The sequence below is a fragment of the Haliotis asinina genome, chromosome 5, assembly GCF_037392515.1.
Source record: "Haliotis asinina isolate JCU_RB_2024 chromosome 5, JCU_Hal_asi_v2, whole genome shotgun sequence".
Classification (NCBI taxonomy): Eukaryota; Metazoa; Mollusca; class Gastropoda; order Lepetellida; family Haliotidae; genus Haliotis; species Haliotis asinina.
In genome coordinates this window covers 14,393,669-14,465,757 of record NC_090284.1, presented here as the reverse complement: position 1 = coordinate 14,465,757, position 72,089 = coordinate 14,393,669, and the positions used below count along the sequence as shown (strand labels likewise).

The 72,089-nt window shown below is 43.2% G+C and overlaps 1 protein-coding gene across 1 annotated transcript; it reads right to left on the bottom strand.

Moving 5' to 3' along the window:
• Positions 1 to 47,818: 47,818 nt before the first annotated feature.
• LOC137284906 (NACHT domain- and WD repeat-containing protein 1-like) lies at positions 47,819 to 64,262 on the bottom strand. Its single transcript, XM_067816950.1, has 13 exons — positions 64,149 to 64,262; positions 62,747 to 62,858; positions 62,371 to 62,417; positions 62,086 to 62,189; positions 61,242 to 61,288; positions 58,417 to 58,734; positions 57,091 to 57,290; positions 55,925 to 56,092; positions 55,079 to 55,214; positions 51,288 to 54,712; positions 50,797 to 50,908; positions 49,949 to 50,568; positions 47,819 to 48,963 (listed from the first exon to the last, which is right to left on the bottom strand). Exons 1-13 carry the CDS (start codon positions 64,260 to 64,262, stop codon positions 48,703 to 48,705), a joined length of 5,664 nt encoding a protein of 1,887 aa, XP_067673051.1. The 3' UTR covers positions 47,819 to 48,702.
• Positions 64,263 to 72,089: the final 7,827 nt, after the last annotated feature.

The window sequence follows — 72,089 nt, the reverse complement described above, 5'->3', positions numbered from 1 at the left end:
GTCGATCGGGTGTCCGCACTAAGCCTGGCATCAATATGGGGTCATCGGAGGAGTCTGATGTCACCAGGTTGTCTAAGGAGGGACGCATCGGCCCAGGGCAGAAATGCAGCAGGCAAAAGTCCCCGTGTCGCGCAGTAGTGGGATCGCACCCGTGAATAGGCGTCTGTGGGTAGCCCGTCCAATAAAGTTGGACCCATGCCTTTTTGCACTTGTCTACCTTCACACATACACACGCCTCACTCAATGCACATCAAAACACGGACTTTTGGCTTGTTTAAGATAATTCAAATTAAACAGCATGCAATCAATGCTATTTGTCTCACTTTTATCATTCTCTTGCCATGTGTTCCTTCGGGAGTGTAGGTGCGCATGCGTGCGTGCGTGCGTGCGTGCGTGCGTGCGTGCGTGCGTGCGTGCGTGCGTGCGTGTGTTTTGTACACCCATTTACACACGGTTTGATTTGGAGATCATTAATTGATGCTACTGGTTGTGTGAACGCACAAGTGACTGAAAATCACACTGTTCTAATGCAGTGTATCGTGGTGCACGAAAGAGTCATACATAGATATTCAACCATCACCCTTCTGAACAAATCAAGTTACTGTGCCCACTATTATACATCCACTATCATCTGTATCCACTGAGGTGATGGTCAATGTAGCGAGGTACACTGTTTAAACAGCTCGTCAACGCCAAAGCTGCTGAGGAATGTACGAGATTCCCATGCAGTCACTGTAAAGTGTACAATCCCGGTGGCCTCACGTCCATGCTAATGTCTCCAAGAACCCCCGACCAGTCCCCGCCTCTCCAACCCTTACCCTCTCAGCAAAACCACTCCCACCCAGCCCCAACCCCATTTCAAACAAACTCCTGTGCTTCGTTTACACATACATGATTCCCATGAACGGGTGGTATGTTTTCCATGTACTACACGTGGACTGTAGGAGTCTAATGAAGTATCACTGTTGAGTATGTGTTTAGATCTGCACATTGGCTATTTTCTTGTACTCTCATGTTGATCAGCCGCCTGTTATTTCCAAGGTACAGGTACACACAGCCAAGATGAAACGATAAGATCTCTCAAAATCAAAACCCGCGACAGTCATTGTCTTCCAACACCTCAAGGAGTTAGCTAAAGAAGATTTGCGTCCCTTGTGTGTGACGGCGAACGTAAAATGACATCTTATCAATATTTCGCTGTTACACGTTCAACGTACACCCGTCTTTGTGTATTTGTGGGAGAGAAGATAGTTGGAGTCGAGTTCTAAGTTAAGTACTGTGGATGTAGAAACATTTCAACTACGGCTCCTTACCCAGACTCGATACAACGTTTATACTGAGCTGGATAATTAGGTCTTGATATGGAGGCTTACTTCCTGAATGCGTCGACGTGAAATGTACACAATATGGATGTAAATACTGACTAAATGATGATACGTTGCACAACTGAAAAGACAGCATTTATGTTTGATTGGGTAATGCTCCACCAATGTTAGATGTAGTTTGTAAATGGGGCCAAGATTATGATATAAAGTGAAATACAGCAAAATGCGAGGTGTCTATTGGCTGGGAGTTGCGGCGCGCTCCTGTAATCTAGCTACTTGGAGGCCTGGTTTGGGGACGATTTGAGGACGGGGGTTCTGTCTTCAGGCGTACTATGTCGATCGGGTGTCCGCACTAAGCCTGGCATCAATATGGGGTCATCGGAGGAGTCTGATGTCACCAGGTTGTCTAAGGAGGGACGCATCGGCCCAGGGCAGAAATGCAGCAGGCAAAAGTCCCCGTGTCGCGCAGTAGTGGGATCGCACCCGTGAATAGGCGTCTGTGGGTAGCCCGTCCAATAAAGTTGGACCCATGCCTTTTTGCACTTGTCTACCTTCACACATACACACGCCTCACTCAATGCACATCAAAACACGGACTTTGGGCTTGTTTAAGATAATTCAAATTAAACAGCATGCAATCAATGCTATTTGTCTCACCTTTATCATTCTCTTGCCATGTGTTCCTTCGGGAGTGTAGGTGCGCGTGCGTGCGTGCGTGCGTGCGTGCGTGCGTGCGTGCGTGCGTGCGTGCGTGCGTGCGTGCGTGTGTGCGTGTGTTTTGTACACCCATTTACACACGGTTTGATTTGGAGATCATTAATTGATGCTACTGGTTGTGTGAACGCACAAGTGACTGAAAATCACACTGTTCTAATGCAGTGTATCGTGGTGCACGAAAGAGTCATACATAGATATTCAACCATCACCCTTCTGAACAAATCAAGTTACTGTGCCCACTATTATACATCCACTATCATCTGTATCCACTGAGGTGATGGTCAATGTAGCGAGGTACACGGTTTAAACAGCTCGTCAACGCCAAAGCTGCTGAGGAATGTACGAGATTCCCATGCAGTCACTGTAAAGTGTACAATCCCGGTGGCCTCACGTCCATGCTAATGTCTCCAAGAACCCCCGACCAGTCCCCGCCTCTCCAACCCTTACCCTCTCAGCAAAACCACTCCCACCCAGCCCCAACCCCATTTCAAACAAACTCCTGTGCTTCGTTTACACATACATGATTCCCATGAACGGGTGGTATGTTTTCCATGTACTACACGTGGACTGTAGGAGTCTAATGAAATATCACTGTTGAGTATGTGTTTAGATCTGCACATTGGCTATTTTCTTGTACTCTCATGTTGATCAGCCGCCTGTTATTTCCAAGGTACAGGTACACACAGCCAAGATGAAACGATAAGATCTCTCAAAATCAAAACCCGCGACAGTCATTGTCTTCCAACACCTCTAGGAGTAGGTAGGTAGGTAGGTAGGTAAGGTTTTAGGGCGACCTTGGGCCTTAAAAGACCTATATGCGCCCAACACTTAACAAACAGTTACATTCTTGTCCAGTTAAATTATGTCGTACTTATCCGTTTTGACGAGGAAGTCTAATACAGCTCTTTGTATGCAACCATACATTAAATTATCGCCAAGTATTGCGTTCAGCGTAAAAATAGTTTTGGTTTTATTAAGCACAATGTCTCTAAGAGCCTTGCGTGGGTTTTCATGAGCTGGACATTCAATGAGGTAGTGCTGAACTGTTTCTGGGCAGTGTAAGTTACAGCTTTCACACATAGGAGAGATGTCTTTATCTAAAATGCTTTTATATGCCTTTAATCCACAGTGTCCTAGCCTGAGGCGAGTTAAAACAACTTCATCTCTGCGGCAACGCCTACGGATTTTAAAATGTTTGTTTACTGCAGGACAAATCGAGTACATGTGTCTACCTGTAGTTTCACTGTCCCATGTATTTTGCCAAGAGGCATTTATTGACGATGAAATGACAAACCAGTAATCTCTTGAAATGGGCTTAATTGATTGAATATCTGGCTGTGGTCTGTTGCAAGCCATCTTAGCAAGTGTGTCGACTACTTCGTTCCCAGCTACACCAACATGTGCAGGGATCCAAACAATATCACAGCTGATGTACATGGAGTTTAGAACAGTATCAAGATACAAGATGTCATATATAATGTCACTGCGTGGACCTTGGATACCTGATTGAATTGCTTGTATAGCTGATAACGAATCAGTAAGAATTATTGCTTCGTGCTCGTTATCTTTTACCCATTTTAAAGCTTGAAGTATAGCTGTCAATTCTGCTGCAAACACAGACAGATGATCAGTCAATCTAAATCTTTTAGATAAACCAAGATCAGGAATATAAAAGGCCCCACCAACATGACCGGTTCTGGGATCTTTTGAAGCATCAGTGTAAATATGAGTAAAGTTACTATATTTGTTATGGATGTAGTCTTGGGTTAGGATTTTAACAACACATGGTGACATTTGTTTGTTTACAAGCTCCGATAAATCATAAGAAATCGAAGGTTGTGTTAAAGTCCATGGAACCGTTTTAGGTAGAGATTGCGCAGCATTCAGCTGAAGATTGTTCAACTCGTACTGTGATGCAAATTGTTGAACGAGTAATCCAAATGGTGGTTTTCCATGATTCCAATCACACATGGCATATTCCACACAATCACACAAAATATCAGCTGCTGATTGATACCTAGATGAAGCTTTTAAAGATAAATAGTACTTAAGGGCCACTTTAAGACGATGGTATTGCAAAGGAGGTTCTGAGCATTCCACCTGCAAGGCAGAAAGTGGTGTAGTAGGAAAGGCACCAGTGCATATCCGAAGAGCTTTAGCTTGAACACGATCAAGTTTAACCAAATGACATTTTGCAGCATTCATGAAAACTTGACAACCGTATTCTAATCTAGACAAAATGAGTGCTTTGTACAAAAGAAGCAAGGACGATATATCAGCACCCCACCTTGTGGAAGACACGCTCTTCAGTAAATTGAGAGCTTTAGTGCATTTTGATGAAATGTAATCGATGTGGCTGGACCATGTGAGTTTTTGATCAAAGATTACACCCAAGAATTTAAATTCTGAAACAAATTTTATGTCCCGACCACCAATGTGTAGCTTCAGATTTGGGGGAAGTTTACGTCTTGTGAAGAACATAGCAACTGATTTAGAAGTGGATACCTTGAACCCCCACTTTGAACACCAAAGATCGATAGAATTTAGAGCCAATTGAATAGATTTGTGAACAAACTCAATGTTTCCAAAACGTCTCCAACAAGCACCATCATCTGCAAATTGTGATGCGTCAATATTTAACGGAAGTTCAGAAAAGAAATCATTGATCATGATATTAAAGAGCAAAGGGCTTATAACACTGCCCTGCGGAGTGCCATTTACAATAATTCGCACGTCAGACACGTGTTGCCCAATACGAACTTGTATGGTTCGATCAGTTAGGAAGGACTTTATCCACTGTAGCATACGTCCCTTTACCCCTAAACTTTGCAGTTTAAATAAAAGGCCATTTCTCCATAACATATCATATGCCTTTTCAATGTCTAAAAATACACACAGCATATACTCTTGGTTTCCTAATGCTTTCTGCGCTTCATTTTGTAGTCGAACTAGGTGATCTGTGCATGAACGAGTTTTCCTAAACCCACACTGTAGCCTCGCTAATAATTCATTTGATTCTAAGTAGAAACTCAGACGATTTGTGACCATCCTTTCCATGATTTTACACAAATTAGACGTTAAGGCTATTGGTCTGTATGAAACAGGGCGAGATGGATCTTTACCAGGTTTAGGAACAGGGATAACAACAGCATGTCTCCAGCTCCTGGGTAACTTTCCAGATATCCAGCTTTGATTTATGATATTTAGTATGACTTCTAAAGATGAATCGGGCATATGTTTAAAGTGTTCGTAGCACAATTCATCCGCACCAGGAGATGTATTCTTACCTTTTGATATTGCAGATTTTAATTCTCCCAGGTGAAAGGATAAATCATATTCAGGAAAAGGTTGTAATAAAGAATCTGAAATTTTAGGGATAATCTCATTCTCTAAATATGTGACTTCCTTTTTAAATTGAGTAGAAAAGTTTTCATAGCTGCTAACAGCCTCAAACTGATCTGCTAAAAGATTGGCTTTCTCTTCACGGGAAATAGCACTTTGATCCAAAACAGGAATAGGGGATCTATTGTGGTTCCCACTAATCCTTTTTACTTTGGTCCAAATAGAAGACAAGGAAGTATGCCTGTTTATTGTAGATATATAAGAACGCCAACTGTTGCGTTTTAAAGAGCGTACAAGACGCTGGAATTCAGCCCGTTTTTTGCGAAAGTCTTCTAAATCAACCGGTAAGGATGTCCTGCGAAGTCGGTTATAGGCCTTTTGTCGAGCTTTATCAGCTTTGTCACAATCCTTATTCCACCAATACTGAGTATTTCGAGTATTTGGCTTTCCAGAAGTTTTCCCAATAGCTCTTTCTGAGATTTTAGTCAAAGAGAAAGTTAGATTGTAATTTGACCTTTCAATGTCATCTGTAAGCAAATCACACGTTATTTCATTTGAACAATGTTCAACAAATTTATGCCAATCTGCAGATTTAAATCTCCATCTAGAAATTCCTAGTCCAAGTGTTCGAAGAGGTTTAAATGATATTTCAGTGAAAACTGGAAAGTGATCACTCCCCAGACTGTCATTTTGATAAACACCCCACTGACATTTGTGTGATAATATAGGCGAGACAAGGGTAAGATCCAATGCTGAGAAAGTAAAGTTACTAGTATTTATACGGGTCATTTCGCCAGAGTTTAGCACTATCAAACCTGTGTCATCCAAAAGATTTTCTACAACTTGACCAGCATGATTTGTATGCCTGCTTCCCCACAGTACATTGTGACTATTAAAATCACCACATATCAAAACTGGTGTAGCTATAGAATTTGTCAGCATTTTATAATCATCTAAAGATGGCGTACCATTGCTGTATATATTAACAATGGTTAGGAATTGCTTCTCTTCTGAGACAATTTCCACAGCATTTGCCTCAAAATTAAGTTTCGGCAAGGTATGGCTATTATATGTTAAATCCGATTTAACAAAAATAGCACAACCGCCACGTTTGGGATTTCTAGTCTTAGGGTCATATTCAATGCGGTCTTTTCGCATGCAAACATAGCCATTAATTTTGAACTGACACTCAGGCCAGAGAAAGGTTTCTTGAATGCATAGTACATCCGGTTTGAATTCCAGTTTTCCAAGAAACGCTTTAAGATGAGGACCGTGTGCCACTAAACTCTGTGCATTCCACTGCAGAATAGTTAATAGTAAGATGGCGCTATCCATCATGATTTATCAGTGGAAAAAGAACGGAAGATATCTTGAGATATATCAATGTGGAGATGAGACTTTGCAGCGGACATAATTCGATATATTTGGTCATCACGGTTTGTAGCACCAAAGCTGACTGTGATAACCTCTAGCAGGAATGCAACAAGATGTTCAGTTGAATATTCAACTTGGGATGTGCTGCCATCGCCAGATAGATGTGTAGACTGCGAGTGATCCAACGACCTATCACCATTGATAGAACACTGACAAGAGCATTTATTTGCTCTGTTCGAACCCTGAGTGACCTTCACTGAAGGTAGACTTGTTGCAACTTGCTGAGAAGATGAAACAACTGGCTGTTTATTAGGACGACGTTTGACAACATTTGCAAATGACACAGGCATAGTAGTGTTGTTCTCTTTGACCATTTGTACGGCTTCTTTATAAGAAACTTTGTTCTCAACTTTTACACGTTGGATTTCAACCGCTTCCTTGTATTTACTACAACCTCTATAGGCAGCGCTGTGTTTTCCTCCGCAATTTGAACATTTTAAGGTATCTTTAGATGGGCAGGCATCATAGGCATGATCCCCACTGCAGCGAGCACAAACCTGGACTGTACTTTTACAATTGGTTGATGTATGGCCGAAACGCTGGCATTTATAACACCTGAGGGCTGGTGGGACATATGCTCTTACCTTGAAGGACTGATAGTACATGTATACATGCTCAGGGAGTGTAGTACTTGCAAAAGTTAACAGAACTGATAATGTCTGCTCTTTTTCCTTACCTCTGGTCAAACGTTTAGCATCAGTAACTTTAAAGGATTTCAGCTGCTCAACTATTTCATCTTCAGAAATATCCAGATCGATATTGTAAATGACACCTTTTGTATCTCGCAGACTTTTGGGGACATAAGCTTTGATCTGTTTACCACAAATTCTCGTTAAAGAGAGAGCCATTTTGGACTGATCAGCCGATCTGCAGTGTAACACAATGTCACCCTTATCCAACCTCTTCAGGCTATGGATATCACCAACATGTTTTTGAATGTCCTTAGCTACTGCAACGGGACTGACGGATTTCAAACTGACACTAGGGTCGACCGAGGAAAAAATAACAATGGGTTTCAAATTATGTTCATTAAAACTACATTTTGTCTGAACATCGTCATCATGTTTTCGTTTCGGACGTTTAGCCAACATAGCATTATATTTCTCAGCGAATTCAGCATGAGTGGAACTTTCCTCAAAATCATCAGGAGCCGACCAGTCGGCTGTAAATTCCCCATCAGAATCTGAATTCATTGCTATCACTGTTGTCGACAAGCCTAATCCGCGAAGTAGGGTCTGCACGAGCCAAACGTGCCACACGCACGCACAAAGCCGAGCGTGCTCAGCCAACCGAAACGCGAAAGTGAGGTTCACGAGCACAAACTTACAACTAAAGGCAGTTACAAAATATAATTACTAAATTAATTACCAAAGCAAGTTTCACCAACTATGCTTATGGTATAGTACAAAGAACACCCCCAACTAACCACTGTAAATCTCAGCGAGAACAATCTACACAGGACCACTGACTCAGAGAGCGAGATAAACACGTCTGTCCTCGTCAGCAGACCAAGCCAATCTTTTTCAACTCAAGGAGTTAGCTAAAGAAGATTTGCGTCCCTTGTGTGTGACGGCGAACGTAAAATGACATCTTATCAATATTTCGCTGTTACACGTTCAACGTACACCCGTCTTTGTGTATTTGTGGGAGAGAAGATAGTTGGAGTCGAGTTCTAAGTTAAGTACTGTGGATGTAGAAACATTTCAACTACGGCTCCTTACCCAGACTCGATACAACGTTTATACTGAGCTGGATAATTAGGTCTTGATATGGAGGCTTACTTCCTGAATGCGTCGACGTGAAATGTACACAATATGGATGTAAATACTGACTAAATGATGATACGTTGCACAACTGAAAAGACAGCATTTATGTTTGATTGGGTAATGCTCCACCAATGTTAGATGTAGTTTGTAAATGGGGCCAAGATTATGATATAAAGTGAAATACAGCAAAATGCGAGGTGTCTATTGGCTGGGAGTTGCGGCGCGCTCCTGTAATCTAGCTACTTGGAGGCCTGGTTTGGGGACGATTTGAGGACGGGGGTTCTGTCTTCAGGCGTACTATGTCGATCGGGTGTCCGCACTAAGCCTGGCATCAATATGGGGTCATCGGAGGAGTCTGATGTCACCAGGTTGTCTAAGGAGGGACGCATCGGCCCAGGGCAGAAATGCAGCAGGCAAAAGTCCCCGTGTCGCGCAGTAGTGGGATCGCACCCGTGAATAGGCGTCTGTGGGTAGCCCGTCCAATAAAGTTGGACCCATGCCTTTTTGCACTTGTCTACCTTCACACATACACACGCCTCACTCAATGCACATCAAAACACGGACTTTTGGCTTGTTTAAGATAATTCAAATTAAACAGCATGCAATCAATGCTATTTGTCTCACCTTTATCATTCTCTTGCCATGTGTTCCTTCGGGAGTGTAGGTGCGCGTGCGTGCGTGCGTGCGTGCGTGCGTGCGTGCGTGCGTGCGTGCGTGCGTGCGTGCGTGCGTGCGTGCGTGCGTGTGTTTTGTACACCCATTTACACACGGTTTGATTTGGAGATCATTAATTGATGCTACTGGTTGTGTGAACGCACAAGTGACTGAAAATCACACTGTTCTAATGCAGTGTATCGTGGTGCACGAAAGAGTCATACATAGATATTCAACCATCACCCTTCTGAACAAATCAAGTTACTGTGCCCACTATTATACATCCACTATCATCTGTATCCACTGAGGTGATGGTCAATGTAGCGAGGTACACGGTTTAAACAGCTCGTCAACGCCAAAGCTGCTGAGGAATGTACGAGATTCCCATGCAGTCACTGTAAAGTGTACAATCCCGGTGGCCTCACGTCCATGCTAATGTCTCCAAGAACCCCCGACCAGTCCCCGCCTCTCCAACCCTTACCCTCTCAGCAAAACCACTCCCACCCAGCCCCAACCCCATTTCAAACAAACTCCTGTGCTTCGTTTACACATACATGATTCCCATGAACGGGTGGTATGTTTTCCATGTACTACACGTGGACTGTAGGAGTCTAATGAAATATCACTGTTGAGTATGTGTTTAGATCTGCACATTGGCTATTTTCTTGTACTCTCATGTTGATCAGCCGCCTGTTATTTCCAAGGTACAGGTACACACAGCCAAGATGAAACGATAAGATCTCTCAAAATCAAAACCCGCGACAGTCATTGTCTTCCAACACCTCTAGGAGTAGGTAGGTAGGTAGGTAGGTAAGGTTTTAGGGCGACCTTGGGCCTTAAAAGACCTATATGCGCCCAACACTTAACAAACAGTTACATTCTTGTCCAGTTAAATTATGTCGTACTTATCCGTTTTGACGAGGAAGTCTAATACAGCTCTTTGTATGCAACCATACATTAAATTATCGCCAAGTATTGCGTTCAGCGTAAAAATAGTTTTGGTTTTATTAAGCACAATGTCTCTAAGAGCCTTGCGTGGGTTTTCATGAGCTGGACATTCAATGAGGTAGTGCTGAACTGTTTCTGGGCAGTGTAAGTTACAGCTTTCACACATAGGAGAGATGTCTTTATCTAAAATGCTTTTATATGCCTTTAATCCACAGTGTCCTAGCCTGAGGCGAGTTAAAACAACTTCATCTCTGCGGCAACGCCTACGGATTTTAAAATGTTTGTTTACTGCAGGACAAATCGAGTACATGTGTCTACCTGTAGTTTCACTGTCCCATGTATTTTGCCAAGAGGCATTTATTGACGATGAAATGACAAACCAGTAATCTCTTGAAATGGGCTTAATTGATTGAATATCTGGCTGTGGTCTGTTGCAAGCCATCTTAGCAAGTGTGTCGACTACTTCGTTCCCAGCTACACCAACATGTGCAGGGATCCAAACAATATCACAGCTGATGTACATGGAGTTTAGAACAGTATCAAGATACAAGATGTCATATATAATGTCACTGCGTGGACCTTGGATACCTGATTGAATTGCTTGTATAGCTGATAACGAATCAGTAAGAATTATTGCTTCGTGCTCGTTATCTTTTACCCATTTTAAAGCTTGAAGTATAGCTGTCAATTCTGCTGCAAACACAGACAGATGATCAGTCAATCTAAATCTTTTAGATAAACCAAGATCAGGAATATAAAAGGCCCCACCAACATGACCGGTTCTGGGATCTTTTGAAGCATCAGTGTAAATATGAGTAAAATTACTATATTTGTTATGGATGTAGTCTTGGGTTAGGATTTTAACAACACATGGTGACATTTGTTTGTTTACAAGCTCCGATAAATCATAAGAAATCGAAGGTTGTGTTAAAGTCCATGGAACCGTTTTAGGTAGAGATTGCGCAGCATTCAGCTGAAGATTGTTCAACTCGTACTGTGATGCAAATTGTTGAACGAGTAATCCAAATGGTGGTTTTCCATGATTCCAATCACACATGGCATGTTCCACACAATCACACAAAATATCAGCTGCTGGTTGATACCTAGATGAAGCTTTTAAAGATAAATAGTACTTAAGGGCCACTTTAAGACGATGGTATTGCAAAGGAGGTTCTGAGCATTCCACCTGCAAGGCAGAAACTGGTGTAGTAGGAAAGGCACCAGTGCATATCCGAAGAGCTTTAGCTTGAACACGATCAAGTTTAACCAAATGACATTTTGCAGCATTCATGAAAACTTGACAACCGTATTCTAATCTAGACAAAATGAGTGCTTTGTACAAAAGAAGCAAGGACGATATATCAGCACCCCACCTTGTGGAAGACACGCTCTTCAGTAAATTGAGAGCTTTAGTGCATTTTGATGAAATGTAATCGATGTGGCTGGACCATGTGAGTTTTTGATCAAAGATTACACCCAAGAATTTAAATTCTGAAACAAATTTTATGTCCCGACCACCAATGTGTAGCTTCAGATTTGGGGGAAGTTTACGTCTTGTGAAGAACATAGCAACTGATTTAGAAGTGGATACCTTGAACCCCCACTTTGAACACCAAAGATCGATAGAATTTAGAGCCAATTGAATAGATTTGTGAACAAACTCAATGTTTCCAAAACGTCTCCAACAAGCACCATCATCTGCAAATTGTGATGCGTCAATATTTAACGGAAGTTCAGAAAAGAAATCATTGATCATGATATTAAAGAGCAAAGGGCTTATAACACTGCCCTGCGGAGTGCCATTTACAATAATTCGCACGTCAGACACGTGTTGCCCAATACGAACTTGTATGGTTCGATCAGTTAGGAAGGACTTTATCCACTGTAGCATACGTCCCTTTACCCCTAAACTTTGCAGTTTAAATAAAAGGCCATTTCTCCATAACATATCATATGCCTTTTCAATGTCTAAAAATACACACAGCATATACTCTTGGTTTCCTAATGCTTTCTGCGCTTCATTTTGTAGTCGAACTAGGTGATCTGTGCATGAACGAGTTTTCCTAAACCCACACTGTAGCCTCGCTAATAATTCATTTGATTCTAAGTAGAAACTCAGACGATTTGTGACCATCCTTTCCATGATTTTACACAAATTAGACGTTAAGGCTATTGGTCTGTATGAAACAGGGCGAGATGGATCTTTACCAGGTTTAGGAACAGGGATAACAACAGCATGTCTCCAGCTCCTGGGTAACTTTCCAGATATCCAGCTTTGATTTATGATATTTAGTATGACTTCTAAAGATGAATCGGGCATATGTTTAAAGTGTTCGTAGCACAATTCATCCGCACCAGGAGATGTATTCTTACCTTTTGATATTGCAGATTTTAATTCTCCCAGGTGAAAGGATAAATCATATTCAGGAAAAGGTTGTAATAAAGAATCTGAAATTTTAGGGATAATCTCATTCTCTAAATATGTGACTTCCTTTTTAAATTGAGTAGAAAAGTTTTCATAGCTGCTAACAGCCTCAAACTGATCTGCTAAAAGATTGGCTTTCTCTTCACGGGAAATAGCACTTTGATCCAAAACAGGAATAGGGGATCTATTGTGGTTCCCACTAATCCTTTTTACTTTGGTCCAAATAGAAGACAAGGAAGTATGCCTGTTTATTGTAGATATATAAGAACGCCAACTGTTGCGTTTTAAAGAGCGTACAAGACGCTGGAATTCAGCCCGTTTTTTGCGAAAGTCTTCTAAATCAACCGGTAAGGATGTCCTGCGAAGTCGGTTATAGGCCTTTTGTCGAGCTTTATCAGCTTTGTCACAATCCTTATTCCACCAATACTGAGTATTTCGAGTATGTGGCTTTCCAGAAGTTTTCCCAATAGCTCTTTCTGAGATTTTAGTCAAAGAGAAAGTTAGATTGTAATTTGACCTTTCAATGTCATCTGTAAGCAAATCACACGTTATTTCATTTGAACAATGTTCAACAAATTTATGCCAATCTGCAGATTTAAATCTCCATCTAGAAATTCCTAGTCCAAGTGTTCGAAGAGGTTTAAATGATATTTCAGTGAAAACTGGAAAGTGATCACTCCCCAGACTGTCATTTTGATAAACACCCCACTGACATTTGTGTGATAATATAGGCGAGACAAGGGTAAGATCCAATGCTGAGAAAGTAAAGTTACTAGTATTTATACGGGTCATTTCGCCAGAGTTTAGCACTATCAAACCTGTGTCATCCAAAAGATTTTCTACAACTTGACCAGCATGATTTGTATGCCTGCTTCCCCACAGTACATTGTGACTATTAAAATCACCACATATCAAAACTGGTGTAGCTATAGAATTTGTCAGCATTTTATAATCATCTAAAGATGGCGTACCATTGCTGTATATATTAACAATGGTTAGGAATTGCTTCTCTTCTGAGACAATTTCCACAGCATTTGCCTCAAAATTAAGTTTCGGCAAGGTATGGCTATTATATGTTAAATCCGATTTAACAAAAATAGCACAACCGCCACGTTTGGGATTTCTAGTCTTAGGGTCATATTCAATGCGGTCTTTTCGCATGCAAACATAGCCATTAATTTTGAACTGACACTCAGGCCAGAGAAAGGTTTCTTGAATGCATAGTACATCCGGTTTGAATTCCAGTTTTCCAAGAAACGCTTTAAGATGAGGACCGTGTGCCACTAAACTCTGTGCATTCCACTGCAGAATAGTTAATAGTAAGATGGCGCTATCCATCATGATTTATCAGTGGAAAAAGAACGGAAGATATCTTGAGATATATCAATGTGGAGATGAGACTTTGCAGCGGACATAATTCGATATATTTGGTCATCACGGTTTGTAGCACCAAAGCTGACTGTGATAACCTCTAGCAGGAATGCAACAAGATGTTCAGTTGAATATTCAACTTGGGATGTGCTGCCATCGCCAGATAGATGTGTAGACTGCGAGTGATCCAACGACCTATCACCATTGATAGAACACTGACAAGAGCATTTATTTGCTCTGTTCGAACCCTGAGTGACCTTCACTGAAGGTAGACTTGTTGCAACTTGCTGAGAAGATGAAACAACTGGCTGTTTATTAGGACGACGTTTGACAACATTTGCAAATGACACAGGCATAGTAGTGTTGTTCTCTTTGACCATTTGTACGGCTTCTTTATAAGAAACTTTGTTCTCAACTTTTACACGTTGGATTTCAACCGCTTCCTTGTATTTACTACAACCTCTATAGGCAGCGCTGTGTTTTCCTCCGCAATTTGAACATTTTAAGGTATCTTTAGATGGGCAGGCATCATAGGCATGATCCCCACTGCAGCGAGCACAAACCTGGACTGTACTTTTACAATTGGTTGATGTATGGCCGAAACGCTGGCATTTATAACACCTGAGGGCTGGTGGGACATATGCTCTTACCTTGAAGGACTGATAGTACATGTATACATGCTCAGGGAGTGTAGTACTTGCAAAAGTTAACAGAACTGATAATGTCTGCTCTTTTTCCTTACCTCTGGTCAAACGTTTAGCATCAGTAACTTTAAAGGATTTCAGCTGCTCAACTATTTCATCTTCAGAAATATCCAGATCGATATTGTAAATGACACCTTTTGTATCTCGCAGACTTTTGGGGACATAAGCTTTGATCTGTTTACCACAAATTCTCGTTAAAGAGAGAGCCATTTTGGACTGATCAGCCGATCTGCAGTGTAACACAATGTCACCCTTATCCAACCTCTTCAGGCTATGGATATCACCAACATGTTTTTGAATGTCCTTAGCTACTGCAACGGGACTGACGGATTTCAAACTGACACTAGGGTCGACCGAGGAAAAAATAACAATGGGTTTCAAATTATGTTCATTAAAACTACATTTTGTCTGAACATCGTCATCATGTTTTCGTTTCGGACGTTTAGCCAACATAGCATTATATTTCTCAGCGAATTCAGCATGAGTGGAACTTTCCTCAAAATCATCAGGAGCCGACCAGTCGGCTGTAAATTCCCCATCAGAATCTGAATTCATTGCTATCACTGTTGTCGACAAGCCTAATCCGCGAAGTAGGGTCTGCACGAGCCAAACGTGCCACACGCACGCACAAAGCCGAGCGTGCTCAGCCAACCGAAACGCGAAAGTGAGGTTCACGAGCACAAACTTACAACTAAAGGCAGTTACAAAATATAATTACTAAATTAATTACCAAAGCAAGTTTCACCAACTATGCTTATGGTATAGTACAAAGAACACCCCCAACTAACCACTGTAAATCTCAGCGAGAACAATCTACACAGGACCACTGACTCAGAGAGCGAGATAAACACGTCTGTCCTCGTCAGCAGACCAAGCCAATCTTTTTCAACTCAAGGAGTTAGCTAAAGAAGATTTGCGTCCCTTGTGTGTGACGGCGAACGTAAAATGACATCTTATCAATATTTCGCTGTTACACGTTCAACGTACACCCGTCTTTGTGTATTTGTGGGAGAGAAGATAGTTGGAGTCGAGTTCTAAGTTAAGTACTGTGGATGTAGAAACATTTCAACTACGGCTCCTTACCCAGACTCGATACAACGTTTATACTGAGCTGGATAATTAGGTCTTGATATGGAGGCTTACTTCCTGAATGCGTCGACGTGAAATGTACACAATATGGATGTAAATACTGACTAAATGATGATACGTTGCACAACTGAAAAGACAGCATTTATGTTTGATTGGGTAATGCTCCACCAATGTTAGATGTAGTTTGTAAATGGGGCCAAGATTATGATATAAAGTGAAATACAGCAAAATGCGATGTGTCTATCGGCTGGGAGTTGCGGCGCGCTCCTGTAATCTAGCTACTTGGAGGCCTGGTTTGGGGACGATTTGAGGACGGGGGTTCTGTCTTCAGGCGTACTATGTCGATCGGGTGTCCGCACTAAGCCTGGCATCAATATGGGGTCATCGGAGGAGTCTGATGTCACCAGGTTGTCTAAGGAGGGACGCATCGGCCCAGGGCAGAAATGCAGCAGGCAAAAGTCCCCGTGTCGCGCAGTAGTGGGATCGCACCCGTGAATAGGCGTCTGTGGGTAGCCCGTCCAATAAAGTTGGACCCATGCCTTTTTGCACTTGTCTACCTTCACACATACACACGCCTCACTCAATGCACATCAAAACACGGACTTTTGGCTTGTTTAAGATAATTCAAATTAAACAGCATGCAATCAATGCTATTTGTCTCACCTTTATCATTCTCTTGCCATGTGTTCCTTCGGGAGTGTAGGTGCGCATGTGTCCGTGCGTGCGTGCGTGCGTGTGTTTTGTACACCCATTTACACACGGTTTGATTTGGAGTTCATTAATTGATGCTACTGGTTGTGTGAACGCACAAGTGACTGAAAATCACACTGTTCTAATGCAGTGTATCGTGGTGCATGAAAGAGTCATACATAGATATTCAACCATCACCCTTCTGAACAAATCAAGTTACTGTGCCCACTATTATACATCCACTATCATCTGTATCCACTGAAGTGATGGTCAATGTAGCAAGGTACACGGTTTAAACAGCTCGTCAACGCCAAAGCTGCTGAGGAATGTACGAGATTCCCATGCAGTCACTGTAAAGTGTACAATCCCGGTGGCCTCACGTCCATGCTAATGTCTCCAAGAACCCCCGACCATTCCCCGCCTCTCCAACCCTTACCCTCTCAGCAAAACCACTCCCACCCAGCCCCAACCCCATTTCAAACAAACTCCTGTGCTTCGTTTACACATACATGATTCCCATGAACGGGTGGTATGTTTTCCATGTACTACACGTGGACTGTAGGAGTCTAATGAAGTATCACTGTTGAGTATGTGTTTAGATCTGCACATTGGCTATTTTCTTGTACTCTCATGTTGATCAGCCGCCTGTTATTTCCAAGGTACAGGTACACACAGCCAAGATGAAACGATAAGATCTCTCAAAATCAAAACCCGCGACAGTCATTGTCTTCCAACACCTCAAGGAGTTAGCTAAAGAAGATTTGCGTCCCTTGTGTGTGACGGCGAACGTAAAATGACATCTTATCAATATTTCGCTGTTACACGTTCAACGTACATCCGTCTTTGTGTATTTGTGGGAGAGAAGATAGTTGGAGTCGAGTTCTAAGTTAAGTACTGTGGATGTAGAAACATTTCAACTACGGCTCCTTACCCAGACTCGATACAACGTTTATACTGAGCTGGATAATTAGGTCTTGATATGGAGGCTTACTTCCTGAATGCGTCGACGTGAAATGTACACAATATGGATGTAAATACTGACTAAATGATGATACGTTGCACAACTGAAAAGACAGCATTTATGTTTGATTGGGTAATGCTCCACCAATGTTAGATGTAGTTTGTAAATGGGGCCAAGATTATGATATAAAGTGAAATACAGCAAAATGCGATGTGTCTATCGGCTGGGAGTTGCGGCGCGCTCCTGTAATCTAGCTACTTGGAGGCCTGGTTTGGGGACGATTTGAGGACGGGGGTTCTGTCTTCAGGCGTACTATGTCGATCGGGTGTCCGCACTAAGCCTGGCATCAATATGGGGTCATCGGAGGAGTCTGATGTCACCAGGTTGTCTAAGGAGGGACGCATCGGCCCAGGGCAGAAATGCAGCAGGCAAAAGTCCCCGTGTCGCGCAGTAGTGGGATCGCACCCGTGAATAGGCGTCTGTGGGTAGCCCGTCCAATAAAGTTGGACCCATGCCTTTTTGCACTTGTCTACCTTCACACATACACACGCCTCACTCAATGCACATCAAAACACGGACTTTTGGCTTGTTTAAGATAATTCAAATTAAACAGCATGCAATCAATGCTATTTGTCTCACCTTTATCATTCTCTTGCCATGTGTTCCTTCGGGAGTGTAGGTGCGCATGTGTCCGAGTGTGCGTCCGTGCGTCCGTGCGTCCGTGCGTGCGTGCGTGTGTTTTGTACACCCATTTACACACGGTTTGATTTGGAGATCATTAATTGATGCTACTGGTTGTGTGAACGCACAAGTGACTGAAAATCACACTGTTCTAATGCAGTGTATCGTGGTGCATGAAAGAGTCATACATAGATATTCAACCATCACCCTTCTGAACAAATCAAGTTACTGTGCCCACTATTATACATCCACTATCATCTGTATCCACTGAAGTGATGGTCAATGTAGCAAGGTACACGGTTTAAACAGCTCGTCAACGCCAAAGCTGCTGAGGAATGTACGAGATTCCCATGCAGTCACTGTAAAGTGTACAATCCCGGTGGCCTCACGTCCATGCTAATGTCTCCAAGAACCCCCGACCATTCCCCGCCTCTCCAACCCTTACCCTCTCAGCAAAACCACTCCCACCCAGCCCCAACCCCATTTCAAACAAACTCCTGTGCTTCGTTTACACATACATGATTCCCATGAACGGGTGGTATGTTTTCCATGTACTACACGTGGACTGTAGGAGTCTAATGAAGTATCACTGTTGAGTATGTGTTTAGATCTGCACATTGGCTATTTTCTTGTACTCTCATGTTGATCAGCCGCCTGTTATTTCCAAGGTACAGGTACACACAGCCAAGATGAAACGATAAGATCTCTCAAAATCAAAACCCGCGACAGTCATTGTCTTCCAACACCTCAAGGAGTTAGCTAAAGAAGATTTGCGTCCCTTGTGTGTGACGGCGAACGTAAAATGACATCTTATCAATATTTCGCTGTTACACGTTCAACGTACATCCGTCTTTGTGTATTTGTGGGAGAGAAGATAGTTGGAGTCGAGTTCTAAGTTAAGTACTGTGGATGTAGAAACATTTCAACTACGGCTCCTTACCCAGACTCGATACAACGTTTATACTGAGCTGGATAATTAGGTCTTGATATGGAGGCTTACTTCCTGAATGCGTCGACGTGAAATGTACACAATATGGATGTAAATACTGACTAAATGATGATACGTTGCACAACTGAAAAGACAGCATTTATATTTCATTGGGTAATGCTCCACCAATGTTGGATGTAGTTTGTAAATGGGGCCAAGATTATGATATAAAGTGAAATACAGCAAAATGCGATGTGTCTATCGGCTGGGAGTTGCGGCGCGCTCCTGTAATCTAGCTACTTGGAGGCCTGGTTTGGGGACGATTTGAGGACGGGGGTTCTGTCTTCAGGCGTACTATGTCGATCGGGTGTCCGCACTAAGCCTGGCATCAATATGGGGTCATCGGAGGAGTCTGATGTCACCAGGTTGTCTAAGGAGGGACGCATCGGCCCAGGGCAGAAATGCAGCAGGCAAAAGTCCCCGTGTCGCGCAGTAGTGGGATCGCACCCGTGAATAGGCGTCTGTGGGTAGCCCGTCCAATAAAGTTGGACCCATGCCTTTTTGCACTTGTCTATCTTCACACATACACACGCCTCACTCAATGCACATCAAAACACGGACTTTGGGCTTGTTTAAGATAATTCAAATTAAACAGCATGCAATCAATTCTATTTGTCTCACCTTTATCATTCTCTTGCCATGTGTTCTTTCGGGAGTGTAGGTGTGCGTCCGTGCGTGCGTGCGTGCGTGCGTGCGTGCGTGCGTGCGTGTGTTTTGTACACCCATTTACACACGGTTTGATTTGGAGATCATTAATTGATGCTACTGGTTGTGTGAACGCACAAGTGACTGAACATCACACTGTTCTAATGCAGTGTATCGTGGTGCATGAAAGAGTCATACATAGATATTCAACCATTACCCTTCTGAACAAATCAAGTTACTGTGCCCACTATTATACATCCACTATCATCTGTATCCACTGAGGTGATGGTCAATGTAGCGAGGTACACGGTTTAAACAGCTCGTCAACGCCAAAGCTGCTGAGGAATGTACGAGATTCCCATGCAGTCACTGTAAAGTGTACAATCCCGGTGGCCTCACGTCCATGCTAATGTCTCCAAGAACCCCCGACCAGTCCCCGCCTCTCCAACCCTTACCCTCTCAGCAAAACCACTCCCACCCAGCCCCAACCCCATTTCAAACAAACTCCTGTGCTTCGTTTACACATACATGATTCCCATGAACGGGTGGTATGTTTTCCATGTACTACACGTGGACTGTAGGAGTCTAATGAAGTATCACTGTTGAGTATGTGTTTAGATCTGCACATTGGCTATTTTCTTGTACTCTCATGTTGATCAGCCGCCTGTTATTTCCAAGGTACAGGTACACACAGCCAAGATGAAACGATAAGATCTCTCAAAATCAAAACCCGCGACAGTCATTGTCTTCCAACACCTCAAGGAGTTAGCTAAAGAAGATTTGCGTCCCTTGTGTGTGACGGCGAACGTAAAATGACATCTTATCAATATTTCGCTGTTACACGTTCAACGTACATCCGTCTTTGTGTATTTGTGGGAGAGAAGATAGTTGGAGTCGAGTTCTAAGTTAAGTACTGTGGATGTAGAAACATTTCAACTACGGCTCCTTACCCAGACTCGATACAACGTTTATACTGAGCTGGATAATTAGGTCTTGATATGGAGGCTTACTTCCTGAATGCGTCGACGTGAAATGTACACAATATGGATGTAAATACTGACTAAATGATGATACGTTGCACAACTGAAAAGACAGCATTTATGTTTGATTGGGTAATGCTCCACCAATGTTAGATGTAGTTTGTAAATGGGGCCAAGATTATGATATAAAGTGAAATACAGCAAAATGCGATGTGTCTATCGGCTGGGAGTTGCGGCGCGCTCCTGTAATCTAGCTACTTGGAGGCCTGGTTTGGGGACGATTTGAGGACGGGGGTTCTGTCTTCAGGCGTACTATGTCGATCGGGTGTCCGCACTAAGCCTGGCATCAATATGGGGTCATCGGAGGAGTCTGATGTCAGCAGGTTGTCTAAGGAGGGACGCATCGGCCCAGGGCAGAAATGCAGCAGGCAAAAGTCCCCGTGTCGCGCAGTAGTGGGATCGCACCCGTGAATAGGCGTCTGTGGGTAGCCCGTCCAATAAAGTTGGACCCATGCCTTTTTGCACTTGTCTACCTTCACACATACACACGCCTCACTCAATGCACATCAAAACACGGACTTTTGGCTTGTTTAAGATAATTCAAATTAAACAGCATGCAATCAATGCTATTTGTCTCACCTTTATCATTCTCTTGCCATGTGTTCCTTCGGGAGTGTAGGTGCGCATGTGTCCGAGTGTGCGTCCGTGCGTCCGTGCGTCCGTGCGTGCGTGCGTGTGTTTTGTACACCCATTTACACACGGTTTGATTTGGAGATCATTAATTGATGCTACTGGTTGTGTGAACGCACAAGTGACTGAAAATCACACTGTTCTAATGCAGTGTATCGTGGTGCATGAAAGAGTCATACATAGATATTCAACCATCACCCTTCTGAACAAATCAAGTTACTGTGCCCACTATTATACATCCACTATCATCTGTATCCACTGAAGTGATGGTCAATGTAGCAAGGTACACGGTTTAAACAGCTCGTCAACGCCAAAGCTGCTGAGGAATGTACGAGATTCCCATGCAGTCACTGTAAAGTGTACAATCCCGGTGGCCTCACGTCCATGCTAATGTCTCCAAGAACCCCCGACCATTCCCCGCCTCTCCAACCCTTACCCTCTCAGCAAAACCACTCCCACCCAGCCCCAACCCCATTTCAAACAAACTCCTGTGCTTCGTTTACACATACATGATTCCCATGAACGGGTGGTATGTTTTCCATGTACTACACGTGGACTGTAGGAGTCTAATGAAGTATCACTGTTGAGTATGTGTTTAGATCTGCACATTGGCTATTTTCTTGTACTCTCATGTTGATCAGCCGCCTGTTATTTCCAAGGTACAGGTACACACAGCCAAGATGAAACGATAAGATCTCTCAAAATCAAAACCCGCGACAGTCATTGTCTTCCAACACCTCAAGGAGTTAGCTAAAGAAGATTTGCGTCCCTTGTGTGTGACGGCGAACGTAAAATGACATCTTATCAATATTTCGCTGTTACACGTTCAACGTACATCCGTCTTTGTGTATTTGTGGGAGAGAAGATAGTTGGAGTCGAGTTCTAAGTTAAGTACTGTGGATGTAGAAACATTTCAACTACGGCTCCTTACCCAGACTCGATACAACGTTTATACTGAGCTGGATAATTAGGTCTTGATATGGAGGCTTACTTCCTGAATGCGTCGACGTGAAATGTACACAATATGGATGTAAATACTGACTAAATGATGATACGTTGCACAACTGAAAAGACAGCATTTATGTTTGATTGGGTAATGCTCCACCAATGTTAGATGTAGTTTGTAAATGGGGCCAAGATTATGATATAAAGTGAAATACAGCAAAATGCGATGTGTCTATCGGCTGGGAGTTGCGGCGCGCTCCTGTAATCTAGCTACTTGGAGGCCTGGTTTGGGGACGATTTGAGGACGGGGGTTCTGTCTTCAGGCGTACTATGTCGATCGGGTGTCCGCACTAAGCCTGGCATCAATATGGGGTCATCGGAGGAGTCTGATGTCAGCAGGTTGTCTAAGGAGGGACGCATCGGCCCAGGGCAGAAATGCAGCAGGCAAAAGTCCCCGTGTCGCGCAGTAGTGGGATCGCACCCGTGAATAGGCGTCTGTGGGTAGCCCGTCCAATAAAGTTGGACCCATGCCTTTTTGCACTTGTCTACCTTCACACATACACACGCCTCACTCAATGCACATCAAAACACGGACTTTGGGCTTGTTTAAGATAATTCAAATTAAACAGCATGCAATCAATGCTATTTGTCTCACCTTTATCATTCTCTTGCCATGTGTTCCTTCGGGAGTGTAGGTGCGCATGTGTCCGAGTGTGCGTCCGTGCGTCCGTGCGTCCGTGCGTGCGTGCGTGTGTTTTGTACACCCATTTACACACGGTTTGATTTGGAGATCATTAATTGATGCTACTGGTTGTGTGAACGCACAAGTGACTGAAAATCACACTGTTCTAATGCAGTGTATCGTGGTGCATGAAAGAGTCATACATAGATATTCAACCATCACCCTTCTGAACAAATCAAGTTACTGTGCCCACTATTATACATCCACTATCATCTGTATCCACTGAAGTGATGGTCAATGTAGCAAGGTACACGGTTTAAACAGCTCGTCAACGCCAAAGCTGCTGAGGAATGTACGAGATTCCCATGCAGTCACTGTAAAGTGTACAATCCCGGTGGCCTCACGTCCATGCTAATGTCTCCAAGAACCCCCGACCATTCCCCGCCTCTCCAACCCTTACCCTCTCAGCAAAACCACTCCCACCCAGCCCCAACCCCATTTCAAACAAACTCCTGTGCTTCGTTTACACATACATGATTCCCATGAACGGGTGGTATGTTTTCCATGTACTACACGTGGACTGTAGGAGTCTAATGAAGTATCACTGTTGAGTATGTGTTTAGATCTGCACATTGGCTATTTTCTTGTACTCTCATGTTGATCAGCCGCCTGTTATTTCCAAGGTACAGGTACACACAGCCAAGATGAAACGATAAGATCTCTCAAAATCAAAACCCGCGACAGTCATTGTCTTCCAACACCTCAAGGAGTTAGCTAAAGAAGATTTGCGTCCCTTGTGTGTGACGGCGAACGTAAAATGACATCTTATCAATATTTCGCTGTTACACGTTCAACGTACATCCGTCTTTGTGTATTTGTGGGAGAGAAGATAGTTGGAGTCGAGTTCTAAGTTAAGTACTGTGGATGTAGAAACATTTCAACTACGGCTCCTTACCCAGACTCGATACAACGTTTATACTGAGCTGGATAATTAGGTCTTGATATGGAGGCTTACTTCCTGAATGCGTCGACGTGAAATGTACACAATATGGATGTAAATACTGACTAAATGATGATACGTTGCACAACTGAAAAGACAGCATTTATATTTCATTGGGTAATGCTCCACCAATGTTGGATGTAGTTTGTAAATGGGGCCAAGATTATGATATAAAGTGAAATACAGCAAAATGCGATGTGTCTATCGGCTGGGAGTTGCGGCGCGCTCCTGTAATCTAGCTACTTGGAGGCCTGGTTTGGGGACGATTTGAGGACGGGGGTTCTGTCTTCAGGCGTACTATGTCGATCGGGTGTCCGCACTAAGCCTGGCATCAATATGGGGTCATCGGAGGAGTCTGATGTCACCAGGTTGTCTAAGGAGGGACGCATCGGCCCAGGGCAGAAATGCAGCAGGCAAAAGTCCCCGTGTCGCGCAGTAGTGGGATCGCACCCGTGAATAGGCGTCTGTGGGTAGCCCGTCCAATAAAGTTGGACCCATGCCTTTTTGCACTTGTCTATCTTCACACATACACACGCCTCACTCAATGCACATCAAAACACGGACTTTGGGCTTGTTTAAGATAATTCAAATTAAACAGCATGCAATCAATTCTATTTGTCTCACCTTTATCATTCTCTTGCCATGTGTTCTTTCGGGAGTGTAGGTGTGCGTCCGTGCGTGCGTGCGTGCGTGCGTGCGTGCGTGCGTGCGTGCGTGCGTGCGTGCGTGCGTGCGTGTGTTTTGTACACCCATTTACACACGGTTTGATTTGGAGATCATTAATTGATGCTACTGGTTGTGTGAACGCACAAGTGACTGAAAATCACACTGTTCTAATGCAGTGTATCGTGGTGCACGAAAGAGTCATACATAGATATTCAACCATCACCCTTCTGAACAAATCAAGTTACTGTGCCCACTATTATACATCCACTATCATCTGTATCCACTGAGGTGATGGTCAATGTAGCGAGGTACACTGTTTAAACAGCTCGTCAACGCCAAAGCTGCTGAGGAATGTACGAGATTCCCATGCAGTCACTGTAAAGTGTACAATCCCGGTGGCCTCACGTCCATGCTAATGTCTCCAAGAACCCCCGACCAGTCCCCGCCTCTCCAACCCTTACCCTCTCAGCAAAACCACTCCCACCCAGCCCCAACCCCATTTCAAACAAACTCCTGTGCTTCGTTTACACATACATGATTCCCATGAACGGGTGGTATGTTTTCCATGTACTACACGTGGACTGTAGGAGTCTAATGAAGTATCACTGTTGAGTATGTGTTTAGATCTGCACATTGGCTATTTTCTTGTACTCTCATGTTGATCAGCCGCCTGTTATTTCCAAGGTACAGGTACACACAGCCAAGATGAAACGATAAGATCTCTCAAAATCAAAACCCGCGACAGTCATTGTCTTCCAACACCTCAAGGAGTTAGCTAAAGAAGATTTGCGTCCCTTGTGTGTGACGGCGAACGTAAAATGACATCTTATCAATATTTCGCTGTTACACGTTCAACGTACACCCGTCTTTGTGTATTTGTGGGAGAGAAGATAGTTGGAGTCGAGTTCTAAGTTAAGTACTGTGGATGTAGAAACATTTCAACTACGGCTCCTTACCCAGACTCGATACAACGTTTATACTGAGCTGGATAATTAGGTCTTGATATGGAGGCTTACTTCCTGAATGCGTCGACGTGAAATGTACACAATATGGATGTAAATACTGACTAAATGATGATACGTTGCACAACTGAAAAGACAGCATTTATGTTTGATTGGGTAATGCTCCACCAATGTTAGATGTAGTTTGTAAATGGGGCCAAGATTATGATATAAAGTGAAATACAGCAAAATGCGAGGTGTCTATTGGCTGGGAGTTGCGGCGCGCTCCTGTAATCTAGCTACTTGGAGGCCTGGTTTGGGGACGATTGAGGACGGGGGTTCTGTCTGTCGCATTTTGCGTACTATGTCGATCGGGTGTCCGCACTAAGCCTGGCATCAATATGGGGTCATCGGAGGAGTCTGATGTCACCAGGTTGTCTAAGGAGGGACGCATCGGCCCAGGGCAGAAATGCAGCAGGCAAAAGTCCCCGTGTCGCGCAGTAGTGGGATCGCACCCGTGAATAGGCGTCTGTGGGTAGCCCGTCCAATAAAGTTGGACCCATGCCTTTTTGCACTTGTCTACCTTCACACATACACGCGCCTCACTCAATGCACATCAAAACACGGACTTTGGGCTTGTTTAAGATAATTCAAATTAAACAGCATGCAATCAATGCTATTTGTCTCACCTTTATCATTCTCTTGCCATGTGTTCCTTCGGGAGTGTAGGTGCGCATGTGTCCGAGTGTGCGTGCGTGCGTGCGTGCGTCCGTGCGTGCGTGCGTGTGTTTTGTACACCCATTTACACACGGTTTGATTTGGAGATCATTAATTGATGCTACTGGTTGTGTGAACGCACAAGTGACTGAAAATCACACTGTTCTAATGCAGTGTATCGCGGTGCATGAAAGAGTCATACATAGATATTCAACCATCACCCTTCTGAACAAATCAAGTTACTGTGCCCACTATTATACATCCACTATCATCTGTATCCACTGAGGTGATGGTCAATGTAGCGAGGTACACGGTTTAAACAGCTCGTCAACGCCAAAGCTGCTGAGGAATGTACGAGATTCCCATGCAGTCACTGTAAAGTGTACAATCCCGGTGGCCTCACGTCCATGCTAATGTCTCCAAGAACCCCCGATCGCGACCAGTCCCCGCCTCTCCAACCCTTACCCTCTCAGCAAAACCACTTCCACCCAGCCCCAACCCCATTTCAAACAAACTCCTGTGCTTCGTTTACACATACATGATTCCCATGAACGGGTGGTATGTTTTCCATGTACTACACGTGGACTGTAGGAGTCTAATGAAGTATCACTGTTGAGTATGTGTTTAGATCTGCACATTGGCTATTTTCTTGTACTCTCATGTTGATCAGCCGCCTGTTATTTCCAAGGTACAGGTACACACAGCCAAGATGAAACGATAAGATCTCTCAAAATCAAAACCCGCGACAGTAATTGTCTTCCAACACCTCAAGGAGTTAGCTAAAGAAGATTTGCGTCCCTTGTGTGTGACGGCGAACGTAAAATGGCATCTTATCAATATTTCGCTGTTACACGTTCAACGTACATCCGTCTTTGTGTATTTGTGGGAGAGAAGATAGTTGGAGTCGAGTTCTAAGTTAAGTACTGTGGATGTAGAAACATTTCAACTACGGCTCCTTACCCAGACTCGATACAAAGTTTATACTGAGCTGGATAATTAGGTCTTGATATGGAGGCTTACTTCCTGAATGCGTCGACGTGAAATGTACACAATATGGATGTAAATACTGACTAAATGATGATACGTTGCACAACTGAAAAGACAGCATTTATGTTTGATTGGGTAATGCTCCACCAATGTTAGATGTAGTTTGTAAATGGGGCCAAGATTATGATATAAAGTGAAATACAGCAAAATGCGATGTGTCTATCGGCTGGGAGTTGCGGCGCGCTCCTGTAATCTAGCTACTTGGAGGCCTGGTTTGGGGACGATTTGAGGACGGGGGTTCTGTCTTCAGGCGTACTATGTCGATCGGGTGTCCGCACTAAGCCTGGCATCAATATGGGGTCATCGGAGGAGTCTGATGTCACCAGCTGGTTGTCTAAGGAGGGACGCATCGGCCCAGGGCAGAAATGCAGCAGGCAAAAGTCCCCGTGTCGCGCAGTAGTGGGATCGCACCCGTGAATAGTCGTCTGTGGGTAGCCCGTCCAATAAAATTGGACCCATGCCTTTTTGCACTTGTCTACCTTCACACATACACACGCCTCACTCAATGCACATCAAAACACGGACTTTGGGCTTGTTTAAGATAATTCAAATTAAACAGCATGCAATCAATGCTATTTGTCTCACCTTTATCATTCTCTTGCCATGTGTTCCTTCGGGAGTGTAGGTGCACATGTGTCCGAGTGTGCGTGCGTGCGTGCGTGCGTGCGTGCGTGCGTGCGTGTGTTTTGTACACCCATTTACACACGGTTTGATTTGGAGATCATTAATTGATGCTACTGGTTGTGTGAACGCACAAGTGACTGAACATCACACTGTTCTAATGCAGTGTATCGTGGTGCATGAAAGAGTCATACATAGATATTCAACCATCACCCTTCTGAACAAATCAAGTTACTGTGCCCACTATTATACATCCACTATCATCTGTATCCACTGAGGTGATGGTCCATGTAGCGAGGTACACGGTTTAAACAGCTCGTCAACGCCAAAGCTGCTGAGGAATGTACGAGATTCCCATGCAGTCACTGTAAAGTGTACAATCCCGGTGGCCTCACGTCCATGCTAATGTCTCCAAGAACCCCCGACCAGTCCCCGCCTCTCCAACCCTTACCCTCTCAGCAAAACCACTCCCACCCAGCCCCAACCCCATTTCAAACAAACTCCTGTGCTTCGTTTACACATACATGATTCCCATGAACGGGTGGTATGTTTTCCATGTACTACACGTGGACTGTAGGAGTCTAATGAAGTATCACTGTTGAGTATGTGTTTAGATCTGCACATTGGCTATTTTCTTGTACTCTCATGTTGATCAGCCGCCTGTTATTTCCAAGGTACAGGTACACACAGCCAAGATGAAACGATAAGATCTCTCAAAATCAAAACCCGCGACAGTAATTGTCTTCCAACACCTCAAGGAGTTAGCTAAAGAAGATTTGCGTCCCTTGTGTGTGACGGCGAACGTAAAATGACATCTTATCAATATTTCGCTGTTACACGTTCAACGTACATCCGTCTTTGTGTATTTGTGGGAGAGAAGATAGTTGGAGTCGAGTTCTAAGTTAAGTACTGTGGATGTAGAAACATTTCAACTACGGCTCCTTACCCAGACTCGATACAACGTTTATACTGAGCTGGATAATTAGGTCTTGATATGGAGGCTTACTTCCTGAATGCGTCGACGTGAAATGTACACAATATGGATGTAAATACTGACTAAATGATGATACGTTGCACAACTGAAAAGACAGCATTTATGTTTGATTGGGTAATGCTCCACCAATGTTAGATGTAGTTTGTAAATGGGGCCAAGATTATGATATAAAGTGAAATACAGCAAAATGCGATGTGTCTATCGGCTGGGAGTTGCGGCGCGCTCCTGTAATCTAGCTACTTGGAGGCCTGGTTTGGGGACGATTTGAGGACGGGGGTTCTGTCTTCAGGCGTACTATGTCGATCGGGTGTCCGCACTAAGCCTGGCATCAATATGAGGTCATCGGAGGAGTCTGATGTCACCAGGTTGTCTAAGGAGGGACGCATCGGCCCAGGGCAGAAATGCAGCAGGCAAAAGTCCCCGTGTCGCGCAGTAGTGGGATCGCACCCGTGAATAGGCGTCTGTGGGTAGCCCGTCCAATAAAGTTGGACCCATGCCTTTTTGCACTTGTCTATCTTCACACATACACGCGCCTCACTCAATGCACATCAAAACACGGACTTTGGGCTTGTTTAAGATAATTCAAATTAAACAGCATGCAATCAATTCTATTTGTCTCACCTTTATCATTCTCTTGCCATGTGTTCCTTCGGGAGTGTAGGTGTGCGTGCGTGCGTGCGTGCGTGCGTCCGTGCGTGCGTGCGTGTGTTTTGTACACCCATTTACACACGGTTTGATTTGGAGATCATTAATTGATGCTACTGGTTGTGTGAACGCACAAGTGACTGAACATCACACTGTTCTAATGCAGTGTATCGTGGTGCATGAAAGAGTCATACATAGATATTCAACCATCACCCTTCTGAACAAATCAAGTTACTGTGCCCACTATTATACATCCACTATCATCTGTATCCACTGAAGTGATGGTCAATGTAGCGAGGTACACGGTTTAAACAGCTCGTCAACGCCAAAGCTGCTGAGGAATGTACGAGATTCCCATGCAGTCACTGTAAAGTGTACAATCCCGGTGGCCTCACGTCCATGCTAATGTCTCCAAGAACCCCCGACCAGTCCCCGCCTCTCCAACCCTTACCCTCTCAGCAAAACCACTCCCACCCAGCCCCAACCCCATTTCAAACAAACTCCTGTGCTTCGTTTACACATACATGATTCCCATGAACGGGTGGTATGTTTTCCATGTACTACACGTGGACTGTAGGAGTCTAATGAAGTATCACTGTTGAGTATGTGTTTAGATCTGCACATTGGCTATTTTCTTGTACTCTCATGTTGATCAGCCGCCTGTTATTTCCAAGGTACAGGTACACACAGCCAAGATGAAACGATAAGATCTCTCAAAATCAAAACCCGCGACAGTCATTGTCTTCCAACACCTCAAGGAGTTAGCTAAAGAAGATTTGCGTCCCTTGTGTGTGACGGCGAACGTAAAATGACATCTTATCAATATTTCGCTGTTACACGTTCAACGTACATCCGTCTTTGTGTATTTGTGGGAGAGAAGATAGTTGGAGTCGAGTTCTAAGTTAAGTACTGTGGATGTAGAAACATTTCAACTACGGCTCCTTACCCAGACTCGATACAACGTTTATACTGAGCTGGATAATTAGGTCTTGATATGGAGGCTTACTTCCTGAATGCGTCGACGTGAAATGTACACAATATGGATGTAAATACTGACTAAATGATGATACGTTGCACAACTGAAAAGACAGCATTTATATTTGATTGGGTAATGCTCCACCAATGTTGGATGTAGTTTGTAAATGGGGCCAAGATTATGATATAAAGTGAAATACAGCAAAATGCGAGGTGTCTATCGGCTGGGAGTTGCGGCGCGCTCCTGTAATCCAGCTACTTGGAGGCCTGGTTTGGGGACGATTTGAGGACGGGGGTTCTGTCTTCAGGCGTACTATGTCGATCGGGTGTCCGCACTACGCCTGGCATCAATATGGGGTCATCGGAGGAGTCTGCTGTCACCAGGTTGTCTAAGGAGGGACGCATCGGCCCAGGGCAGAAATGCAGCAGGCAAAAGTCCCCGTGTCGCGCAGTAGTGGGATCGCACCCGTGAATAGGCGTCTGTGGGTAGCCCGTCCAATAAAGTTGGACCCATGCCTTTTTGCACTTGTCTATCTTCACACATACACACGCCTCACTCAATGCACATCAAAACACGGACTTTGGGCTTGTTTAAGATAATTCAAATTAAACAGCATGCAATCAATTCTATTTGTCTCACCTTCATCATTCTCTTGCCATGTGTTCCTTCGGGAGTGTAGGTGTGCGTGCGTGCGTGCGTGCGTGCGTGCGTGCGTGCGTGCGTGCGTGCGTGCGTGCGTGCGTGCGTGCGTGCGTGCGTGCGTGCGTGCGTGCGTGTGTTTTGTACACCCATTTACACACGGTTTGATTTGGAGATCATTAATTGATGCTACTGGTTGTGTGAACGCACAAGTGACTGAACATCACACTGTTCTAATGCAGTGTATCGTGGTGCATGAAAGAGTCATACATAGATATTCAACCATCACCCTTCTGAACAAATCAAGTTACTGTGCCCACTATTATACATCCACTATCATCTGTATCCACTGAGGTGATGGTCCATATAGCGAGGTACACGGTTTAAACAGCTCGTCAACGCCAAAGCTGCTGACGAATGTACGAGATTCCCATGCAGTCACTGTAAAGTGTACAATCCCGGTGGCCTCACGTCCATGCTAATGTCTCCAAGAACCCCCGACCAGTCCCCGCCTCTCCAACCCTTACCCTCTCAGCAAAACCACTCCCACCCAGCCCCAACCCCATTTCAAACAAACTCCTGTGCTTCGTTTACACATACATGATTCCCATGAACGGGTGGTATGTTTTCCATGTACTACACGTGGACTGTAGGAGTCTAATGAAGTATCACTGTTGAGTATGTGTTTAGATCTGCACATTGGCTATTTTCTTGTACTCTCATGTTGATCAGCCGCCTGTTATTTCCAAGGTACAGGTACACACAGCCAAGATGAAACGATAAGATCTCTCAAAATCAAAACCCGCGACAGTCATTGTCTTCCAACACCTCAAGGAGTTAGCTAAAGAAGATTTGCGTCCCTTGTGTGTGACGGCGAACGTAAAATGACATCTTATCAATATTTCGCTGTTACACGTTCAACGTACATCCGTCTTTGTGTATTTGTGGGAGAGTAGATAGTTGGAGTCGAGTTCTAAGTTAAGTACTGTGGATGTAGAAACATTTCAACTACGGCTCCTTACCCAGACTCGATACAACGTTTATACTGAGCTGGATAATTAGGTCTTGATATGGAGGCTTACTTCCTGAATGCGTCGACGTGAAATGTACACAATATGGATGTAAATACTGACTAAATGATGATACGTTGCACAACTGAAAATACAGCATTTATGTTTGATTGGGTAATGCTCCACCAATGTTAGATGTAGTTTGTAAATGGGGCCAAGATTATGATATAAAGTGAAATACAGCAAAATGCGATGTGTCTATCGGCTGGGAGTTGCGGCGCGCTCCTGTAATCTAGCTACTTGGAGGCCTGGTTTGGGGACGATTTGAGGACGGGGGTTCTGTCTTCAGGCGTACTATGTCGATCGGGTGTCCGCACTAAGCCTGGCATCAATATGGGGTCATCGGAGGAGTCTGATGTCACCAGGTTGTCTAAGGAGGGACGCATCGGCCCAGGGCAGAAATGCAGCAGGCAAAAGTCCCCGTGTCGCGCAGTAGTGGGATCGCACCCGTGAATAGGCGTCTGTGGGTAGCCCGTCCAATAAAGTTGGACCCATGCCTTTTTGCACTTGTCTATCTTCACACATACACACGCCTCACTCAATGCACATCAAAACACGGACTTTGGGCTTGTTTAAGATAATTCAAATTAAACAGCATGCAATCAATTCTATTTGTCTCACCTTTATCATTCTCTTGCCATGTGTTCCTTCGGGAGTGTAGGTGTGCGTGCGTGCGTGCGTGCGTGCGTGCGTGCGTGCGTGTGTTTTGTACACCCATTTACACACGGTTTGATTTGGAGATCATTAATTGATGCTACTGGTTGTGTGAACGCACAAGTGACTGAACATCACACTGTTCTAATGCAGTGTATCGTGGTGCATGAAAGAGTCATACATAGATATTCAACCATCACCCTTCTGAACAAATCAAGTTACTGTGCCCACTATTATACATCCACTATCATCTGTATCCACTGAAGTGATGGTCAATGTAGCGAGGTACACGGTTTAAACAGCTCGTCAACGCCAAAGCTGCTGAGGAATGTACGAGATTCCCATGCAGTCACTGTAAAGTGTACAATCCCGGTGGCCTCACGTCCATGCTAATGTCTCCAAGAACCCCCGACCAGTCCCCGCCTCTCCAACCCTTACCCTCTCAGCAAAACCACTCCCACCCAGCCCCAACCCCATTTCAAACAAACTCCTGTGCTTCGTTTACACATACATGATTCCCATGAACGGGTGGTATGTTTTCCATGTACTACACGTGGACTGTAGGAGTCTAATGAAGTATCACTGTTGAGTATGTGTTTAGATCTGCACATTGGCTATTTTCTTGTACTCTCATGTTGATCAGCCGCCTGTTATTTCCAAGGTACAGGTACACACAGCCAAGATGAAACGATATGATCTCTCAAAATCAAAACCCGCGACAGTCATTGTCTTCCAACACCTCAAGGAGTTAGCTAAAGAAGATTTGCGTCTCTTGTGTGTGACGGCGAACGTAAAATGACATCTTATCAATATTTCGCTGTTACACGTTCAACGTACATCCGTCTTTGTGTATTTGTGGGAGAGAAGATAGTTGGAGTCGAGTTCTAAGTTAAGTACTGTGGATGTAGAAACATTTCAACTACGGCTCCTTACCCAGACTCGATACAACGTTTATACTGAGCTGGATAATTAGGTCTTGATATGGAGGCTTACTTCCTGAATGCGTCGACGTGAAATGTACACAATATGGATGTAAATACTGACTAAATGATGATACGTTGCACAACTGAAAAGACAGCATTTATGTTTGATTGGGTAATGCTCCACCAATGTTAGATGTAGTTTGTAAATGGGGCCAAGATTATGATATAAAGTGAAATACAGCAAAATGCGATGTGTCTATTGGCTGGGAGTTGCGGCGCGCTCCTGTAATCTAGCTACTTGGAGGCCTGGTTTGGGGACGATTGAGGACGGGGGTTCTGTCTGTCGCATTTTGCGTACTATGTCGATCGGGTGTCCGCACTAAGCCTGGCATCAATATGGGGTCATCGGAGGAGTCTGATGTCACCAGGTTGTCTAAGGAGGGACGCATCGGCCCAGGGCAGAAATGCAGCAGGCAAAAGTCCCCGTGTCGCGCAGTAGTGGGATCGCACCCGTGAATAGGCGTCTGTGGGTAGCCCGTCCAATAAAGTTGGACCCATGCCTTTTTGCACTTGTCTATCTTCACACATACACACGCCTCACTCAATGCACATCAAAACACGGACTTTGGGCTTGTTTAAGATAATTCAAATTAAACAGCATGCAATCAATTCTATTTGTCTCACCTTTATCATTCTCTTGCCATGTGTTCCTTCGGGAGTGTAGGTGTGCGTGCGTGCGTGCGTGCGTGCGTGCGTGCGTGCGTGCGTGCGTGCGTGCGTGCGTGTGTTTTGTACACCCATTTACACACGGTTTGATTTGGAGATCATTAATTGATGCTACTGGTTGTGTGAACGCACAAGTGACTGAACATCACACTGTTCTAATGCAGTGTATCGTGGTGCATGAAAGAGTCATACATAGATATTCAACCATCACCCTTCTGAACAAATCAAGTTACTGTGCCCACTATTATACATCCACTATCATCTGTATCCACTGAGGTGATGGTCAATGTAGCGAGGTACACGGTTTAAACAGCTCGTCAACGCCAAAGCTGCTGAGGAATGTACGAGATTCCCATGCAGTCACTGTAAAGTGTACAATCCCGGTGGCCTCACGTCCATGCTAATGTCTCCAAGAACCCCCGACCAGTCCCCGCCTCTCCAACCCTTACCCTCTCAGCAAAACCACTCCCACCCAGCCCCAACCCCATTTCAAACAAACTCCTGTGCTTCGTTTACACATACATGATTCCCATGAACGGGTGGTATGTTTTCCATGTACTACACGTGGACTGTAGGAGTCTAATGAAGTATCACTGTTGAGTATGTGTTTAGATCTGCACATTGGCTATTTTCTTGTACTCTCATGTTGATCAGCCGCCTGTTATTTCCAAGGTACAGGTACACACAGCCAAGATGAAACGATAAGATCTCTCAAAATCAAAACCCGCGACAGTCATTGTCTTCCAACACCTCAAGGAGTTAGCTAAAGAAGATTTGCGTCCCTTGTGTGTGACGGCGAACGTAAAATGACATCTTATCAATATTTCGCTGTTACACGTTCAACGTACATCCGTCTTTGTGTATTTGTGGGAGAGTAGATAGTTGGAGTCGAGTTCTAAGTTAAGTACTGTGGATGTAGAAACATTTCAACTACGGCTCCTTACCCAGACTCGATACAACGTTTATACTGAGCTGGATAATTAGGTCTTGATATGGAGGCTTACTTCCTGAATGCGTCGACGTGAAATGTACACAATATGGATGTAAATACTGACTAAATGATGATACGTTGCACAACTGAAAATACAGCATTTATGTTTGATTGGGTAATGCTCCACCAATGTTAGATGTAGTTTGTAAATGGGGCCAAGATTATGATATAAAGTGAAATACAGCAAAATGCGATGTGTCTATCGGCTGGGAGTTGCGGCGCGCTCCTGTAATCTAGCTACTTGGAGGCCTGGTTTGGGGACGATTTGAGGACGGGGGTTCTGTCTTCAGGCGTACTATGTCGATCGGGTGTCCGCACTAAGCCTGGCATCAATATGGGGTCATCGGAGGAGTCTGATGTCACCAGGTTGTCTAAGGAGGGACGCATCGGCCCAGGGCAGAAATGCAGCAGGCAAAAGTCCCCGTGTCGCGCAGTAGTGGGATCGCACCCGTGAATAGGCGTCTGTGGGTAGCCCGTCCAATAAAGTTGGACCCATGCCTTTTTGCACTTGTCTATCTTCACACATACACACGCCTCACTCAATGCACATCAAAACACGGACTTTGGGCTTGTTTAAGATAATTCAAATTAAACAGCATGCAATCAATTCTATTTGTCTCACCTTTATCATTCTCTTGCCATGTGTTCCTTCGGGAGTGTAGGTGTGCGTGCGTGCGTGCGTGCGTGCGTGCGTGCGTGCGTGTGTTTTGTACACCCATTTACACACGGTTTGATTTGGAGATCATTAATTGATGCTACTGGTTGTGTGAACGCACAAGTGACTGAACATCACACTGTTCTAATGCAGTGTATCGTGGTGCATGAAAGAGTCATACATAGATATTCAACCATCACCCTTCTGAACAAATCAAGTTACTGTGCCCACTATTATACATCCACTATCATCTGTATCCACTGAAGTGATGGTCAATGTAGCGAGGTACACGGTTTAAACAGCTCGTCAACGCCAAAGCTGCTGAGGAATGTACGAGATTCCCATGCAGTCACTGTAAAGTGTACAATCCCGGTGGCCTCACGTCCATGCTAATGTCTCCAAGAACCCCCGACCAGTCCCCGCCTCTCCAACCCTTACCCTCTCAGCAAAACCACTCCCACCCAGCCCCAACCCCATTTCAAACAAACTCCTGTGCTTCGTTTACACATACATGATTCCCATGAACGGGTGGTATGTTTTCCATGTACTACACGTGGACTGTAGGAGTCTAATGAAGTATCACTGTTGAGTATGTGTTTAGATCTGCACATTGGCTATTTTCTTGTACTCTCATGTTGATCAGCCGCCTGTTATTTCCAAGGTACAGGTACACACAGCCAAGATGAAACGATATGATCTCTCAAAATCAAAACCCGCGACAGTCATTGTCTTCCAACACCTCAAGGAGTTAGCTAAAGAAGATTTGCGTCTCTTGTGTGTGACGGCGAACGTAAAATGACATCTTATCAATATTTCGCTGTTACACGTTCAACGTACATCCGTCTTTGTGTATTTGTGGGAGAGAAGATAGTTGGAGTCGAGTTCTAAGTTAAGTACTGTGGATGTAGAAACATTTCAACTACGGCTCCTTACCCAGACTCGATACAACGTTTATACTGAGCTGGATAATTAGGTCTTGATATGGAGGCTTACTTCCTGAATGCGTCGACGTGAAATGTACACAATATGGATGTAAATACTGACTAAATGATGATACGTTGCACAACTGAAAAGACAGCATTTATGTTTGATTGGGTAATGCTCCACCAATGTTAGATGTAGTTTGTAAATGGGGCCAAGATTATGATATAAAGTGAAATACAGCAAAATGCGATGTGTCTATTGGCTGGGAGTTGCGGCGCGCTCCTGTAATCTAGCTACTTGGAGGCCTGGTTTGGGGACGATTGAGGACGGGGGTTCTGTCTGTCGCATTTTGCGTACTATGTCGATCGGGTGTCCGCACTAAGCCTGGCATCAATATGGGGTCATCGGAGGAGTCTGATGTCACCAGGTTGTCTAAGGAGGGACGCATCGGCCCAGGGCAGAAATGCAGCAGGCAAAAGTCCCCGTGTCGCGCAGTAGTGGGATCGCACCCGTGAATAGGCGTCTGTGGGTAGCCCGTCCAATAAAGTTGGACCCATGCCTTTTTGCACTTGTCTATCTTCACACATACACACGCCTCACTCAATGCACATCAAAACACGGACTTTGGGCTTGTTTAAGATAATTCAAATTAAACAGCATGCAATCAATTCTATTTGTCTCACCTTTATCATTCTCTTGCCATGTGTTCCTTCGGGAGTGTAGGTGTGCGTGCGTGCGTGCGTGCGTGCGTGCGTGCGTGCGTGCGTGCGTGCGTGTGTTTTGTACACCCATTTACACACGGTTTGATTTGGAGATCATTAATTGATGCTACTGGTTGTGTGAACGCACAAGTGACTGAACATCACACTGTTCTAATGCAGTGTATCGTGGTGCATGAAAGAGTCATACATAGATATTCAACCATCACCCTTCTGAACAAATCAAGTTACTGTGCCCACTATTATACATCCACTATCATCTGTATCCACTGAGGTGATGGTCAATGTAGCGAGGTACACGGTTTAAACAGCTCGTCAACGCCAAAGCTGCTGAGGAATGTACGAGATTCCCATGCAGTCACTGTAAAGTGTACAATCCCGGTGGCCTCACGTCCATGCTAATGTCTCCAAGAACCCCCGACCAGTCCCCGCCTCTCCAACCCTTACCCTCTCAGCAAAACCACTCCCACCCAGCCCCAACCCCATTTCAAACAAACTCCTGTGCTTCGTTTACACATACATGATTCCCATGAACGGGTGGTATGTTTTCCATGTACTACACGTGGACTGTAGGAGTCTAATGAAGTATCACTGTTGAGTATGTGTTTAGATCTGCACATTGGCTATTTTCTTGTACTCTCATGTTGATCAGCCGCCTGTTATTTCCAAGGTACAGGTACACACAGCCAAGATGAAACGATATGATCTCTCAAAATCAAAACCCGCGACAGTCATTGTCTTCCAACACCTCAAGGAGTTAGCTAAAGAAGATTTGCGTCTCTTGTGTGTGACGGCGAACGTAAAATGACATCTTATCAATATTTCGCTGTTACACGTTCAACGTACATCCGTCTTTGTGTATTTGTGGGAGAGAAGATAGTTGGAGTCGAGTTCTAAGTTAAGTACTGTGGATGTAGAAACATTTCAACTACGGCTCCTTACCCAGACTCGATACAACGTTTATACTGAGCTGGATAATTAGGTCTTGATATGGAGGCTTACTTCCTGAATGCGTCGACGTGAAATGTACACAATATGGATGTAAATACTGACTAAATGATGATACGTTGCACAACTGAAAAGACAGCATTTATGTTTGATTGGGTAATGCTCCACCAATGTTAGATGTAGTTTGTAAATGGGGCCAAGATTATGATATAAAGTGAAATACAGCAAAATGCGATGTGTCTATTGGCTGGGAGTTGCGGCGCGCTCCTGTAATCTAGCTACTTGGAGGCCTGGTTTGGGGACGATTGAGGACGGGGGTTCTGTCTGTCGCATTTTGCGTACTATGTCGATCGGGTGTCCGCACTAAGCCTGGCATCAATATGGGGTCATCGGAGGAGTCTGATGTCACCAGGTTGTCTAAGGAGGGACGCATCGGCCCAGGGCAGAAATGCAGCAGGCAAAAGTCCCCGTGTCGCGCAGTAGTGGGATCGCACCCGTGAATAGGCGTCTGTGGGTAGCCCGTCCAATAAAGTTGGACCCATGCCTTTTTGCACTTGTCTATCTTCACACATACACACGCCTCACTCAATGCACATCAAAACACGGACTTTGGGCTTGTTTAAGATAATTCAAATTAAACAGCATGCAATCAATTCTATTTGTCTCACCTTTATCATTCTCTTGCCATGTGTTCCTTCGGGAGTGTAGGTGTGCGTGCGTGCGTGCGTGCGTGCGTGCGTGCGTGCGTGCGTGCGTGCGTGCGTGTGTTTTGTACACCCATTTACACACGGTTTGATTTGGAGATCATTAATTGATGCTACTGGTTGTGTGAACGCACAAGTGACTGAACATCACACTGTTCTAATGCAGTGTATCGTGGTGCATGAAAGAGTCATACATAGATATTCAACCATCACCCTTCTGAACAAATCAAGTTACTGTGCCCACTATTATACATCCACTATCATCTGTATCCACTGAGGTGATGGTCAATGTAGCGAGGTACACGGTTTAAACAGCTCGTCAACGCCAAAGCTGCTGAGGAATGTACGAGATTCCCATGCAGTCACTGTAAAGTGTACAATCCCGGTGGCCTCACGTCCATGCTAATGTCTCCAAGAACCCCCGACCAGTCCCCGCCTCTCCAACCCTTACCCTCTCAGCAAAACCACTCCCACCCAGCCCCAACCCCATTTCAAACAAACTCCTGTGCTTCGTTTACACATACATGATTCCCATGAACGGGTGGTATGTTTTCCATGTACTACACGTGGACTGTAGGAGTCTAATGAAGTATCACTGTTGAGTATGTGTTTAGATCTGCACATTGGCTATTTTCTTGTACTCTCATGTTGATCAGCCGCCTGTTATTTCCAAGGTACAGGTACACACAGCCAAGATGAAACGATAAGATCTCTCAAAATCAAAACCCGCGACAGTCATTGTCTTCCAACACCTCAAGGAGTTAGCTAAAGAAGATTTGCGTCCCTTGTGTGTGACGGCGAACGTAAAATGACATCTTATCAATATTTCGCTGTTACACGTTCAACGTACATCCGTCTTTGTGTATTTGTGGGAGAGTAGATAGTTGGAGTCGAGTTCTAAGTTAAGTACTGTGGATGTAGAAACATTTCAACTACGGCTCCTTACCCAGACTCGATACAACGTTTATACTGAGCTGGATAATTAGGTCTTGATATGGAGGCTTACTTCCTGAATGCGTCGACGTGAAATGTACACAATATGGATGTAAATACTGACTAAATGATGATACGTTGCACAACTGAAAATACAGCATTTATGTTTGATTGGGTAATGCTCCACCAATGTTAGATGTAGTTTGTAAATGGGGCCAAGATTATGATATAAAGTGAAATACAGCAAAATGCGATGTGTCTATCGGCTGGGAGTTGCGGCGCGCTCCTGTAATCTAGCTACTTGGAGGCCTGGTTTGGGGACGATTTGAGGACGGGGGTTCTGTCTTCAGGCGTACTATGTCGATCGGGTGTCCGCACTAAGCCTGGCATCAATATGGGGTCATCGGAGGAGTCTGATGTCACCAGGTTGTCTAAGGAGGGACGCATCGGCCCAGGGCAGAAATGCAGCAGGCAAAAGTCCCCGTGTCGCGCAGTAGTGGGATCGCACCCGTGAATAGGCGTCTGTGGGTAGCCCGTCCAATAAAGTTGGACCCATGCCTTTTTGCACTTGTCTATCTTCACACATACACACGCCTCACTCAATGCACATCAAAACACGGACTTTGGGCTTGTTTAAGATAATTCAAATTAAACAGCATGCAATCAATTCTATTTGTCTCACCTTTATCATTCTCTTGCCATGTGTTCCTTCGGGAGTGTAGGTGTGCGTGCGTGCGTGCGTGCGTGCGTGCGTGCGTGCGTGTGTTTTGTACACCCATTTACACACGGTTTGATTTGGAGATCATTAATTGATGCTACTGGTTGTGTGAACGCACAAGTGACTGAACATCACACTGTTCTAATGCAGTGTATCGTGGTGCATGAAAGAGTCATACATAGATATTCAACCATCACCCTTCTGAACAAATCAAGTTACTGTGCCCACTATTATACATCCACTATCATCTGTATCCACTGAAGTGATGGTCAATGTAGCGAGGTACACGGTTTAAACAGCTCGTCAACGCCAAAGCTGCTGAGGAATGTACGAGATTCCCATGCAGTCACTGTAAAGTGTACAATCCCGGTGGCCTCACGTCCATGCTAATGTCTCCAAGAACCCCCGACCAGTCCCCGCCTCTCCAACCCTTACCCTCTCAGCAAAACCACTCCCACCCAGCCCCAACCCCATTTCAAACAAACTCCTGTGCTTCGTTTACACATACATGATTCCCATGAACGGGTGGTATGTTTTCCATGTACTACACGTGGACTGTAGGAGTCTAATGAAGTATCACTGTTGAGTATGTGTTTAGATCTGCACATTGGCTATTTTCTTGTACTCTCATGTTGATCAGCCGCCTGTTATTTCCAAGGTACAGGTACACACAGCCAAGATGAAACGATATGATCTCTCAAAATCAAAACCCGCGACAGTCATTGTCTTCCAACACCTCAAGGAGTTAGCTAAAGAAGATTTGCGTCTCTTGTGTGTGACGGCGAACGTAAAATGACATCTTATCAATATTTCGCTGTTACACGTTCAACGTACATCCGTCTTTGTGTATTTGTGGGAGAGAAGATAGTTGGAGTCGAGTTCTAAGTTAAGTACTGTGGATGTAGAAACATTTCAACTACGGCTCCTTACCCAGACTCGATACAACGTTTATACTGAGCTGGATAATTAGGTCTTGATATGGAGGCTTACTTCCTGAATGCGTCGACGTGAAATGTACACAATATGGATGTAAATACTGACTAAATGATGATACGTTGCACAACTGAAAAGACAGCATTTATGTTTGATTGGGTAATGCTCCACCAATGTTAGATGTAGTTTGTAAATGGGGCCAAGATTATGATATAAAGTGAAATACAGCAAAATGCGATGTGTCTATTGGCTGGGAGTTGCGGCGCGCTCCTGTAATCTAGCTACTTGGAGGCCTGGTTTGGGGACGATTGAGGACGGGGGTTCTGTCTGTCGCATTTTGCGTACTATGTCGATCGGGTGTCCGCACTAAGCCTGGCATCAATATGGGGTCATCGGAGGAGTCTGATGTCACCAGGTTGTCTAAGGAGGGACGCATCGGCCCAGGGCAGAAATGCAGCAGGCAAAAGTCCCCGTGTCGCGCAGTAGTGGGATCGCACCCGTGAATAGGCGTCTGTGGGTAGCCCGTCCAATAAAGTTGGACCCATGCCTTTTTGCACTTGTCTATCTTCACACATACACACGCCTCACTCAATGCACATCAAAACACGGACTTTGGGCTTGTTTAAGATAATTCAAATTAAACAGCATGCAATCAATTCTATTTGTCTCACCTTTATCATTCTCTTGCCATGTGTTCCTTCGGGAGTGTAGGTGTGCGTGCGTGCGTGCGTGCGTGCGTGCGTGCGTGCGTGCGTGCGTGTGTTTTGTACACCCATTTACACACGGTTTGATTTGGAGATCATTAATTGATGCTACTGGTTGTGTGAACGCACAAGTGACTGAACATCACACTGTTCTAATGCAGTGTATCGTGGTGCATGAAAGAGTCATACATAGATATTCAACCATCACCCTTCTGAACAAATCAAGTTACTGTGCCCACTATTATACATCCACTATCATCTGTATCCACTGAGGTGATGGTCAATGTAGCGAGGTACACGGTTTAAACAGCTCGTCAACGCCAAAGCTGCTGAGGAATGTACGAGATTCCCATGCAGTCACTGTAAAGTGTACAATCCCGGTGGCCTCACGTCCATGCTAATGTCTCCAAGAACCCCCGACCAGTCCCCGCCTCTCCAACCCTTACCCTCTCAGCAAAACCACTCCCACCCAGCCCCAACCCCATTTCAAACAAACTCCTGTGCTTCGTTTACACATACATGATTCCCATGAACGGGTGGTATGTTTTCCATGTACTACACGTGGACTGTAGGAGTCTAATGAAGTATCACTGTTGAGTATGTGTTTAGATCTGCACATTGGCTATTTTCTTGTACTCTCATGTTGATCAGCCGCCTGTTATTTCCAAGGTACAGGTACACACAGCCAAGATGAAACGATATGATCTCTCAAAATCAAAACCCGCGACAGTCATTGTCTTCCAACACCTCAAGGAGTTAGCTAAAGAAGATTTGCGTCTCTTGTGTGTGACGGCGAACGTAAAATGACATCTTATCAATATTTCGCTGTTACACGTTCAACGTACATCCGTCTTTGTGTATTTGTGGGAGAGAAGATAGTTGGAGTCGAGTTCTAAGTTAAGTACTGTGGATGTAGAAACATTTCAACTACGGCTCCTTACCCAGACTCGATACAACGTTTATACTGAGCTGGATAATTAGGTCTTGATATCTAGGCTTACTTCCTGAATGCGTCGACGTGAAATGTACACAATATGGATGTAAATACTGACTAAATGATGATACGTTGCACAACTGAAAAGACAGCATTTATGTTTGATTGGGTAATGCTCCACCAATGTTAGATGTAGTTTGTAAATGGGGCCAAGATTATGATATAAAGTGAAATACAGCAAAATGCGATGTGTCTATTGGCTGGGAGTTGCGGCGCGCTCCTGTAATCCAGCTACTTGGAGGCCTGGTTTGGGGACGATTTGAGGACGGGAGTTCTGTCTTCAGGCGTACTATGTCGATCGGGTGTCCGCACTAAGCCTGGCATCAATATGGGGTCATCGGAGGAGTCTGATGTCACCAGGTTGTCTAAGGAGGGACGCATCGGCCCAGGGCAGAAATGCAGCAGGCAAAAGTCCCCGTGTCGCGCAGTAGTGGGATCGCACCCGTGAATAGGCGTCTGTGGGTAGCCCGTCCAATAAAGTTGGACCCATGCCTTTTTGCACCTGTCTACCTTCACACATGCACACGCCTCACTCAATGCACATCAAAACACGGACTTTTGGTTTGTATAAGATAATGCAAATTAAACAGCATGCAATGAATGCAATTTGTCTCACCTTTATCATTCTCTTGCCATGTGTTCCTTCGGGAGTGTAGGTGCGCATGCGTGGGTGCGTGCGTGCGTGCGTGCGTGTGTTTTGTACACCCATTTACACACGGTTTGATTTGGAGATCATTAATTGATGCTACTGGTTGTGTGAACGCACAAGTGACTGAAAATCACACTGTTCTAATGCAGTGTATCGTGGTGCATGAAAGAGTCATACATAGATATTCAACCATCACCCTTCTGAACAAATCAAGTTACTGTGCCCACTATTATACATCCACTATCATCTGTATCCACTGAGGTGATGGTCAATGTAGCGAGGTACACGGTTTAAACAGCTCGTCAACGCCAAAGCTGCTGAGGAATGTACGAGATTCCCATGCAGTCACTGTAAAGTGTACAATCCCGGTGGCCTCACGTCCATGCTAATGTCTCCAAGAACCCCCGACCAGTCCCCGCCTCTCCAACCCTTACCCTCTCAGCAAAACCACTCCCACCCAGCCCCAACCCCATTTCAAACAAACTCCTGTGCTTCGTTTACACATACATGATTCCCATGAACGGGTGGTATGTTTTCCATGTACTACACGTGGACTGTAGGAGTCTAATGAAGTATCACTGTTGAGTATGTGTTTAGATCTGCACATTGGCTATTTTCTTGTACTCTCGTGTTGATCAGCCGCCTGTTATTTCCAAGGTACAGGTACACACAGCCAAGGTGAAACGATAAGATCTCTCAAAATCAAAACCCGCGACAGTCATTGTCTTCCAACACCTCAAGGAGTTAGCTAAAGAAGATTTGCGTCCCTTGTGTGTGACGGCGAACGTAAAATGACATCTTATCAATATTTCGTTGTTACACGTTCAACGTACACCCGTCTTTGTGTATTTGTGGGAGAGAAGATAGTTGGAGTCGAGTTCTAAGTTAAGTACTGTGGATGTAGAAACATTTCAACTATGCCAGCTTACACAGACTCGATGCAACACACATTTATACATGGTTTTTTTACAGATCGTTGATGGGTGTTTTTGATTGTTTGGACACGAATTACTAAAAGTTATACTGTTCTTTTTCAACGTATCATGGTGCAGTAAGGATTTATAGATAAATATTGAAGCATCACCCTTCTGAAAAAAATCATTTTACTGTGCTCACTCCTACACATGCACTATCATCTGTATCCACTGACGCTTGTTTAAGAGTGTGTGAGTGAGTGAGTTAGTGAGGATTTTTTACAGTGCCCTCAGCAGTATACCTGTGTATACGATCTAAATAATCGGATCTGTACCATTGAATACATTGATCAACAACATGATTTGGAACCGATGACGTGTGTCGACCAGGTCAGCGTGTATGACCACCCGTCTCCGTTAGTGGCCTCTTGCGAGAATCATGGTCACCTTTGATGGCAAGCACGTCCTGATGAATGCCTGTTCTATCCCGGACCTTCACGGATCGGCTTGTTTAAGTTAATTCAAAGTAAACAGCCTGCAATCGATGGTATTTCAGTCATCTGTGTCACTGTCTTGCTGCGTGTGCGTGTGCATGTGTACACATTTTAACACGATTTGAGTAGCACATATTTAATTGGTGTTTGAGCACAAATAACTAAATCTCATGCCGCGCCATTCCAATGAATCATGGTGTAAAAGGAAGCGTACACTGATATCCAACCATCACCCTGCTGAATAATTCAAGTTACTGTGCTCACTCTTGATCTCTGAATTGTCTAGACAAAACTCGAATAGTTGTATATCGCAACCATATAGCTGGAATACTCTTGAAACGTCACTTACGGACTTACACACCCGCTACCTACTGACTCAAACATCCACTACCTACTGACTCACGCACCCACCACGTACTAACTCACACACCTACTACTTACTGACTCACACACCCACTCACTCACCCAACCACCTAGGGTGGTTGTTGAAACACGCTCATCGTTTATTTACTGATGTGAGAAACTTTACTATTTTCTAGTTATTTGAGTCTTTGCCATATACGAAGGGAAAAGGGAAAATTATATAAACAACTGTTTTTATGGGGTTTTTTTACTGAATAGTATCTGTCAACCTCAAGGAAATTAGTTTGCTATATTCCAGGCCCATGATCCCTATTTTACTTAACTTTTTATCGTGGCACGTCCAAAATAAATAAATAAATAAATAAATAAATAAATAAATAAATAAATAAATAAATAAATAAATAAATAAATAAATAAATAAATAAATAAATAAATCAGAAACTTCAGGGAAAAAATGTGGAAGAAACATTTTGTGAGATAGGTCCGCTAGAATCAAAGGTAGATACTGAAGTGCATAATAAAGCAGTTTGAAACAACAATCGCGTGTGATACTTCGGGGTATTTGTCAGATATTGCAAAATACATTCTGTTTAACTCCAGTTCCCTGTTCACCTTTGAATATGTATGACAACTAAGTATCCTGAGTATTTTGCTTCACTGAGCACAGTGCCATTTTATTGTATAGTTACAGAGAGTCAAGGGGTAGCCTTGTGGTAAAAACGTGTCCTCGTCATGCTACAGGCACTGGTTCGATTCCCAATATTGGTACAATGTTTGAAGCCTGTTTCTGGTCTCCCCTGTCGTGATGTTGCTGGAATATTGCTAAAAGCGGCATAAAACTACAGCGCGTCAACGCCCCATTTCGCAAAGCTGTCTCAAGCCTGAGATCGCTTACGCCACAGTAACATTAATTCCATTCAATTCAGTGGCAGGTAACATTCAATCCTGTGTACATTGTAGTCTCCCACTGATTACGTTGGAACCAGTATGCTAACATGCTATATAATATATTATTACTGTATTTCACACATATTATATTAAGAGTGAGTGAGTGAATGAATTTGGTTTTACGCCACTTTTAGCAATATTCCAGCAATATCAAGGCGGGGGACACCGAAAAATGGGCCTAACACATTGTACCCATGTGGGGAACCGGGTCTTCGCTTTAACCACTAGGCTACCCCACCGCCCCTATTATATTAAGAAAAAAGTTTGAAGATCCTTAGCAGTGATATAATTTCTTCAGTTCTTACCGGTTTACTTACCGGAAAGTTTGTCTTACTTTCATTAACACTCTTAATGTCATGAGAATAACTGATGGAAACATGCTCCAGTGACTGACTAAGCATTTTACTACTGCCTGGTTATATATACTCTGTGACTGTCTAATAAACCCATCGTATATTTACTCAGCCCATGTGTTGTGTGGTAGCGCACTTAGTACCTCAAGCGACTAACTCCCCATTCTTAGGTTTATCAGAGTATTCTGTAATCTGACCCGCCATGAATAGTGAGTGAGTTTTGTTTTCCGCCGTTTCTTTATTATTGCAATTTTCCAGCAATACAACAGGATACCGTCACAAAACCCGTAACCACTGGACTATCACACCGCCTAGTGCACCACAGGGGCAGAGGGTTAAAATGAGGGTTTAATTCTACTTTTATATCGGCATTGTCACATATATATCTCAATAAAGAGAGCGTGGACAATATCATGCCATCCCTTTAGTGAAGAATAACATTTTCGATATTCCACACGCCCAAGCTAGTCTCCTTGGTCTTAGATTTTCTAAATTTACTGTTTATATTTAGAAACAAATCCTGTAGATAAGCTGTAATTGGTTCGGTACAGTGCCATCAAATGTTACTTTTGCTTGAAATATTTCTATCTTGAAACCCGCAATACGTTTAGGTGTACAAACAAGTCTGCAGAAAGGTGCGTTTTTGTGTGCTGTTAGCAATCAAATGTTCACCTATATTTAGGTTCTCATTAGACATTTAATCCTACACATATACCTGTCTAATTTGAAAACATAAAAAATGTGGTCCGAACAATTCTTAATTTCATCGCTGATGCGATCAAGATTTCCTTACTCACTCTAATCTTGAGCTAGACTACTTTCTATTTTTATCCTCGGTCTGGCAGACGAGGCAACCAAACTCTGCACCGAATTGTCTCTCGCGCTCGGTGAAGGTTAGGAAGAGTTGTGTCCCTTCCACCACAATGCAGAGCTTCATGCCTAGCGGTATTTGATCAATATCCCATGGTTGGAGTCACCACTTTACTTGTGTTTCGGCATGAGATGTTCTTCAAGTATTATTGTGTAACAGTTTAGAATATGATCACATTTTCCTGGAAACTTCGTTTTTGCATCACAAGTGCAAAAAGTAGTTCGATGTTTCTCATAGATCGTCGTCCCCTTTGTCCAGGAGATAATCGTCAATGTTCTTGATCTCAAACACTACAACACGTTTGCCATTGTTTTCGTCCACTAGAGCGATGATTCTGGCATTGTCCGGCGTTAACGCCACGTGATGTAATGTCGTGGGGATACGGAAAGAATACAGCAGTTTCCGCTGGTAGTTTGCCCACATTCTGACAACCCCTGTAGCCAATCCAGCCACTGTGAAACAGCCGTCCCTGGACAGCACTGCGTTGATCATCTGAAAAAAAAACATATTATCTCAAAATGTTTTGAAGAGATAATCGCACTGACATTGGTGCCAACAAACTTTATCCTAAAAGGTTACTGACAGACATATTTAAATTGTAATCAGATTGTTACAGGTGGTTAGGACAGCTAGGTGTTTCCTCATGTTGCCGAAACCCCGGTTCAAGTCGGGACATGAGTTCAGTATGTGACGAAGAATAGTGTTTTTCTACCCATTTGACAAATGCGGCTTAAATTCTCACCCCCTCCATCACTCACTCACTCACAATTGGTGTAAACTGTCCTTGACCAGCTATCAGCATAGGCTCGAATCTTGACTTTTTGCGAAGGAAAAACAAACATGTTTTCTTCCAGAGCAAATGGATCCGATCTGTGCTAAATTATTCTTGCTAATGGGAACGATTTTGTGTTTCAATAGTAAAATCGTGCTTATTTTGACCTCTTGGTATTTATGGACATTGTCTATTTCCAGACGGGACCCGTGAAGGTCCCGGGGCAGAATAGGCCTTCAGCAAACCATGCTTGCCATAAATGGCGACTATGCTTGTCATCAGAGGCGACTAACCGGATCGGGTGGTCAGGTTCGCTGACTTGGTTGACACATGTCACCGGTTCCCAGTGCGCAGATCGATGCTCATGCTGTTGTTCATTGTCTGGTCCAGACTCGATTATATACAGGCCGCAGCCATATAGCTGGAATATTGCTGAGAGCGGCGTAAAACTAAACTCACTCACCCAGTCACTATTTTCAGACGGAAAACAAACTTATACTTAGCTCCCTTAGACTATTTTCATTCCGGAAGTAATTAAATCGACATACAAAATTTCGGACGATATGTTGCAAATGTAATGCCAACAGTTCCGTAGTTAAAGCTTGGCAGAGATAAAAGATATGTGTCTTACATCCCAGAAAGAGTCTAATCCGATGTTCACCTGTAAGGTAAGATAATCAGTAAGCAACAGACTTTGATACTAACCTTATCTCCAGTAGCAGGCGAATAGACCATTGCCTTCCTCTGCATGTTCCATACACACACCCTGGAAGCCTCTGACGTCAGGAGGTGGGTGTAGTCGCTTGTGAAGTACATGCTTCTCACTGCGGATCGGTGAGGTTTCGTATGGGTGGACTTCGTACTCTTACATGCTACAATACCCTCTTTGCTGAACAATTTAATCACTTTCAGGGTGAACGAATCGAGAATGAATATATCCCCATCACGAGTCCCAAACAACACTTCCTGTTCGTTGTAAAATCTGGATTTGGTGACCTTGATGTTGAGTTCGGTAATGTTCTGGAAAGAGATTGTCTCCTCTTTGGAGCTGTCAGCGCCGGAAGAATGACTACTTTTTGTTCTTAGTCTCCTCTCTTCCCCTTCAGAGCTTCCACCTTCTGATGATCTGGAGTCGGAGTCTGCCACGTTCCAACTTATGATAATTGTTCTGTCCTCGACTTTCAGAAAGCCCAGTACGACAGTGAGGTCCTTGGACAGGGTAACCCTGGCCTTTTCCATGGAGACAGTGCCAGTGATGTCTCCGAGATGCAAGACAAACTTCTGTTCTTCCTCCGTGTTGAGGTCAACGATGGTCAATAGGAAGCCTGTAACACAAATATCATCAGACATACAGTCATATATATAAGGTTTATGAGTGAGTGAGGTCTACCACCGTTTTGTACACTATCCTAGCATTATCATTACTGGTAAAGCAGAGGAGGGCGTCAAGCATTGTACCATTGCCATCGAACACAGAATCTAGAACCTCGAGTTGACGAGCGAACGCTTTAACCACACGGTCACTAATGTCAAACAGCTGAAGGAATGCATACCTTGTCGCATCACAATAACTGTTGCCATTTTCTTGGAGTCCGCACTAATGTCGCACCTCAGGACCTTTTCTCTTTGAAGGACAGTCTTCTTTTTACCAGTACCGTACACAATCTATACACATTAAGATATATCCTCATAAATTTTTTTACATTCAAAATACATTTCCTGAATTTACAGAATTCACTGTCCACAATGTTTATATTCAATTCAAAATGAACAACGGTTCCGTTTCTTTATGTGCCTCTCTGGTCTGAAGCCTCGACTATCCGCCAAAACAAATTAAACAGATTTTATGGATCACCATAAATCACTGAAATCAGACTCCAGGTTTTCCTAAAACGATATACATGTCCTACCCAAAAAGCAATAATCTGCAAGTCAAAGAACCTGCATAAGAACAGTGTTTCTTATCATTTGCCTTAAATTATGCATAACATAAAATATACATCAACCTTACTGAAACCAAACACAGAAATACAATAAAACCTACCGAGATTGTTTCTTTCTCAGCAGTGTCCCTCGTTATCAGACACGCTGCTTGGTCAAAGAAGACAGTCCTGAGTCTGTGGAACCTGCCACCAGGTGCCACCGTTCTCACAGACAGCAACTTCTCCCTCTTCACATCCCACCACGCAATCTTCCTTTCTCCAGTATAGGTGAGGATGATGTCGCCCCGACCAGCAGCAGTGTTGGAGGCAATAACCTGGAGGCAGTCTTGGAGGTTCCCCGACTGTTCCCAGTTGCCCCCAGGCTGCTCTGTAGAATGGCCACCGAAGATGTTCTCATCAGTCTTATTGTAGAAAGCAGACACGTCAGGTCCGTTGAGAAACATCTTGCTTTTACCTTTCGCCTCGTACAGTTTATAGTAGGAGGGCAAATCAATCTTCTCTGATTCTTCCTTTATCAGGTCATCATCCCACATGATTTCGAACAGTTTCTCTCTTGCCGACCGGAGGATGTTCTGGAGGTTCCATAACTTGGCTGTGCCATCCTTGGAGAGTGAAATAAGATGTTGGAAGTGGATATGATCTGTCATGTAGAACAGCTGTATGATCTTCTCTGTGTGGGAGGAGAAGTGATGTATTGTTTGCCCGGAAGGGATGTTCATCACGACCACCATCCCTGTTGAAATGCCCACCATGAGGAAGTGGTCATCTTCAGAGGTCGTCATTGCAGTGACCTTGCCTGCTGATTTCTTGGCCGATTCACCAAACACCGACGCACTAAAAAGTTGTGTTCCCGAATTGAGCAAATTCCCTCTGATTTTTCCTGTTTCAGAGGCAAGGAAGACGTGATCATGACTCCTGGTAAACATGATAAGATGGATGTCCTCATCACCGACTGCAAGTATACATTCAACCTCCTGGTCAAGAATCGACAAGATCACAGCTTCTTTCTCGTACAGAACCACCGCATACTTGCCATCATTGGTCATGTGAAATGCGTCGCAACGGCTAGACAAGGATTTCTCCTCTAGTGGTATCGTTTCAAAGTTTTCCGGATCGGAGGTTTCCCAAATCCTGACGCACCAGTCAGAGTGTACGTGGAGAGTGCATATCGTGGGTTTCATTCTATGTGACATAGCAGCATCTCGGATCTGCTGCTGAGCGTTTATCACACAGGACGGCGTCCCAGTCACAGCATGGAGTCGTTTGATGTGCTTGTCGGAAGCAAAATATGCAGTTCCATCATCAAACACGTGAAGCCAAGAGACTTTACCGATACCAAGGGGAACCTTTCTCAAGAGTTTACCCCCCAGGATATCCCACGTTTTCAGCGCATTGTCCATGAGTCCCGTCACTCTGTACTTTCCCCACACATACGGTCTTTGGAGAACTGCTTCCACTGAAGCCAGACACTCGCCTGTTCCGAGTTCTATTGTCTGAAATTTGCCACTCATCATAGACACGAGGTATAGTCCATCCTGACTTGGAAGCATCTGTTCTGAGTGCCTGGTCACATTCCCATAAAAGAAGGAGCCACTGAAGAAACCACAGTTTGGAGACGGAATCAGGATTGTTGTGTGTACTTGTTTCATCCACTCCTTTGACTGTTCAATGAACTGGTTGAAGTAGTGGGAATGATGAGATGGGAACTGAGAGACAATGCTTGCGAGAGCTGTTGGGTTTTCTTCTAAAACATGCCTTAGGTTGAGTAAAAGCCTCCTCACTAAGAATATATCCTCATCCACCTGTAGTAACTCAACAATAGCCTTTAAATCAAACAGGAAATCGTTCAGATATCCTGAGTATATCTCATTGATGATCCATGTGAAATTCAGTAACACAGTCTCCTTGAGTGTCTTCAGTGTATTTGGCACATCCGAACTGGAGCGGCTGAGATGGTAAGGGACTGATCTAAGAGTGCGCCAGTTTTGACTAATCAGTGCAAGTCCTTTTTTCTCTGTGATTTGTTTGGCTGTGAAGAGAAGACCTCTTCTTGTGTACTGGAAAAACGACGCCAGCTGCTTGTGCATCAACCTTTCAAATTCTTCTTCAAGGTAACGTTTCTGAATTGCACTTTTTAGTGATGCATGTCCTATTTTCTTTAACGTTTCCCCTTCAACTTTTCTTTCCTCGAGAAAAGGATCCATCCACATGAAGATCCTGCATAACTGTGCTTGATATGGGTATCCTTCAAGAACACTCAAATCTGTGATTTCTGATTGAAGTTCATTCAAGAGATCTGATTCTGATAAGACCAAGTGAAGGAGTTCAGAGTCCGCGAGACCATACCTTGAGGTAGCCAGCAGAGACAGGACATATTTGGTAAAGGCAGAACCTATGTTTTCCTCAACATCTTCAATTAGTCTCTCAAAAGCTTCTGTTGCTGAATCCACTCTGAACTGTTCTGGTAGCGTGTGGGAAGGCCACTGAGCAGCGATAACACCCACTACCGTAAGTGTGAGAGGTGTTTCTTCATAGCCAGTCTGTTTCAGAACCATATTCAACTGGTCACTAGTCACTGTTTTGCCTGCAGCCTTTAAGATTTTGTCGATGGTGTTCTTCCTTTCGTCTCCCACAACGCCTTGGATAGTGAAAAACTGTCCTGGCTGAGGGCTTGCCTTGAGCAGTTTCAGATACGGATGAGCACGATCTATGGTCAAGACAAGAGACACATTAAGTGGTAAATCTTCCATGAGAGCCCATACATGGTGTGGTTCAAGGTCTGATATATTTTCAAGGCCGTCCAGAATGATGACCAAAGGACCAACATCCTCATCTTCTGAGGCTTGTTTCAGCAGAGTCCGGAAGATTTTGATAATGTCCACAAGTGTAGCTAACGGAGGGAACCTGACACTCAGTGTATAGAGAAAAGCTATCTGTTTGCAGGTACTAATCAGTGTGTGATACAATGAAGAGGTTCTCAGCGACCGACCGATAAACCGGATGATTGTGTTGACCTTTGGAATCCAGGTAACAGAACATTCCGCAATGTGAGCAACAAATGAACTTTTCCCAGAGCCCTTGTCTCCACAGATGACTGCTGTCTTCTTGAAAGCGGGGTTCATCAAGATGTCCCTTATTTCCTCAAACAACTGCTCGTTGGTTTGGATAGTGTAAGACTTGTTCAGGAGCTTCTGGTGATTGACATGTTGGATGAGGTCAGCTGTTCCTGACACATGGTCAGCGATGTAAAACTGCTGGAGATCAAGGTTCTTCTCTATCATAGTCATCACATGGGCAAGAAACACATTGCAGATATTCCTCATATAGTTCAGCGTCTTCCTTCCTTTTGCAATTGGCACAATGTTTCCCTCACAACCATTGTTTTCAAAGCAGCGTGTGATGATGGTAAGTAAATTTGAGAAACCTTTCTCGTGATGCTCTACACTGCTGTCCCTCATAAAACAGAGAAGCTGATTGCCAGGCTCCCTGCAACCATACAGTCCTGTCTCTACTTCCTTTGCACAAACTGAAATGTACATTGAGAATATATGACAGAGTGTAAATACTGCCCACATCAGCACATGAGTGTGAGTGCATGCGTGTGTGCATTTTAATCTAGGATCAAATCTAGTAGTGGTTAGAATAGAAAAAATAACCACTACGAATGGGAATGTTTCCCTCTCCAACTAGAATAGCTAGCTGGTTATCTTTGCTACCCTGGATACCCCATCTTCATCAGCTAGTTCAAGAACTAACTTGTAAAAATCAATCACCAAATAGTTTGAAAGAATGAACGCATGATCAACTCTTATGTATTTTCATGATGTCAATTTAATGCTGTCGTTATTTCAGTTTCATGGTTTGTGTGTGATCACGCAGGTAAAATACTAACTAGACCACTTATAGAAGTCCTTGGTTCTTCTCCCGAATTTCCCTTCCTCCCTGAGAATATCCATGGCGTCTGTAAGGACTTCCTTCAGCTTTACCTCTGCTTCTTCCGAATCAGGCAGATTCTGGAGGTCCTCTCTCTACATGTAATAACAAACATGCACCACCTCATTTGGTACACAGTACTGAGTGGACAAGAGTGAGTGAGGAGGACAAACTTTTTAGGGATTGGCTGCTTCTTCATTGCAGTAGATGCAACATTTCGGTATAGATCCAAACACTGTTATTTAACAAATCATACCAGCTGCTAAGGCCACTCAAAGAAGTGTGAGCAACGTTTTACGCCGCTTTTGTAATATTCCAGCAATGACAAAGATACTAGAAAATGCTTTAAGCATTAAGCTACCCTATCGTCCATACTAGATAATCGCAATTACTAGATGGTTGCCAAGCGAGAGCAACTTCACAGATATGATTGAGCGAGTGAGTTTAGTTTTACACCGCACTCAGCAATATTCCAGCCTTATGGCGGCGGTCTGTAAATAATGGAGTCTGGACCAGACATTCCAGTGATCAACAACATGAGCATAGATCTGCGCAATTGGGAACCGATGACATGTCCCAACCAAGTCAGCAAGTCTGACCACCCGATCCCGTCAGTCGCCTCTTACGACAAGCATAGTCGCCTTTTATGGCAAGCATGGGTTGCTGAAGGCCTATTCTACCCCGGGACCTTCACGGGTCACAGATATGATTGACGGAGGCTAGGACAAGTGAATGTAAACGTCCTAACAATCAAAGCTATTTTCTAAGTGCCGCTATTTACATGCATATTGTGTTCTTGTCTTACCGCCAGTTCATACAATGGAGAGAGGCGGTTGGTGTCAAGACGATAATATTCGTCCAGGAGTTCGACCCCCTCTATCCTCTGCTTGATGACAACATCTCTAATCTGTTCCAGCTCCTCCTTTGACATGAAGCCAGGCAAATCGTTGTCAAGTTGCTCACCAACCAGACACTACAAAGAATGTTGTAGCCCTTTTAAAGTGTAACAATCAACAAAAGCAATCATAACCAGAAGAACATTTGAAATGAACTTTATGTAAAAAAAAAGATCAACACAAACAGTTAACGACAAGTTTTATGGATGAACAACAGATGATGCGTCGTTTCGATACGGATTCTTGTATCGTTATCAACCTGCTTGTCAAAACGCCATTCAAATGAGAAATACCACATGTCAACAGTCGGTCAAGAACATTTGAATTTGCCGTGTAAATTGTTAGCGGAAACAGCATGGACCCCTGACCTGTCCCCAGGACACTTATGTACGTTTGATGTCTTTGACTGACTGAGTTTAGTTTTAAACATTAAAACACTCTCAGCAATATTCCAGCAATATCACGGCTGTGGACACCAGAAATAGGCTTCACACATTATACCCATGTGGGGAGTCAAACCCGGGTATTCGGCTTGGTGAGCGAACGCTTTAACCACTAGGCTACACCAAAGTCCCTGATGTCATTGAAGCAAGTATTTGTGACTGCACTAGGTAGTACCCCAGTCAGAGAAGTTAGAAATATAACCACTACTGCGGCTTCTAACACCACCACCTCCACCACCAATGCACATACATCACCAACTACTACTACTACTACTGCTGCTGCTGCTGCTGTGCTACTACCACTACCACTTTAACTACTGCTACTGCTACTACTAAATGAAGACTGGCAAATACGGGAGAATGCTTGAAATTATTGTTCACTACTATATTAGTACATGACGAAGTCTAAAAGAGAAATTGGGGATATTCACCGCAACATGGCATCACTATCGCAGAAATTGTGACTAGATATCCTTCTAAAAGGATGAATGGGCAGAACAAAATTTTCCGGAAAACTCTTCGTAACGCGATTCCACATTTGTCATAGGAGCAAATTCACATGAAAGCTCAAAATTTGAACTACCTCGCCCAAGACAGATATCCTGTGCAATATGTCAATTATTTTAACTCACCACGAAGTTTGGTCCTACGGAGAGCCTGCGGCACTTCTCCACTTCCACCTCACACATCTTGAAGGTCATGATGTCATTGCCCAGTTTGTCCATTCCAGTCCTCAAGTCCACGACGTGACAGTTCATCCCCAGCTTCTCACAGTAGCGCCTGAGTTCGGGACAAGCCACCTCTGCCAAAAACTCCCGCTCCTCAGCCATGTCTGTACATGAGATATTTATTATGATACACGTGAAGACATATTCCACAACATGAACTCGTGTTGACTGAGTTCAGCACTACAGGCAGATTGCAAAGACTTCTCAAACGACCTTCACACGGTAAACTAAAGTTTGTTGTCAAACTCGAGTACGCATGTTGTCAGGCTCGAGCTTGACAGTATGAAAATTCCAACAACTCGTCACCTACACCAACTGCAGAGTTGTCAAATTGTTGTCGGGAAAGAGGATCGGTCTCTATTCTCAATAACATTTCCGTCAAACTTTCGGTGTTGTCAAACTCGAGTTTGACGTGTAAAGTGTTGTTAAACTCGCGTTGTTTAACAACAGCCAATCGCAGTCAACGAAAGTGTCACGCGACCGCACCGAGGGAGACATGGCGCTCAAATGACACCAAAGTTTGTGAAAACGGCAGTTGGACAATTTCTTAAATTTCCAACTTTAGTTCGCAGTGTGAAGCCCACTTTAGTGTTGGAATGTACACTGTACGATTAACGTCAGCCGGATACGAAGAAGTACAAACACAGATTTTTATATAATGTCTAGAGTATGATAAGTCGAAAACGTAGAGAGCATTGTAACCTCCGGTATTGCCTATCCTAAGTCTATAACTGAATGAAACATGTGAATGAAACGGTGCAGTTAGGTGGCTGGTGGATTTATTGTCGGACCCGCAGTTTCCATACATATTCGTTCTTTTATCATGCAGTACATTCATACTGGGCTTTTTTGTTGTTGTTTTTTATCATGTAATACATTTATATTGGTTCTTCCATCATGTAGTACATTCACATTGGTTCTTATGTATTGCAATACATTATATTGGTTCTGTTAGTATGCTGGACCAATCCATATTGGTTCCTTTGTCCGACAATACATTAATGTTGCTTCTTTTGTTACATAATAATTTATATTGATTGATTATATCGATTTTTTTCCTGCAATACATTTACATACCTTCGTTTGTCCTACAGTATAGTTACACACCTTGTTTGGTTGCATTAATATGAAGGGGTTTTGGTGTTTTTCTTTTCAAAATTGTTATTTTTTCATATTTCAAAGTTAGTGTGAACCCGAAGGTAATAACATCGTAATGAATATATTTCCAACCTGGCGTGGCAGTCAGATAGATCCTGACCTCGGACCGTGGTATGTCTTTGTCAATTTTGAGTTTAGCTGCCTTGAGATTGACCAACATCTCTCTCTTCATATTCATCCACTTCTGGGGCGTGGTCCTGACCCTCGTCTTGGCACTCCGTATCCTGAGAGGAGCCGTGAAAGAGGAGGACCTTTCTCGGGAGATTTTGCAGATTTGGGAGGTTGTGGAGACGGAGGTAGAGGTGGAGGTGGAGGCTCGACGGAAGGAGTTAAGCCTCCCGAAGTCCAGTTGTTCCTCCCCTTGGCTCACAAAAGCCAGCTGCTGGTACCCTGCAACACGTGATCATCAAACCCGGCTTCCATATATCTAGTCTATATAATTAAACATAGTTTAAATGACTCACATATATATAATTTTACCTAACGTTGAGCTATATATGATCAGCATCGGTTGCATACACCGCATATCGCTGCAACATCATCACGTTATTTCTCATATGCTAAAATATGTATCGGAAGGATAGGAATTTTAAAACAAGATACTTTTCAAATGAAGTAACTTTAATCTTAAACGAGAAATTTCATAAACTCGATAAAACATTCATCACATGTTTGACTGTCGTATCCATATTAGAAAAGATAATATATTACATTCTATAAATGCAAAACTATTTGAACAGCCTTTGATGTACAGTTTTCCCGCAAGAGTTTATACTAACGTATGATCAATTAGCTTAATGTAATCATACGCAAATAAACCACTAAAATCAAAATGGTTTTCTGCCGTTATAAGAATAAATCCAAGAATATTACGACAGGTGACTGCAGCAATTAACATCTTATTATACCTATTTTGGGAATCAAACCGAAGTGTTTGGTGTGATGAGCATCGCTTTAACTACAAGCCTACCCCATCGCCCAATACCGTTGACAATGTCAAATACATACCATCACATCAGTGTGTTATACCAGCAAAAGCACGGAACGTTATATGAGAGACAAAAATACATCTACACTGTACATCCATACAGATACTTAATGCCATCAACTGGCTAAACCAGGACACAGACAATTATGCGTTATTCTAATATTAGTCCATCTATTCAGCTCTAATGGAGGCTAAAACAAAACATCACGTAACAAAGGCTAAATCTACGAACTAAATTCATATACTAATACTCATCTACACCAAAATGGTTAAGTTGAATTTTCTGCTAGATAGTCACAAAGTGTAAAATACCAGTTCTAGACTTCCTGTCACAGAGCATGCGCAACACAAAATGCCACATGGGATATTAACATGCCAGAGAGGCAATAACATGCAATACAGAACATGCACTATTGTTACAGCTCCGTCACATGCAAGGCTATATGTCAGAAAATGACTCATTGTATATGCTTTGATATTATCAGCATGCTTACATAGTCATAATGTAATATATATCAGCAACGAGGTAGATTTGGTCAGATGTATCCAACAGTAGAATACGGGTATTTCTACATGTGCAATAACGACTTGAAACATAGGTATAAAATCAACAATGATACATGCATTTGTTATACAACAATGGAAAAACAATATGCTGCAACCTGTGTTTCTAGGTGTTGACAGCATTGTGATTTATACGTGCTATACTTTGTCTTTTATGATCACAAAATATATAGCTACACCTTGCTTTCACTGGGAGAGCACAGCAATGTAATGCACATGCGTTGAATTTGGTCCTTCCAAGACAAATCCAGCAAGGTAATGTATATATGCGCGCTACACTTTAATATCTCATACAGGAATGTTCAAAAAGGTATCACACATGTGTACTATTTTGTCGTTTGTAAGAAAATACACCAATGTAATGTTAATTTGCTATTCATGTATTAGTCTTTGCTCTGTGTTACAATGTGACTCACTCGTTATACCGTACTACGCCATCAACTAATCATTCTCACAGTGAAATGGTTTTAGGCAGTGTCTCCTTCAAACCGAATTAATCAGCCTCATAAATTAAAAATACTGAAACGGCGTTATTCACTCAAAACCCTCAGCTGATTTTTACATTTGTGCTCTTGATCCTTTAAGGATCCGTCTAATATGTAAGCTTCTTGTCTGTTAGGACTTTAGCAACAGGTAAAGTAGTTTGGCTCTGCAAACGCACAAAGGTTGTGCTTAATATCCCAGATGAATATCATATAACAATGCATACATGTTTTATAAAATACATTAATCCTTAGCAACGACAGTAATGATGAAACAGTTGACCCGGTTTGTCAGTTTGGATAGATAGATATTAAAGTCTCACCTTATTTGCCACATTTTAAAAACAAATTAATGGGCGTATATGTAACATAAAATACCATGCTCCCCTCCGGTTGGAGTTATGATAGACTATAAAAGCATAAAATATACTTATATACACAACATACAGCAAATAGAGAGACACAGTTAATTGTATAAAATAATGCTACGAATATCTAAAACAGTCTTGTAGGATTTGGCACTTAAAAGAGCACTTTCATAATTAGATAATATAAGCCTGATCTTATTACAGTCGTCAGTTTGAGTAAATGTTGGTCATAGGAAATTGCACCTATCAAATAGAACTTGTCTTGGATGACATCCGTTGTATATTTGTCCTGGAAGCTTAAGGTTTAACTAAGAACAGCACAAGGAAAGGCGAAGAAACAGAAATTTAGATTTTAACTTAAAGATTCAAATGTTGAAATAAAGAGATAGTTGTCTACAGGTTAGACGTTGTTAAATTGAAAGTAGGGAATGGTGTCTGGATTGGACCTCAGGACACTAAGTGGAGCTATCGTCAAGAAACTGCTTCTCATATTACCTCGCCATTCACTGAGCAACTCAGTGAGCTTTTTGAACCTCGCAGCTCTGTGTGTACAAGTATGGCACAAGTATGGAACTATGTTATACAATTAAACAATTAAACATGAAAAAGAAATGTGTCAGACATATAATAATTTCAAATTACAGTGAAACACAGTTAACTCCTCTGTTACCGTTCCCTAATGACCCAGCTTGGATGTATATTGTTGATCACTGGATTGTCCAAACACGAGTATTTACAGACCGACACCACATGGATACAATATTGCTGAATGCGGCGTAAGACTAAACTCACTCACTCAATCTTAAATATGAAATTTGTTGACTTTGATGTTTGTCTTCAGTACGCTGTACTAAACAATAACCAGCAATATGACTATGGACTGTATATGTGCATTCGGGGGTCAGATTAGTGATCGATATTGTGAGCAGCATCGTTATATTACACAGACACACAGACATGATACCAAGCTTTTTAAACCTTTCTAAACCGGAACCTTCAGTAGGTGTATACCATGTACCTATATATGGACATACATTCATTTCAAAATGGTCTAATAAGTGAGGTTTCCGGTATGAAGGAGTCTGGGATAACGGAGGCTTTCTGTACATGTTTGAACAATTGCTTCCACATTTTGTTAACACACTTTAACCGGAAAAACATCATTAGACGTAACTAAATGTACATTTTTAATTATACAATATCCTGTATATCTGGCCGAAAAATATTGATGTGACGTAAACATTTAACTTATTTACTTTAGCATATGTGTTTCGTGACTATCATTGCACATGTGTAAAAAGAATAAGTCCAATAGTATGGCCAAATCCGAAAAATCTACCTCTTTTTGTGGTATTCGGGATCCCCGGCCGGAAACGGAACCCGTTTTCCTCGCGCACGCGTAACAGCATCCAGTGATACATTTCGGGGTCCTTTTCTTGCAATCTTGGGATAAAAACGAAAACAAATCATTAATGACTAATAATTCTTTTTATAATTTGTGTTTATGAAAAAATACTATAACGTGGCCGACTGTATTCAAATCAATTGCCATGTATTATAAAACATAGAAAAATAACGATTGATGTATCATCGAGGTAAAGCAGTTTGCAATCGCAATACTCACATCTGACATCTGTCGCATAGCAACGTTATTGCACTTCCAAGCATTCCCTAAATTGGAAAAAAATGTGGAAAGACTAATTTAACAAGACATGGATATGCTGAAACAGAGAATCGTAAATTAGTCATAGAAAGACGAAGGATATTAATTCATACTATTTTTACATTGCAATGTCTATATCACCATGCTCATTCTAACTATCATTACTAAGATACCGATACCTTTAATTCATTTCAACACTGGTAACCTTAGTATATATTTGATTTAAATTTGACCTGAAATGTCATGTCCATGGCAATATCAAATGCTAATCACACAGAAAGTCAACCTTGACATTTGACTTGTCCCTATCAAAATGTGAGCAGTGTGTTTTACTGACGTATCCAGAGAGGCTCTTCTCTGTACGGTGGTTTGATCTTCTGGTATTTGAGGGATAAAACTGTGGAGGCTCTGTCGATACGCTGGTGTTTGATCAGAGGGTGGAACTCGATCTGGGGGACACACAAGTATATCAACAGACAGAGGTACAGAGAACTCCTATGTAGATACTGCCACTAAATATTTGAAATGAACAAACGAACGAAAGAAACACCCAAATTACCAGCCAACAATCCCTCACACAAACAGAGAATCTAGCCAGCCAACAATCCCTCACACAAACAAACAGTCCATCCAACCAGCCAACAACAGACAATCCAGCCAGCCAAGAATTCCTCTCACAAACCGACAATCCAGTCAGCCAACCAACAATTCGTCACAAAAACAGAACGACAATCCTGCAGCCAGCCAACAATTCCCCACACAAGCAGACAATCCAGCCAGCCAACAATCCTCACACAAACAAGCAGACAATCCAGTCAGCTAACAATCCCTCACACAGACAGTCCACCCAACCATGCTCTGTTTTCGACATCCCTGAAATAGCCCCGAAGGAAATTAACACACGGTAGTGTACCTCTGAAAGTTAAACACAAACTGCATAGTTCACAGATGTCTCAGTGAGTTTTACACCGCTTTTAGCATTATCCCAGCAATATGAGAACATGCCATAATGGGCTTCACACATTATACCCATGTGGGAAACGAACCCGGGCCTTTGGTGTAACAGTCGAACGCTTTAAACGCTTGGCCATGGTTGCATATAACTCGTGTGACTGATAGGACCTTGAGTGGCACGCAGTGACATCCTCAGACATGACACTTCAAAATTACCCTGCAGCATTAGGAAACATAGTGGATTTGTAAACAGGTTTTAGCTTAGATTAAGCAGGTACTTCCCCAATATAGACTGAAGCTTAAGGGGTGCCGGGCGGGGGATTGTGTTGTCAAACATCTGATATATAGACCTCAAGGTCCCGTACTTCATTAACGGTATCGAGAGCCTAGCAGTTAAAGATTCACTATCATGACTTAAGTCCAAATGTATTCTAACCATCGGCTCATCGTATGTAATTCATGTATAGTAGTTTCCTCCCTTGGCTTGGATAATGACTAAAGCGGCGTAAAAGTATCCTCACTCATGAATTAACACGGGTTCAATGTTGAAATGTATCTACGTCATACTTCACACTTTGCTGATCGACGTTAAGGAATATTACCCCTTCTCATTGATAATTAGATATTTTGTATTGTTCCATAGTTTTGATTTAGGGGCTGATATATTTATTTGAATAATTTTTATATCCTCCTTTTAACTACTTCAAAGAAGTTCTGTCTTGGTCGAATATTTGAAATAAAGCAATACATGTCTGTTCGTCCGATAATAATTCAGCTTTACTTACATTTTCACGTTTAACTCCGAGTTTGATGAGCAACTCATCTTCCATGGCGGTCTTTGCCCGGCGGACTTCCGGTTCCGGCGGCTTGTTCCAGTCTTCTTCATGTCTAGTTTCCATGGTGATCAGTCAAATATAGCATCAGTAGTGGCTGGAGATGTGGTCAGCACGCGACATCATGTCTGCAGTGTAAGCTTCGGTAAGCATAAGAGTTCATGGCAAATGAAAAGTAAAATAAATCTTACGAGCAGACGACAAATGGGACTACTAGCTTTTAACAATGTCATATTAGTGTCTAGTGTTAAATGAAGCTTCGATAGTAAGTTGTGCCGCTATCAATCTGTGTGTGCCTTGAAGGGACATGACAAATAGGAACCATACCTTCATACTGAAAGTATCTGCAATTTAGAAAACTCGACATACAAAAACACAAGTCCAGTCCTTCAATTATCATTTAACTACTAGAACTTCACGGACCGACGACGGTTGTTTGGAAGTGTTCCGAAAAACATCTCCACATGCAAATATGTCTGCCAGCATATGAACGCGTTATTCAGTCACGTAGTCGTAATTCATAACCAGTTTATCAAACTATGTTTACTGACCACTGGCCAGACGATGGCACCTACCGGTAACCATGGTAACGGTCTAATGTAGCAGATGTGACGTCAAGGTTACAGATGCAGCCACGAGACTACAGAAGTGGCGATATCGCCTGTATCCCAAGACTCTGCGAGATCAGACACCTTCATGCTAGGACCAAAAGACATTTATTCCATCGACTGGAAGAGGACTAAATTGGTGTGTTCGGCCGAAAGTCACCTTTGTCCGTGAAATACCGTAATCACCTGCTGAGCACACTAGCCCTAGCCGTTCAATTGGCAATCACTTTGATCTCATCAGAAAGTGATCAATCAATCGATGACTTGCCACGACAAAGCCACGAATTTCTCACCGCGGACTTACAAGCAATAGGGAAAGTTGAGTCGACAATAGTTGATTTAGGGCCTGTCGACAACTGGCAGTCCTTCAAGGGGACACATTCCAGTGAGGTGTGGGGTAGAGTTGTGGGGTAGTGGGGGATTGTGTGATTGTTCTTTTGAATGCAAGGTTCAGTGGAGAGGCTGGGTTCTGTTTTACAGGTACAGGAACCATTATGGCACATACAAGAAGATAGTTGAGAGAGTTAATTTGCTGTAAAACAAACCACCGTGAAAAGTATTATTGTGGCAACATGGCAAGGTCTAAACATTGACAAATCAACAGATATAATCGAGGCAAACCGGGCGTTACACCATAACTTTCTGTTATGTCCAAGGGACGACTCTCTACAACAACAGATGGAAGTCTAACATAAGTGAATGGTGTGTCGAGCTTGCAGTATTCATTTGGAGAGGGCTGGGGTTAAGTGTTTGGGGTTATTGAGATGTGTGGGTTAGAGGCTGGTGTTTTAATACATGGCTGTCGTTTTGTAGTAATGAAAGCATTGTATGAAAGAGTATGAAACTTGAAAGTTGAATCTTTGTGCGCATAGTTCGGTACCAACAAAGAAGGTCGGTTAGTGAATATGTTGTTAGGACGCAGTGCAATGCTCCTATAGTACCATAACGTACTGTACTGAATTCTCAACCAGACGGACCAGAGGATAGAAGACTATCCACACCATCAAGGATTTTTCCCTACCTCCAAGCCCTCTCTGCAATGCTAAAGCTCAAAATGAATCATGTCTAGATTTCCTCAGGTTCTGAATCACTGGTCTGCCTTGGGCCTCTTTTCAGTTTTTATTTGTTACTGTCAAAATTACACATATTCAGAGACGTGAATCTACCACCAAGGTCCACTTACACGGGTCTGTGCTGGGAATCGATTTACCTCCAGACTCTCCCCTGGGGCCGGGATGAGGGACCGAGTGCAAATAGTCCAAGTCATTGTTCTTTCTTTGTTAAAGACGGGAAGTACATGCCACTGAGACACCGAGGGGAACCTTCCTATCAAGGTTTATTAGTTTCGGGAAGTGACCTTCATAGTACTAGAGAATGAGTCTTTGCGTGTGTCAACAACTTCAGAGTTGTGTCACCACCGCGGATGATATTGTGTGTAGACCTACACGTGAGAGGGCCATATAATATGTAAAGAGGTGACAATCAGGAGACATGACACGTGAGTGCCGTGTATTGGGGAATGGAGATTTATGCTAGTTATATGGCCTTTCCTAAACATATCTGCCTGGCAGGAGAGCACTTCAACTGTGAGGTTTACACCACCACGCTTTCAGATGTTGCTAAGGAACTCTTCTGGTCACAGGTTGAGTCCAGTATGTAAATATGATTAACGGAGAGTTTAACCTGAAAGACCACGAGCATACTGTCTGTCTGCAGACATAATCATTTATGTAGGTTCAAATACCTTCATTCTGTTACGCTAAATACCCTCATCCGCTCTCAGAAGTGACTTCACAGGTTATTTTTTTCTCATACCAGTAATTTAGCAGAGAATTATAATCGCGTATTATTGTTATTTGATTGGACCGATATATTAGCATCGGATCCTACACACTGGCTGAAAACGAAGTAATAATGATAGGGTCAAGGTATTTGTTGTAATTAGCTGTAGACTGGACGCACTGGTAAGCACTCGATGGCAGACATATCACATTAACAGACTACTTGATTATAAACGCATATTACTCTAGAGAAACTTAGGAGCGTTCATTTTTGACAGAAGAAAGTAAACATAATAACTACAGTCGAACCTCAGTGCCAAGATCTCGGTTGACACGAATTCTCGGTGGTGCCGAACTCATCTCCCGGTCCCTGCCAATTTCCATATATTTGTCATTATTTTTACCCTGATGTCTTTAACATCTGTCGAATCCCCGTCTTTGACAGTATTTTGATTGCATTCATATCGAAAGCCCGGAGTTTTATCATTTCTTTTCGGCAGTACATAGTACACGTTGTTTTGCATACATATCTACGAATAGTTATTCAGTTTCGTTTGATATCGTTTTGTACAGTACTGCAATGGTATCATATGGTGTTGACTGGATCTAGGTGAAAACCCAGGTTTGGTATCATATGGTGTTGACTGGATCTAGGTGAAAACTCAGGTTTGGTATCCCGTGGTGTTGACTGGATCTAGGTGAAAACCCAGGTTTGGTATCATATGGTGTTGACTGGATCTAGGTGAAAACCCAGGTTTGGTATCATATGGTGTTGACTGGATCTAGGTGAAAACCCAGGTTTGGTATCATATGGTGCTGACTGGATCTAGGTGAAAACCCAGGTTTGGTATCATATGGTGTTGACTGGATCTAGGTGAAAACCCAGGTTTGGTATCATATGGTGTTGACTGGATCTAGGTGAAAACCCAGGTTTGGTATCATATGGTGCTGACTGGATCTAGGTGAAAACCCAGGTTTGGTATCATATGGTGTTGACTGGATCTAGGTGAAAACCCAGGTTTGGTATCATATGGTGTTGACTGGATCTAGGTGAAAACCCAGGTTTGGTATCATATGGTGTTGACTGGATCTAGGTGAAAACCCAGGTTTGGTATCATATGGTGTTGACTGGATCTAGGTGAAAACCCAGGTTTGGTATCATATGGTGTTGACTGGATCTAAGTGAAAACCCAGGTTTGGTATCATGTGGTGTTGACTGGATCTAGGTGAAAACCCAGGTTTGGTATCATATGGTGTTGACTGGATCTAGGTGAAAACCCAGGTTTGGTATCCCGTGATGTTGACTGGATCTAGGTGAAAACCCAGGTTTGGTATTCCGTGATGTTGACTGGATCTAGGTGAAAACCCAGGTTTGGGAACACTGCTTACAAACCAAACTTCGCAGTCAGTCCAGTCTGGAATTCGAAACCCCGGATTCTAAAACAACTAAGGGGGATAATTCTACATAGATTGCGGCGCCTGTGGCGTATACTTCACCCTTGGCATCTGCCGATTTTTTAAAACAATCTTGCTTCATGACACACAGCAGTAAGATGGACTGTGCAACATGAACATAACTCGAGATTCGAAAATGCCATGTTATATTTCCAGAGAACACTAGTCTTAACTGTTAGAGAACGTGGAAATGTGCAATGTTTTATAGAATGTTTATGATGAATTATGATTACGGAACGGGTGTCGCATGTATTATTATTCTCATTATTATCATTATAGTATATGATCAAAAATTAACTCTAACACATTAAAAAGGGTAGAAAAGCGTAATGCGTGTATGCTATTTATTGAACCTGCACACTAAAAGACCATTTAACCAAGAGATACACGGAGTTCGTGCTCTATTGTTGTCAGCCTCGACCAAGTACACAAATAAGTTGAAAAGGTTGAAAGTCAATCCCATCCCCACCCCGGAACCTAATGGTCTTATATCATCCAAGTTTGGTGTGGAAACTCCATGTACATTGCAGCTGTCTGATGTTTGGGGTACAACCTTAACAAAACCGCAGAGTTTCCTGTGTTTTAGACACGCCTGATATTAACACATCGCATGCCCTAATCATTATAGCGGATAACAACTACAACCAGGAACTCTAATTGGTACCCTCTTGCAACTACGCACCGTATAGAATTAAGGTGGCATGCTGACGTAATATGGCCATAACAGGATCATACACAATCATGTCTGGGTGTAATTAATATTCATGTGACGCAAAATTAATTATTCTTAATTTTGAAAATCTTTTCTTACCTTTCCGTGACGCCGACAGTTGTTTAAAAAGCACCGAGTTCAGTTACCTTTTCTAATTTAGTCTAATGTTAGCTGCATTAAGTCGGTGTTGGTGTCACACTGCCATTACGCGCCTGCAAATCTCGCACACATCAAACCTAACACAGAGCCTAACAACAAATAGCTCAATACAGCCATGTAAAGATTGTTATAGAGGAAACATACCGCTCCAGCTTGAGTCGTAAGGACGGCGGATACCCGAACCTAGCGACAGGCGATATTGCATTGAAGTAGCAACGAGCGATCTAGCATTGAAATTGGCGATAAGAGTTTGGCATTGGACACATGTACAAAAGAGAGTGTTGTACAATGCGCAGCTAAGCTTTGTTGCAAGGTAAATAGAAGTATTAATGCCTGCCCTGCAAAGCAAAACTGATTCTCTACAGTGTTGGAAATTGGCGTCCCTATATTTAAGCATTTGACTCCATTGTGGAGAGACTGAGTGCGGGCAGTTTCCCTCACGCGATAACACGTTTGCTTGGTCATAGAAGTGGCATTTATTTCGGTAATTGCTACCGAAAAGAAATGGATAATTCAAGTTATATTTCTTGAAGAGGGCATGTATTCTATATATATTTCTGTCGTGTGTTCAAAGGAAGTTTGAGTTGAAAGGACGGGTTAAGTTTTGGAATGTTAGTGATTGGATTTGGTAGCTACTCAGAGAAGACCATAATGAGATGTGTTTGAATGTGATATCGTTAACCCACTACATACCGAGAGTGAAGCACAGACATGCATACAAACAACCACACACATTCACACATACGGACAGATACACACATACACACATACACTAAAACATTTGCATGCACACAGGCTGGCACACCAACTCATGCATAGATTCACACACGGGTTAGAAAGATTCTACCTGCCTGTGACCCACTCTCACGACCTACACAGTGCTGTCTGCTGTTAGTGACTACCAGGGTTGTTATGACACAGGACACACCTTGAACTGGGAGCCTAACCGAACACACAACACGAATAGTGGCAAGTTTTTTAAATCCTACAACGCTTCGCCGACTTCGTTCAATCAAAACCACACATCTTTGACAGTCAGTTATATAGAACCATTAACAGACCGGGCACCCTTGGAGATCCGGGTAAGACGTGACCTTCAGCAACCCATGCTGTTGTAAGATACAACTAACGGGATCAGCTGGTCGCTTCCGCTGACATGGGTGACACATGTACTAGTAATGGTATCTTAGTGGCGCAGATGGATGCTCATGCTGTTGATCACTGGATTGCCTGGTCCAGACTGCCTCAGTATGACTGGAAAATTGCTGAGTGCGGCATTAAACATCAAACAAGCTACACAGAACCACTAACAGATCGGGGTGTGCGTGCGTGCGTATGTGTGCTCGCCTTTGTGTATGCCCATGCGCTTGTCTGAGGGTAATACTATATTTGCAGGTGAGTATGTATGAGAGTGTGTATATGCATGTGTGTGTAGTTGTACACGAGTTAGGTATTTAGAAACAATCTATTCTGTTAACATGTGATGTGATGTCAAAGTCATACATAGTTCTCTGATTTAATAGGTGAGTGACATTTGGCATTTAACAGTGGTGATATGAAAGAATCGGGTGTTCTCAAATCCTCTTGAGTAGTACATAAAATGGTGAGTCCCTGTTGTAATGACAGATCAAGATTGTCCAATAAAGTGATAGTCAGCCAAATTCTATACCATTTTAGCCCGTCGATGACAAGATCCATTTCTCTGGGAAAAACAACTCGACATCCAGACCTACCTCCCCTATCAGCGACAGGATAAGATATCTGTTCCGATCCCCGATTCGCTCTACTTTCGATCCTTGATCTGTAAGCACCATTCTCATGGAAGTTGGTCTCAGCTATGCAGTAAATGTCGGCTAACAGTTGGCTGACACTATCAGTTTTATAGAGTAACTATTCAAAGTAACAATAAAACCCAATGCTCACTTCTGGGGATGGGGTCTGATGCGCGGCTCCATTTCTGAGATTTTAAAGCTTAGCAAGAGTAATTTGCCACGAACAGAATTTTCAAGAATTTTAAACTTTGTCTTGAGGAGAATATTCTAGAATTTTAAACTTACCTGTCTCGTACATGTAGGATCTCATTACTAATAGTTTAGTTGCGGATGTCTGCAGTAACCATGACAACATCGTGTCAGATTATCTAGACACGTCATTTACTTCGAATCTTTAAAACTCTTGTAAGCTTAATCGACCAGTATGACGTAATATATGCTGATAATCTGTCAGTAATGATGGAATTAAAATCGTTTTTTTTTTAGTTTTTTTGGTTTTTGGGGGGGGGGGTTTTTTAGGTTTTTTAAAGTTGAAAACAAAAGGTAATTACGCCTCATCCTGGTTAACACCATTTAAAACCCTTGATATATACTGGCAGCCAGGCTGAAAGTGTCCAAATATTATTCCAAGTAGATGTCAGCTGGTGAAGAATTGTGACTGGCGTGTTTAGCATCCTTTACACGGAAATGGCGTTTGGGAGGCAAGGGATAATTTGTGATTTTATTGCTGTTTTAGGCTCAGGCTATGCGTGCTTGTACGTGGAACGGCAGCTGAATGACTGTTTATACAGAAACAAGAAATATTTGTAAAAAGCTACGAGCAAACAGTTATGAAATGCACAAGTTCTGATTTGTGACATGCAGGAAGAATGCATTTGTGAAAACATGGACTACGTAGTCTACTTTGATGTAATCTACCAAATGTATGTATCGTGTAAGACGCAGCGCATTGAATATATACAACATAAGATCTTTGCAAATTTACATTCTTTTAAAGTTGTGATTTCCAATATATTAGAAATAACAATACGATTGTTTCATTTCAGAAGCCGAAAATGACAACTGACATGCAACTTGAAGTGCAATGTTCAACGAGTACCTTACAGTCATATTTTTATCGTCAATAATTTTTTTTAAAATCCTCCTTAATTACCGCGTCTTCACAGAAGATAGGTTAAGAAGTGAAAATGCCCATCTGAACAAATATTACTTTACTACACAACTACAAGATGAAACGCATTTGAGAGCCGAATGGTAATATTGATCAGAAACATGATGCAGTTATCTCCCCTACACCGTTTTCTCAATTACTTCAACTATCTTGGCGATCTTTGATAACGTTGACATTTTCACGTTATTTTTCGAAACTGTCGATATATTTGTTAAAGGGTACAAACTCATTCCGA

Bases quoted from the DNA above. Each gene is read 5' to 3' on its own strand.
- LOC137284906 (XM_067816950.1), bottom strand. From the start codon at position 64,262: ATGGAAACTAGACATGAAGAAGACTGGAACAAGCCGCCGGAACCGGAA. The intron at 62,190-62,370 runs GTGAGTATTGCG...TTTTATCCCAAG, and splicing joins CTATGCGACAGATGTCAGAT to ATTGCAAGAAAAGGACCCCG. The intron at 50,569-50,796 runs GTATGCATTCCT...TTTGTGTTACAG, and splicing joins AGTTATTGTGATGCGACAAG to GCTTCCTATTGACCATCGTT.